This window comes from Balaenoptera borealis, assembly GCF_965194805.1.
Source record: "Balaenoptera borealis genome assembly, chromosome: 19".
NCBI classification, from domain to species: domain Eukaryota; kingdom Metazoa; phylum Chordata; class Mammalia; order Artiodactyla; family Balaenopteridae; genus Balaenoptera; species Balaenoptera borealis.
The window spans coordinates 54748347-54820435 of NC_138878.1; the positions used below are offsets into that span (position 1 = coordinate 54748347).

Sequence of the window (72089 nt, forward strand, 5' to 3'; positions counted from 1 at the left end):
CTTAAACATTTTTTAAAAAAATATTTATTTATTTGGCTGGGCCAGTTCTTAGTTGCAGCATGCGGGATGTTCATTGCCACGTGCGGGATCTTCATTGCGGCGTGTGGGATCTTTAGTTGTCCCCTGCATTCGCGATCTAGTTCCCTGACCAGGGATTGAACCCGGGCCCCCTTCGTTGGGAGCAAGGTGTTTTTTTGGTTTCTTTTTGTTTTTGTTTTGGCTGCGTTGGGTCTTCGTTGCTGTGTGCAGGCTTTCTCCAGTTGCAGTGAGCAGGGGCTACTCTTCGTTGCGGTGTGAGGGCTTCTCATTGCAGTGGCTTCTCTTGCTGCAGAGCATGGGCTCTAGGCACACGGGCTTCAGTAGTTGCGGTGCGTGGGCTCAGTAGTTTTGGCTCGCAGGTTCTAGAGTGCAGGCTCGGTAGTTGTGGCACATGGGCTTAGTTGCTCCACGGTATGTGTGATCTTCCTGGACCAGGGATTAAAACCGTGTCCCCTGAATCGGCAGGTGGATTCTTAACCACTGCGCCACCAAAGTCTTAACCACAGAGCACAGAGTCTTAACTGCTGGACCATCAGGGGAGTCCCTTAAATCTTTTAAAGTGAAGCAATATGCAAAAAATATTCTAATATTTTTTTTAAATAGTAAATAGGGAAAATGTATCAATTTATACTTTGTTTCTTACTACTGTTTCTCTATTTATACTTAATCATATTCTTATTTCTTACCATTTCCCCTTATAATTATTGTAATTGGACAATTTTAGAAAATTCCTGCAGTTTTCATGTTTTTACCTGAGACACACGCATGCAAATACAGTAATCACAAAAACTGAATGCTTTAGGACCAGATTATCAACCAGATATTTTTTGATCAGGGCCCAGGTCTTGGTGATATTATGGCAGAGCACACTAAGTTCTTATTAGTGAATACTAATTATTATTATTGGGATACATTAAGATACAGTTTTATATTTTTGTTTCTTCCTAAGATAGAATAACAGGGATAGGATGTATCCTTTCAACTTAAACACTTTAAAAATAGGGGGGGAAATGCATGAAATGACAGTTTTCAAACATTGGACAACTGTTCAAGACCATGTTCCTTATCACATAAACAACCAAGGTGAGCCCTATTATGTCTGCCAACTTAATATATGGAGAGTTTCCAGGCCAAAGCACAGGCAGGGTTAACAGAGGCAGAGCCCAGTGTTCTTTATGAATTGAGACACAAAGTTGGTGGTTTGGGGAAGCCAAGGTATGCGAAACAGTACTAGGCAGGAAATAACTGGAGAGCTCGAGAGCTCGAGAGCTCTGTACAACTGGGAGGGAGTGCCTAGAATCTTCAGCTGAGTACTGATCAGTTCACGTGTGTGAAGAAAACACCATGAAGCTGTGGAAAGAACCACTTGAAATGAGTAAAGAGAATAATCCTTACAGCTCAAATAGGTCCAGGAATAGCTGATGTTACCAATAGTCAAAGTGGAAAAACCTTGTAATACTGGACATTGGGTAGAATACTCAAAAGGGGACTGCGTTAAGAAAGAGGAAAAATTAGCCCTGGACATTAAAAAAACAAACAAAAACACTAGACTTTTTAAAAGCTGTTCTGGTTCTGCCTAACAAAGTTTTAAAATGAGTAAAATGAGGGAATTCCCTGGCGACCATCAGTGGCTAGGACTCCATGCTTTCCCTGTGGAGGGAGCAGATTCAATCCCTGGTTGGGGAACTAAGACCCTGCAAGCTGTGCAACCAAAAAAATTAAAAATGAGTAAAATGAGCCTTGAAAGGATCAAACTATTTCCAAGTTACAAGAGATGCAAAGAAGCAGGAAAATGAGAAACACACAATGAGAAAAATCAATATTCAAAACTGACTCAGACATTTGAATTAGTAGGCAGGGTATCAAAATAGTCATAACTATATTTTACATGTTGACAAAAGTAGAGCAAAATATGAGCAGAGAGAGAGTCATGGGAGATGTTTTTAAAAACTGAATTCAAAATACATAAATGAAAACTACAATGTCTGAGATATAAGATACACTGGGACTGAAAGAACTGATTAGACAACTGATTAGACATTACAGAAGAAAAGATTAATGAACTTGAAGGTACAGTCATCCAAAAAGAAACAATTAACATAGTGAACATTTATCAGTGAGCTGTGGGACAACTTTAAGTTGCCTAATATTGTTATTAAAGTTCCCAAATGAATGTAGAAAGAGGAAGGGACAGAAAAATTATTTGAAGAATGAATGATAAATAATATTCCAAATTTGATGAAAATTATAGACCTGCAAATTCAAACTCAGTGAACTCTAATCATAAAAAATGTAGACCAAGAGTGGTCATAATCCAATTATTTTATTTTTTTAAACTTTCATGTTATTTCAATTTTTATTTTTATTTTTTTAATTTTTATTGCAGTATAACTGATTTACAATGTTGTGCTAGTTTCTGCTGTACAGCAAAATGAATCAGTTATACATATACATATAGCCACCTCTTTTTAGATTCTTTTCCCATATAGGTCATGAATAAAATCAGATTTCTTGTTGGAAACAGGAAACCAGAAGGCAATTGAGCAAAATCCTTATACAGTGCTGAAAAGAAAAAAATTTCCAGGACTTCCCTAGTGGTCCAGGGAAGGTGGTTAAAAATCCGCCTTCCAATGCAGGGGACGCGGGTTCAATCCCTGGTCAGGGAGCTAAGATCCCACGTGCCGCGGGGCAACTAAGACCGCACGGAGCAACTACTGAGCACGCATGCCACAACCAGAGAGCCCGCGTGCTGCAACTACTGAGCCCATGTGCCGCAACTACTGAGCCTGCACACCACAACTAGAGAGAAGCCTGTGCGCCCCAATGAAAGATCCTGCATGCTGCAACAAAGATCCCGCATGCTGCAACTAAGAACCAACACAGCCAAATAAATAAATAAATAAATATTTTTTTTAAAAAAGAAAAATATTTCCTTGCATTCTATGCAAAGTAAACAATCTTTGTAAAAAAGTGAAAATTTGTGTATAGTTGATTTTCTCAGACATATAAAACATGAAAGAATTGATTAACAGTATTCTGGCATTATAAGAAATGATAAAGTCCTCTAGACAGCTAGAAAAGGATATCAGATGGAAGTTTGGATCTACACAGGACATGGTAAACATGTGTGTAAGCATAATTTTTTCTTAGTTTTGAAATTAATAAAATCATACATGAGTGGGACTTCCAGAATGGTGTAGTGAGGAGCTTGGCAAATATCCCCAAAAAACAATCATAGAATGATAAAATTATCAAAACAACCATTTTTGCACTAAGGAAATTGAGCAGACACATACAGTGAATCAAGAAGCATTCATTCAAGCAAAACTACTGAACCCCAGGAAAGAGCAATGGAGTCTGTGGGGTTTTAGCCTTGGGATACCCCTAGTTCCCTCTAGCCCTGTTTTACCAGGGCAGCACGAGTTATGAAAACCACCAGCTTTGCTGCTCTAGGAGACCCATTTGAGTTGGAGTGGAGTGTGGAAAAGTCCCATGCCTAGGGGTGTTGTGCAAAAATAATGTCAACCTCAGTGCAGACAACTGGGGAAGGGGAGCAACACAGATAGTCTGAGGTACCAATACCATCAGACTAACCAAAAGTTAATCAAAGAGAATGAGATAGCTAGAGAAGCTCTTAATATGATCTCATATATTCCTGGTGGTCTGGAAGGCTAGATTATGCACAGTCGTGAGAACCCTAGCCAACTATTCATCTCTGACCACAGAGGTGACATGAGAAGAGTGGTTAGGACTTTGCATGTTCTCTTCTATGGGCCCGGGTTCAATCCCTGGTCAGGGAACTAAGATCCCATAAGCTGCATGACGGGGCAAAAAAAAAAAAAAGACCCCACAGAAAGTAAAAGCCAGGGCTTTTAATGAAACAATGCACATATCAACTGGCAAGTGTTGGAAGGCTCACCTACTCAAGGTACTTAAGCACATCTGACCATTCATTGGCTGACCACTAAGCTATGCTAACTCAGAAGTGACTCTATGAAGTCAGACTTAAATTCTTTAAACAAGAATTTAAAATATAACAATAAACTGAGCAGAGACAGCAGCATCTCCATACTGAAAAGGAGACATATTACAGAATAATTAAGTCAGTAAACAAAAGCAAGAACATCAATTCCTGGGGGAACAGGACATCAGAATTCAGACTTGCTACAATATATTATTTTAAATGTCCAGGTGTCAACAACAACAACAACAACAACAACAAAAGAGAACTACAAAGAAATGGAAAATGTGACCCATAAATAGCAAAAAAACTCAATAAAACTGTCTGTGAGGGGGCCAAGATGTTGGACTCAGCAGAAAAAGACTGAAAAGCAGCTATTATAAGTATGTTCAAATGACAATTACTCATCAAGTAGAGACTGTCAATACAGAGATAAAAATTATTTTTAAAAAAGAACTTGGTAGAATTTCTAGCTTTGAAATGTTTAATATCTGAAATGAAAATTTTCCAAGAGAAGCTCAACAGCCGACTGAGCTGGCAGAATGAAGGATCTGTGAACCTGATGATAAATCATTAGAGATTATCTGTCTGAGAAAAAGAATCATAGGGGACTTCCCTGGTGGTCCAGCAGTTAAGACTCCACACTCCCAATGCAGGGGGCCTGGGTTCGATCCCTGGTCAGGGAACTAGATCCCGCATGCTGCAACGAAGACCTGGCACAGCCAAATAAATAAATAAATAAAATATATTTTTTTAAAATCATAAAATGAAAAAAAAACAAAGGAGCAATGTCAGAGACTTGCTGGAAATCTGCTGTCTAGGGTGCTTGGGTGCTGTTCATGGGACATTATCTCACCTGAGATATTAACTACAAAACTGCTCAAGGAAGGATACTAGGGGAGACTGTTATTACTGGGTGCTGCTAGAGCCAGGCACTGGAGAAGCTGTGAGTGATTCAGGAGCTGAGGTACTCTGCCACAAAAGTATCTGAGGATGGGCATAAGATTTAATGGGCAAAGATGTATTTTCATAGAGTGGTCAGAACAAATGAATTTACAGCCAAGAGTCAATAAATGTGTGTGTCAAACACCACTCATAATAACAGAGAGAACAGCTAGGTGAAAAATCAACAAGAATATGAACAATGCTGCCAATTTGACCTAAGTGACATGCATAGAATAGATACATAGACCAGATGCATACCTTTCATGTCTCTTTCTCTCGCTCTCTCATGTGGAGTATTTATTTTGGGACAAAACCAGCTGCCATACTGAGGACACACAAGCAGCAAACAGAGAGGCCAATGTGGAGAAAAGTGAACAGTATCAACTTAGTAGGCACATAAAGAGGACCATCCAGCTCCAGTCGAGCCTTGAGAAAACTGCAGCCTCATGGGAAACCCCAAGCCAGAATTGCCCAGCCACCTATTCCCAAAATTCTGACCTATAAAAATGATGAGAGATAATAAATGTTACCAGTGTTGCTCAGGAGTAGATATTACAGAAGGTGTTTATTAAATTAAAATATCCAACAGATCTCATGGTGTGAATGTTGCAGGCATAAACAAGCAAGAATCCCTATCTTTTGTGAATTTATCTCTATTTCAAATTGTCTGATATTCAATTAATACATGAGTGACAATTGGAAGCTCTTTTATGTTGAGTAGATATATTATCAATTCTTTGATATGAGAAAATTTGGAGTATTTGCTAAGAGAAGAGTTGGAATATTTGCTGAAGGCCTATCAATATAATTCATAATCAGAAATTTCTCAGTAGGAGGAATTATCTGATGCTGAGCAGAGATTGGCCATGCCTAAAGGAATTCCTATATTCCTTATATTCTAATCGTTTCAGACCCATATGAGTAACGCGATGTGCTTTAAGGGCTGAACCATCTCTAATGGCCAACCCACATTTCTTTCACCTATAGGGTTTTTCACTAATATGAATTTCTCATGTTGAACAAGATATGAAACATGATGAAAGGCCTTCCTTCATGCCTTACATTCATAGGGTTTCCCACCAGTATGACTTTTTTTTTTAATTTTTATTTATTTATTTATTTATGGCTGTGTTGGGTCTTCGTTTCTGCGTGAGGGCTTTCTCCAGTTGCGGCAAGTGGGGGCCACTCTTCATCGCGGTGCACGGGCCTCTCACTGTCGCGGTCTCTCCTGTTGCGGAGCACAGGCTCCAGACACGCAGGCTCAGTAATTGTGGCTCACGGGCCTAGTTGCTCCGCGGCATGTGGGATCTTCCCAGACCAGGGCTCGAACCCGTGTCCCCTGCATTGGCAGGCAGATTCTCAACCACTGCGCCACCAGGGAAGCCCACCAGTATGACTTTTTGATGTTAAGTAAGGCTCCCCTCTAAGCACCTTTCCACATTCCTTACATTCCTGGAATTTTACATAATTTTAATTCTCTTTTGTATAATAAGGGTTGAACTAAATGCAAAAATCTTCCCACATTCCTTGCATTCGAAGTATTTCAGACCAGTATGAATATTCTCATATTCAGGAACTTGACAGTCACTTATAAAAGCCTTTCTACATTTCTTAAATTTATAGGGTTTTGCACCAATATGAATTCACCTATGTCAAACAGGTTGAGAGGCATATCTAATGCTTTCCTACATTCCTCATGTTTAGATTTTCACACCACTATGAATTTTCGTGTTGGGTAAGTTTTTCATGCATTCTGTATTTCTTTTCACATTTCCTATATTCACAGGGTTTTATATCATCATGAATTATTTTTATGTGCATTAAGGTTTGAACTAAGTTTAAAGGCCTTCTTGTGCTCCTAAGGATCATTTCTCACCAGGAAATATTTTTCCATGCTTCAATAAGAAATTAACCCTTACAAGGGCCTTCCCACAGAGTGTTTCTTTTTTGTTTAATAGCTTCTTTTTTTCCTTTAATTTTATTATTTTTTAAATTTTTGGCTGTGTTGGGTCTTTGTTGCTATGCGTGAGCTTTCTCTAGTTGTGGCAAGGTGGAGCTACTCTTCGTTGCAGTGTGCAGGCTTCTCTTGTTGCAGAGCACAGGCTCTAGGCGTGTGGGCTTCAGTAGTTGTGGCTGGTGGGCTCTAGAGCGCAGGCTCAGTAGTTGTGGCACACGGGCTTAGTTGCTCCACGGCATGTGGGATCTTCCCAGACCAGGGCTTGAACCCGTGCCCCCTGCATTGGCAGGTGGATTCTTAACCACTGCGCCACCAGGGAAGACCATCATTAACTTTGAAAAAAGATTTCAACATTTGTATTTGATGTGAAATCTCAAGGGGAGTTAAGTAAATAAAAACTCAGTATCTCATTTGAAAAGAACACATGGCTGTGCATAAGAGGGAGTGAACCACAGTGGGAGAGACATTTGTAATCTTTAGTGGCATTGTAATTACAGAATCACCAGGCATAGATAGTCACCTTTTATTATTTATACATTTTATATACCTATATTTTATATGGGAGTGGTGTGTTAGAGCTGGGCAGTAATGTCATGCCAGGGCCAACCATGCACATCTCTCCCTAACTCTATGTTCAATGAATTATATCAATACATTGCTATTGGCCATGGTAGGAGTATTTACACTGTGAACACTGGTAAACACTACAAAACAGGGGTGTCTCTCTCTGTGTGTGTAGAGCTGGTTGTTAAATACTTAACAGCACTTCACTTCATAAAATCTTGGTTTTTTGAGCTCTCCTTTCAGTATTTCAAATTTTATAACTGTTCTCTGACCCATCTCTACTGGGGAAGATTTTGAAGTTTCTATTAATTGTACTATAGAACACTTCCTTTTTCTTGCCATGGAATGGTAATATTTTTTTCTCATTTAGTTTAGATTTGGATTCAAGTTATATAATAATCAGCCATAGAAAAACGTTCATATATGGAAAACATTCATCTCTTTTTCTGTATCAGATAATTCATAGTGGTGAGAAGCCCTATGAAGGTGAAGAATGTGGGAAGGGCTTTAGTTGTGCCTCAAACCTTACTCAACACGGAAGAGTTCATATTGGTGAGAAATCCTGTGTATGTAAGGAATGTGGTAAGGCCTTTAGTGATGCTCCAATTCTTAGATTACATCATAGAATTCATAGTGGTGCGAAACCTTTTGAATGTGACAAATGTGGGAAATCTTAACTACATTTCAAACCTTCAAGCACACCTGAGAATTCATACTGGTGAGACAACCCTATGAATGTAAGGAATGTGGGAAGGCCTTTAGTGTATATGGACTTACTCAGCATCATAGTATTTGTACTGATGAGAAACCCTATGAACGTAACACATGTGGGAAGTTCTTTAGTGCAAGTTCAACCCTTAAAATATATCAGAGGATTCATACTGGTGAGAAACCCTATGATCATAAGAAATGTGGGAAGGTCTTTAGAAGGTGTGAAGGACTTATTCGACATTAGTGTTCATACTGGTGAGAAACCCTATAAATGTAACAAGTGTGGGAAGTCCTTTAGTGCCAGTTCAACCCTTAAAGTACCTCAGAGGATTCATACTTGTGAGAAACCTTATGAATGTATGGAATGTGGGAAGGCCTTTCACACTGCCTCATACCTTGTTATATATGAGAGAATTCATACTGGTGAAAAAACTTTTATGTGTCAGGAGTGTTGGAAAGCTTTTAGTTACAGCTATCAACTTACTATACATTATGGAGTTCATAGTGGTGAGAAATCTTATGAATGTAAGGAATGTGGGAAGACCTTTGGTCTGTGTGGAAGACTCACCAGGCATCAAACTACTCATAGTTGTAAGAAACGCTTTGAATGTAACAAATGCGGGAAGGCTTTTACATGCATTGCAAGCCTTAAAAAACATCAGAGTATTCACACTGGTGAGAAACACTATGAATGTAAGGAATGTGGAAAAAGCTTTCATCTAGCCTCAACCCTTGTAACACATGACAGAATTCATACTGGTAAAAAGTCTTATCAGCGTAAAGAACGTGGAGAGGCTTTTGGTGAGACATCTTGTGAATCATGAGAGAATTCATACTGGTGATAAACCCTACGAATATAAAGAAATGTTGGAAAGCCTTTCATTGTGCTTCGTATCTTCTTACACATGAGAAGATTCATACTGGTGAGAAACCCTATGTATGTCAAGAGTGTGGGCAAGTTTTTAGTAATAGCCGTCAACTTACTGTACATAATAGATTTCATACTGGTGTGAAACCCTTTCAATGTAACATATGCAAAATGTCCTTCAGGCTTAGTTCAATCCTTGAAGTACATCAGAGAATTCATAGTGGATAGAGACTTTATGGTATATATATATACACACTAGATGATGTACTGTACATGGATGGATTTATATAACTGAGAAACAGTTTGAATGAAGACAATAGAAGACTTTTAGATAGGGTTCCATTCCTATAAGGTACCAATTTATACTTGTATGAACAGCTTGGAATGTAAATAATGCTTGATTTTTAAAATTTTTATTTAATTTTATTTTATTTTAAATTTATTTATTTTTGGCTGCATTGGGTCTTCATTGCTGCACGCGGGCTTCCTCTAGTTGCAGTGAGCGGGGGCTGCTCTTTGTTGCAGTGTGCAGGCTTCTCATTGTGGTGGCTTCTCATTGCGGAGCACGTGCTATAGGCGCACGGGCTTCAGTAGTTGTGGCACGTGGGCTCAGTAGTTGTGGCTCGTGGGCTCTAGAGCGCAGGCTCAGTAGTTGTGGCACACGGGCTTAGTTGCTCCATGGCATGTGGGATCTTCCCAGAACAGGGCTCAAACCCACTTCCCCTGCATTGGCAGGTGGATTCTTAACCACTGCACCACCAGGGAAGTCCATGCTTGATTTTTTTGTTTGTTTGTTTTGACCCATATGTTGGTCAATTCAGAGAACTTATAGTGTATATATCATAAGAAAGTCTTTTTGGACATTCCCCTATTTATGAGTTATCGGAATATTCATACTGAGGAAAATTTAGTGTCTGTAGGAAACACTTTTTCTTTACTCCTTATGTACAAAACTTTTCTAGCACCAAGAATTAAATTTGGGAAAAGTTGTAATACACAAAACATCTATTAATGTAAGAGACGTGGGAAAGTCTTTAGCCATTGTACCTATCTTAATGATCACAATTGCTTTTGTGCTTCTTACAAACTGTGTGACATTCAGTAAGGTGTACTTCTCCGTTTTGGGCTTTTTTTTTTTTTTTTGTCTGCAGCAAGGCTTGTGGGATCTTAGTTCCCCAACCAGGGATTGAACCCAGGCCCTCAGCAGTGAAAGTGTGGAGCCCTAACCACTGGACAACCAGGGAATTTTCCCTTTGGCCTCATTTTTAAATGATGATGGTAGTACCTCCAGTATACTTCTGTTCTTAGAATTACATGAAGAAGTACATGTAAAAAACTTGGGAAAATATTTGGTATATACTTTATATTAAAAAAAATAAGGCACTATTTCTAATGTAATCATTATGTTATTCTTAGTGACTTCTTTGAGATAAAGACCCAGAGGTTTAATGAATTAAGAAAAGCTCTATGTAACTACTTATCCCTTATTGAATTTTAATTCATTCTGGATAAAGTTAAAGTGTGATTAAAAAAACATTAGAGGATCTTCATTCAGGTCTCTTACAGTGCATCAAACATTTAATCTTGGAATGAAATTCAGATATATAGGTTTAGAAAATGTAGAATATTGAAAATAGACAGGAATTTACATTCCTTTTGCACAAACCAAAATTGATTAGAAATTAACAAAAGGATATCCATTTTGTAATCATCTCTATCTTTTAATTATGGATAATTTTAAACATATAAACATTTTTATAAGAACACTGCAGCAAATGTATTTTAATGCATTACCTCATTTTCTTTCCTATATGTTGGCTGAATAATTTCAGTGTTATGAACGTTATGATGTTTCATCACTAAATATATCGATGCATCCCGTAAAAATCCAATTTCCTTAATCAAATCCCCATATAATCAATCACACATAAGAAAATAATAATTTTCTCTTCCAGTATTTAATCCATATTCCAATTTTAAAAATTTTACCAGGTATGTCTTTTATAAGTAATTTCCAAAATTATATTCAGTCTAGGTTTATTAGATTATTGTGACTATTTGCTTTTATTTTAGAACAGTGGATGACAAACCACATCCCACAGACCAGATGAAACCTCACACTCTTTTTTGTAATGTTTTATTGCAACACTGCTACCCTCATTTGTTTATGTTTTCTTTTTTAATTAATTAATTAATTTTTGACTGCATTGGGTCTTTGTGGCTGCGCACAGGCTTTCTCTAGTTGCGGCGAGTGGGGGCTACTTTTCATTGCAGTGCGCGGGCTTCTCCTTGCAGTGGCTTCTCTTGTGGAGCACGGGCTCTAGGCGCACGGGCTTCAGTAGTTGTGGCACATGGGCTCAGTAGTTGTGGCTCACAGGCTCTAGAGCTCAGGCTCAGTAGTTGTGGCGCAGGGGCTTAGTTGCTCCACGGCATGTGGGATCTTCCCGGACCAGGGCTCGAACCCATGTCCCCTGCATTGGCAGGTGGATTCTTAACCACTGCGCCACCAGGGAAGTCCCCCATTGTTTTTCATAATTACTTTCTGTAGCTTCTTTCTCCTCAGCTGAGACATTGCCTACATTCTCTATACTTTTTAATAAGTCACGCAGTCTCCTCATTAGCATCTTTAGTGAATTCCATATGTGTGATGACAGTAAAAGGATACATTATCAATGAAGTTTCCCTTCAGTTCTACCCATTAATGAAGAAACTCCTGCACTTAGCAACAGTCCAGGAGGTATCCATTACACTTTAGTCAGGTTAAACAAAAAAGAAAACAAAATCTGAACTCTTCCTTTCAGTTTTCAAATGTAATGAGCATGGAGTCACAACGATAAGTTGGAAATACCTGACGTATGGTTAGGCAGAGTGAGGACTTTGTGCTCTCTCACAAGAAGATGAGGTTGTTCAGTCATATTGAGGAAAGAGCATATCTCAAATGGAAGTAAGAGGGTTAGGTTGTGAGGTCTTGAGAAGTGTATCTGAGCCCTGACCATACCAGTGGCCTCAAGTACTATGAGTACAGTAAGTTGTTGGAATTGAGAGGCAGCCTCCTACCCTTCCACATTCACAAATCCTGACATGGGGCATACTTAGGGAATAAAAACAAAAGGACAACCTGGGCAAATTAATACCTCAATCATCACATCACACACCAGAGGCTAATTTTAAAATTTGACAGTATTAACTGTTAGAAGAAAGTGATGTTTTGTGAATTATGATACATTTTGGGACTGTGAATAGTTTATTTACTTTGGGGGAAATAGAGCAACATCTAGTGAAGCTGAAGATAGTAACCAGAATACATACACGAGAATGTTCACAGCACTGTTTTTTTGGTAAGTTCCAAAAACGGGAACCACATTCATTATTAATCTTTTTTTATTTTGCATAATCTTATTTTTTAAAAGCAGTTTAAGTTTTAGAACAAATTTGAGAGGGAGGTACAGAGATTTCCCATATAGTCACTGCCCCCACACATGCATGGCTTCCCACGTTATCAACATCATTCACCAGAGCGGTACATTTTTTAGCAAGGATGAACAAATCATAATCACCTAAAGTCCATAGCTTATATTAGGGATCACTATTGGTGTTGCACAGTCTATGGATTTGAATAAATGCATAACGGTATACATACATTATACATACATACATTATAATACCAAAGTTTAACGTGTGTGTGTGTATATACGCACACAAATACAATATACAGAGGATAGTCACTGCCTTCTAAATCCTTTGTGATGGGACTTCCCTGGTGGTGCAGTGGTTAAGAATCCGCCTGCCAATGCAGGGGACATGGGTTCAATCCCTGGTCCAGGAAGATCCCACATGCTGCGGAGCAACTAAGCCTGTGTGCCACAACTACTGAGCCTGCGCTCTAGAGTCTGCGAGCTACAACTACTGAGCCCGTGAGCCACAACTACTGAAGCCCATATGCCTAGAGCCTGCGCACTGCAACAAGAGAAGCCACCACAATGAGAAGCTCGCGCACCACAACGAAGAGTAGTCCCTGCTCGCTGCAACTACAGAAAGCCCGTGCATAGCAACGAAGACCCAACACAGCCAAAAATAAATAAATAAATAAATATATTAAGAAACAAAATCCTTTGTGCTTTCCCTATTCATCTGTCTCCTCCTTTGGCAACCACTAATCTTTTTATCGTGCCCTTTCCCAGAATATCTCATAGTTGGAATCATAGCAGTATATGGCTTTTAAAACTTGGATTCTTTCACTTAGCAATATGCCTTTAAGGTTCCTCCATGTCTTTTTATGGTGTGATAGATAATTTCTACTTAGTGCTGAATAATATTCCATTATCTGGATGTTTCACAATGTATTTATCCATTCACCTACTGAAGGACATCTTGGTTGCTTCCAAGTTTGAGCAATTATGATTAAAGCTGGTATAATCATTCGTGTGCACGTTTTTGTGTTGACATAGTTTTCAGCTACTTTGGGTAAGTACCAAGGAGTGCAATTGCTGGACTGTGTGCGAAGAGTATGTTTAGTTTTGTAAGAAACTTCAAACTGTCTTCCAAAGTGGTTGTAGCAATTTCCATTCCCATTAGCAGTGGATGAGAGTTCCTGGTAATCCACCTCCTCACCAGTTTTTGGTGTTGTCGGTATTTTGGAATTTGACCATTCTAATAAGTATGTGGTGGTATTTCCATGTTTTAATTTGTAATTCCCTAATGACATATGATGGTGAATATCTTAACATATGCTTATTTGGCATCTGTATATCTTTGGTAAGGTTTCCAGGTGTTTTGCCCATTTTTTAATCCATTTGTTTTCTTTTTCTTTTTTTATAACTGAGATAGAATTAACATGTAACACTATATTGGTTTCAAGTGTACAGCATAATGATTCTTCTATACATTGTGAAACAATCAACACCATAAGTCTAGTTAACGTGGGTCATCATTCATCGTTACAATTTTTTTTTCTTGTGATGAGAACTTTTAAGATCTCTCTTAGGAGCAGACAGCCAGGACTCCAAGATGGCATCAGTTGTGCCACTGAAGAAGCTCCTGCATAACAAATTAAGGGAGCTGCCAAGCTGGATACTAATGCGGGATTTCATCCCTAAAGGCATTGCTGGAGCATTCAAAGAGGCCAGAGCCTTATGGGCATGTGTAAATAAAAGCAAATCTCTGGGTCTTTCATGTCTCTTTTTGCCCTGAATTAATTTGGCCAGTAAAGGCCTTCTCAGACCAGTAAGTTATGTAGAGAAGGACAGGGCGAGATTGTTAGCTGTTGAATTTCCATGTTTGATGGGTCCTATCAAAGGCTGGCTCTGAGGTATTTCAGACAAGGAAATGTTTTCTATTGCTTGGAATCGGTACCACTGCCTCCGTCCATCTTAAAAAAATGTCATAAGACTTGAGGAAAATGAGTTTGAAACATAAGGGGACATCATTCTATCTCCTGGCCAGACAAAACTGAGACGAATATTTGAAATGGTCTATCCTTCAGCTCTGCATTTTAAAGTGCAAGACTAGTCAGATCAGTCCTGTGGAACCCATGTCATCATCTTTTAGGGGCCTGCGTGATTGCCAGCCTCCTCAGGGGCCCCCCTCCTTCTGTGTTTTTCTTTATAATTCTGGTCACCCTGTGGCTCTCTTTTGCGTACTGTTTCCTCCTTCCCTGAGGCCTTTCCTCAGCTTTGCCCTCTCATATTAGAATGTGTGGAGTGTGCCCTCAGAGAAGTGACTTCCTCTCCTGTTTGCAGGTTATTACTGGTATTACAACAAGTATTTCAACATGAAGAAAGGGAGCGTTGCTGGGCTTTCTATGGTGCTGGCAGCTTATGTGCTTTTCAACTACTGCCGTTCTTACAAGGAACTTAGTGAGTCCCTTGGGTTGCTTTGCCTTTGGTGGGGTTTCCCTTGACAAGGTGGTATTGGTTCCCTGTCAAATTTAGAAGTCCTTCATTCTACTGACAACTGAAGAATTGGAAGGACTTATCAGAATACAGCATATTTTAAGTGAGAAAATTGTGGCAAAGACAAAGATAGGAAAAATAAGATGAAGCTGGGATAAAGGTAATACTTAGGAAGCATTCTATAAGATACTGTAGGCTCTACCAAAGGTTGGTGGAAAACTTGGCTTTATCTCCCTAGCAGCCAGTGTGAAGAGGGAAATAGTTGAGTGCTATAGTCCGGTGTCTGTGTAGTGCTCTGGAAAAGCGTGGCTATTCCTGGTTCTGAGACCTGAGGGGAGTTTGTCCGGTGGGAGATGCTGGGAACAGTTTCAGTGGTGGCCACTGGCTGGGGTTCATGGGCCCTTTCTGACAGCATTCAGCCCCTTGTTAGTCTGTCGCATCCAGAGCAATGAAAGATGGGCTCTTGGGTGCTGTTTTTCTGAGTTGGGTGTTCCTTCAGGGAAGGAAGAAGCTGGCCAGGTGGCAGATCAGCTCCTAATTCCTCAAGCGGGTTCTGGGTCATCTCCTGAAAGGAATTCTCAGGATGGCTTCATGTGATCTTAGCCTGTTGCCCTCCCCATCATCCTGTGCTTTCACCATACCTTTGAAGAAACTTACCGTTTTGCCTTTCTAACTTCAGAACATGAGCAGCCAAGCGAGTACCACTGAAGAGGGCGCACTCTGCATTCCTGACCATGACCTTTGCCAGGCACCCCTGAATCCTTTCATATCCTAATGGATAACTAACACCCAATAAAAGATGACTGGTGAAAAAAAGAAAAAAAGATCTCTCTTAGCAACTTTCAAGTATGTAATACAGTATTATTAACTATAATCACCATTCTGTATATTACATCCCCATGACTTATTTTATAATTGGAAGTCTGTAGCTTTTGACCACCTTCACCCATTTCCCCCCCTGCCTCTGGCAACCATCAGTCTGTTCTCTGTATCTATGGCTTTGGTTTCATTTTTTTGTTTTTTATTTTTTTTTTAGATTTCACATATAAATGAGGTCATACAGGATTGGTATTTGTCTTGGTCTGACTTCACTTAGTACAATGCCCTCAAGATCCAGCCATGTTGTCACAAATTGCAGGATTTCCTTCTTTTTATGATTGAATAATACTCGATTGTATATATGCCACATTTTTAAAAAATCCATTCATCCCTTGATGAACTCTTGTTGTTTCCATGTCTTGGCTATTGTAAATAATGCTGCATTGAACATTGGAGTGCAGATATATTTTCAAGATAGTGATTTTTTTTTATATTTTTTTTAATTACTTAATTAATTAATTTATTTTTTTGGCTGTGTTGGGTCTTCGTTTCTGTGCGAGGGCTTTCTCTAGTTGCGGCAAGCGGGGGCCACTCTTCATCACGGTGCGCGGGCCTCTCACTATCGCGGCCTCTCTTGTTGCGGAGCACGGGCTCCAGACGCGCAGGCTCAGTAGTTGTGGCTCACGGGCCCAGTTGCTCTGCGGCATGTGGGATCCTCCCAGACCAGGGCTCGAACCCGTGTTCCCTGCATTGGCAGGCAGATTCTCAACCACTGCGCCACCAGGGAAGCCCCAAGATAGTGATTTTGTTTCCTTTGGTTAAATACCAAGAAGTGGAACTGCTGGGTTATATGGTAGTTCTAATTTTTTTGAGGACTCTCCATACTGTTTTCCATAGTAGCTGCACTAATTTACATTCCCTCCAGCAGTACATAAGGGTTCCCTTTTCTCCACATTCTTGCCAACACTTATTTCTTGTCTTTTTGGTAATAGACATTCTTACAGGTATGAGGTGATATTTTTATTGTAGTTTTGATTTGCATTTCCCTGATGATTAGTGATGTTGAGCACCTTTTCCTGTACCTGTTGGCCACTTGTATGCCTTCTTTGGAAAAATGTCTATTCAGAACCTCTCCCCATTTTTTAATTGGGTTGTTTGTTTGCCTTTCTATTAAGTTGTATAAGTTTTTAAAAAATATATTGTGGATTGTAAATCAACTATACTCCAATATAAAATAAAAATTTAAAAAATATATTGTAGAAATTGTTTTATTATGATACTTAGTGCCAAAAGCAGGAGATATTATATACTAAGTAGCAGTGCATTAAAATGTACAACAAAAAAATCCTTGTAACAAACATTTTGAAATGTTCACACTGGTTTTTATACAAGAACTGTATTATGCATGATTTGATTCTCCTTTATGTTTTTTTCCAAAATTTCTTAGATAATTTTATTAATTTTTGTAATGAAATCACAGGAGAGCAAACATTCCACGTGCTCCCCCCCTTCTCTTGTATTGCAAGGCCTAAAATTTCATGTGCTGTCTTAATATCTTTGAACCTCACAGGGCCCATAAGCCTAACCATGAGTTCCCCTCTTCTCACCAGACATGCCCACCAAGCAGTGGGAAAAAAACTAACCATGCTGTTAGTTCCCGTATCAGCCAAACCATCTCCCTGTCAGCCACAAATTAATCAAAGAAGCCAATCACATCCTTCCACAGCAACCAGGGGGCACCTCATCCTCTTGTTAGTAGAAATCCTGCTCCCAAGTGACACCACCCTGTGACATGTTGTGTCCTTCTCCTGTAGGATTTGAGGATACTCGACTCAGACTGCTGTCAATCTCATCTGTCTAGTATCTAGGTGTGTGTTAGGATATCTTCAGAACCCTAGGGCAGGACTCTCTCCATCACCGCTCGCTGAAAAAACACCTGCCTACTCATTTATAGTGCTATTCCATGAGTTTTCAGTATCTACACTGAGAAAGATTTTTATAAAGCTCAATTAACCTTCAAATAGGAACGCTAGATCATGTTGTCAACCTATATGTTTGTGATTGAAATTTTATTTTGCTGAGCCTACAAACTAATATTACACTTTTGCCCTATTTGTAAGACAGATAAGGCTAAAATTATAGGTATTATAGGTAAGGATCCCTCATTAAGCTTGGACTCAAATGGAAAAGGAGTCTTTTAGATTATTTCTTCAGGTTGGGTGAAAGTGGAGCTTTAGAATAAGAAGTGAGAGTTAAAGGGGGAGAGGGGGAAAAAAAGAACTGAGCGTTAAAATGGGAAAATGTTGGTAGCAGAAACAGATATTCTTACACTGCTGTGAATACGTAAAATGGTATAATCACAGTGAGAAATTTGTCAGTATCACAAGTTAATGTGCAAAAAGCAAGACCACTTTCAAGAAGTTAACTTACATATAAGCCTACATAGGTGCAAACTGAAGTTTATGGAGGGATATTAATTGAGCATTGTTTGTGAGAAAAAAATAGGAAAATCCATAATATTTATTTGTAGAGTTTTGTTTCTTAGAGAAGGTTTCAGCTACACGTACTGTGGCCTATTTTGCAGTTGTTGAAAATGATGACACTCCTTAAGTACTGATATGGAAATACGTTTGTGTGAAGAAAAAGAAATACATACTTTCATATGCATATAGCATACATAGTATTTGAAATTACATATACATTTTGTATTCATATGTGTGTGTGTAACACTGTATATTTTATTTTAAAACAACTTATCTGGGAGCTTCCCTGGCGGCGCAGTGGTTAAGAATCCAACTGCTAATGCAGGGGACACGGGTTCGAGCCCTAGTCCGGGAAGATCCCCCATGCCGTGGAGCAACTAACCCTGTGAGCCACAACTACTGAGCCTGCGCTCTAGAGCTTATGCTCCGCAACAAGAGAAGCCCGCGCACCGCAACGAAGAGTAGCCCCCACTCGCCGCAACTAGAGAAAGTCCGCCCACAGCAACGAAGACCCAATGCAGCCAAAAATAAATAAATAAAATAAATACATTTAAAAAAAAAAACTAAAATAAAATAAAATAACTTATCTGAAACAACAAGGTCCTACTGTATAGCACAGGGAACTATATTCAATATCCTGTGATTAAACCATAACAGAAAAGAATATGAAAAAGTATATATATATGTATAACTGAGTCACTTTGCTGTACAGAAATTAACACAACATTGTAAATCAATTGTACTTCAATAATATTTTTTAAAATGTCAAATTATTTTTATGAGAAAAAGTAAAATAACGTCTGGAAGGCTATATACACTAAAATCAAAATGCTGTGCATGCTAAGGTTAGCTACTGTATGCCTTAAATATATGGCAGAAGAGGTTGATCGCATTTTTAGTTAAACTTTATATCCTTTTGAAATGTTAATCTATGCATGGATTGCATATTTAAAATATGTTGTAATGCTAATAACTGAAATATGGGCATCCTTTGATGAGAACTTTACATTTCCCATTTGCTAAACTTACTCATGAATCTAAATATATATATGTGTAATGCAACCTTAATTCTTCTGATAGCCCAGAAGAATCTTCCTCCTTTCAGATTTTGAGCCTGATTTATCTTCACTGCCCAAACAACTGAGAAGCGAAGTATTTTTCAATGAGATGTCATGACCAGGCATTACGAATTAAAAGATGTTTCTCAACCTGTGGGCTTTTAAATGCAGTCAAGCTCGCCACTTCACAATAGAGCAGAGAGGGATGAAAAGAATCGCTTAACAACAGTCAATTTCTGGTGGACATAATATTGTAAAATGTAAATAAGGTATTGCTTTTTGTTTTAGTTTTCAGAGAACTGCAATCAGTATTCTTGGAAAAGGGACCAAAACTCATTCTCCCTTTTTCTACAATGAGAATATATTATAAAGTCTCACTTTATCCAGGTTTTCTCACCTGGAAACACGTCTTTGCTAATCAACAGTATAATGTTATACACCTTATGTAAACTCAGAGGCTTCAGCTCTAAAACCGGAGTAGTCAGCACCTGTGGCATTGCGAGTGGAATGAGCGTTTCAGGGAAGGGATACATTCACCTGCACACTCATAATACACGACACAAACACGCACAGAGTTTGGTTGGATCATGAACCCACCTCAAGAGCTCGCACTGGATGGCCCTCGGGGTCATATTACTGATTCAACTGGGCAGACCCTTCACACGCAGGCCTGAAGCCTCGGAAAGGAAGAGCTCCGCAGACCCCTCCTCACAATTCTCTGGTCCGGCCCCACCCTCATTCGCCGCCTCCTGGCCCTGAGAACCACTGAACCCGCCTTCCGCCTCAGGTTGGGCCTCCGGGCGTTGGGAGACCAGCGCTGCGCAGGCGCAGTCTGGCGCTCACTCCCAGAAGTCTCCGGGCCCGGTTCGGCGGTTGTTTTGATTCAGGACTTTAACGACCTAGAATCTCACGTCCCACAGACGGCGAGGTGACTTTGACTTCCGGTTCTTTTTCCGTGTCCCGTGTTGCGAACTGCGCGTGAGTGGCACCCGTCAGAGGAAGAATCCGGCTTGGGTCGCCGCGAAGACGACTGCGCAGACGTAGCTGGAGCCCACGAGGGACAGCCAGTGGCGGTGAGACTGGGATTGCGGGAGGCGCTCAAAGCGTGGACGGTCGGAGCGCAGCCACGCGAGTCCGCCCGCCCCCTCGGGGCTGTGGGCGCTTGAGCAGCGGGGAGGGTAATTTTATCTCTTAGAGTGAGTGCGATTGTGAGACTGAGAGAGGTGTGTGTTCGTCCTTGTGTGACGGAGACAGAGGGTGCATGTCCTTTTTGTGAATGTCGATTGCAGTGGCTCTGTGGTGTCATGTGACACATAGCTCTTTTTCCCCTTTGCTGCTTCTAGGCTTCTCTCAAACATGTACTTCTCCCAAAGAATGTGGGCGGAGTTGGGAAATCTGGTTTTGAGTCCTGCAGACACCTTCCAGCAAGAAAGTACATACCAGCTGCTGAGATCGGAATTTTAAATCAAGAATTGCCCCTGAGACAGGCTCCTAGGAACGTATGGATAAAAAGACTCCCAGGATTAGGATTCCTTCCTCGGATTACCCTCCCTGGCAGTTCTCTGGGGCTCATTTATGTATTTGAGTATGAAAGCATTTGAGTATGAAACTATGAGCTCTGACGGGAGAAACCTGTGAGCCCTGATACAGATCGCACAATCCTACTTAATTCTGGTTATAGGTATGAGGTTTAGTAGGTTTAGTAGTCTTGAAGTGTGGCACACAATAAATGCTCAACATTGTCTTTATTCTGTGTCATTTACCCTTCAGATTCTATAAATCAGTGATGAAAATATGATGTTAATGTGTTGAGTGCTTGCATGTCAAAGGGCTACGTGGACGCTAGTTTTACAGAACAAGTGTTCTGATCCAGGGGTCCTTTGTATTTTGGGGCCTACAGGGGACCACAGATGCCTTGTGCTTGTATAGAATTACTGCATATATTTGGAAAAATGCATTTTTCAAAGGTGTGATAACCCAAAAGATTAGACCTGGGTAATTGATATGCAATCAAAGACCGTTATACCTTGGGATGATTTTGCACAAAATTAATGATTATACTAATGGAATGGTTAAGAAAATCACACGATATCCATGAGATAGAATATTATGTAGATAATAAAATTCCTGTTTGTAAGAATTAGCCGTTACAAGAAAAAAAATGGCTATGATCTAATGTTAAGCAATCTTAATATGTAGATAATAGTAGTCAAGAAAATTTGAAATTATATATGCAGCTCATTTTAAAAAGAGAATTTTGTAAAAACTTTTGCAAGGATTATATCCAAAATGATAGTTTAATTGGTTTTTCAGAGAAGAATGAAAATGTTTAGCCACATTTATTGAGCATTTTCTGTGTACCCAGAACTTTTCTACCTATTTGGTACACATATTCACATTAATTTGCAAAGGCAATTTCCTTTTCCATTGATGTTAGAGTGTTTATAGGGAAATGTCTCTAATTATATCAGTGCAGTACAGCTAAAGGATATTCAAGAAGTGAATATACTTAAGTGGTATTTATTTTATTTATTTATTTTTATTGGAGTATAGTTGCTTTACACTGCTGTGTCAGTTTCTGCTGTACAGCAAAGTGAATCAGCCATACGTATACATACATCCCTTCTTTTTTGGATTTCCTTCCCATTTAGGTCACCACAGAGCACGGAGTAGAGTTCCCTGTGCTATGCAGTTGGTTCTCATTAGTTATCTATTTTATACATAGTAGTGTATATATGTCAATTCCAATCTCCCAATTCATCTCACTCTCCCTCCCCCTTGGTATCCATACGTTTGTTCTCTATGTCTGAGCCTCTATTTCTGCTTTGCAAATAAGATCCTCTTTACCATTTTTCTAGATTCCACATATATGTGTTAATATATGATATTTGTTTTTCTGACCTACTTCACTCTGTATGACAGTCTCTAGGTCCATCCATGTCTCTGCAAATGACACAATTTCATTCCTTTTTATGGCTGAGTAATATTCCATTGTATATGTACCACATCTTCTTTGTCCATTCCTCTGTTGATGGACATTTAGGTTGCTTCCATGTCCTGGCTATTGTAAATAGTGCTGCAATGAACATTGGAGTGCATGTATCTTTTTGATTGTGGTTTTCTCCTGGTATATGCCCAGTAGTGGGATTGCTGGGTCATATGGTAGTTCTGTTTTTAGTTTTTTTTAAATAAACTTTATTTATTTATTTATTTATTTATTTATTTATTTATTTATTTATTTTGGGCTGTGTTGGGTCTTTGTTGCTGTGCGTGGGCTTTCTCTAGTTGCAGCGAGAGGGGGCTACTCTTCTTTGTGGTGCACGGGCTTCTCATCGCGGTGGCTTCTCTTGTTGCGGAGCACGGGCTCTAGGCACGTGGGCTTCAGTAGTTGTGGCACGCAGGCTCAGTAGTTGTGGCTCATGGGCTCTAGAGCACAGGCTAAGTAGTTGTGTTGCACGGGCTTAGTTGCTCCGCGGCAGGTGGGATCTTCCCGGACCAGGGCTCAAACCCGTGTCCCCTGCATTGGCAGGTGGACTCTCAACCACTGCACCACCAGGGAAGCCCGGGTTGTTTGTTTTTTTGATATTGAGCTGCATGAGCTGTTTGTATATTTTGGAGATTAATCCTTTGTCAGTTGCTTCACTTGCAAATATTTTCTCCCATTGTCTTTTCGTCTTGTTTATGGTTTGCTGTGCAAAAGCTTTTAAGTTTAATTGGGTCCCATTTGTTTATTTTTGTTTTTATTTTCATTACTCTAGGAGGTGGGTGAAAAAAGATCTTTCTGCAATTTATGTCAAAGAGTGTTCTGCCTATGTTTTCCTCTAAGAGTTTTATAGTGTCTGGCCTTACATTTAGGTCTTTAATCCATTTTGAGTTTATTTTTGTGTATGGTGTTAGGGACTGTTCTAATTTCGTTCTTTTACATGTAGCTGTCCAGTTTTCCCAGCACCACTTATTGAAGAGGCTGTCTTTTCTCCATTGTGTAGTCTTGTCTCCTTTGTCATAGATTAGGTGACCATAGGAGCATGGGTTTATCTCTGGGCTTTCCATCGTGTTCCATTGATCTATATTTCTGTTTTTGTGCTAGTACACTACTATGCGGGATTTTAGTTCCCTGACTAGGGATCAAACCCGGGCCCTCTGCAGTGGAAGCATGGGGTCCTAACCACTGGACCACCAGGGAATTCCCTTAAGTGGTATTTATTTTAATCACATTGATTTTTTTTTCATTGTCATATTAACAAATTTTTAAAATGAGGAATATATGGCCTCTTCCCAAAGTGATGTCTATAAATATTTTAATACTTTGAAATATCTTTATATTTTATTTAGGATGATGGAATTAATACAGGCTTATTGCAAAAAATTTTCATTTCTTTAGGGAATTTACTGAGAAGAAAGCAAGGATAACCCATGGTCTCCCTGCTTAGAGATAATCACTTTAACATTTTGGTGTATATTTTTCCAATTTTGTGTGGTTTTGTTTTGGCAGAATAAAATTGATCAAATAAAGAAGACAAAGTCCAACTCATAGTTCAAAAAAGAAATCTAATCCAATGATAGTTTTCTTTATACCCCTGTACATGTAGGGAGAAGAGGGAAGGGCAGAGAATCTTGTGTGAAAAGCATTACAAGTAGTTAAACCTTTTAGTTATTACAAATGTTATTTAAAACTTAATTACCAGGGCACCATATTACTAAGTAAGACATGCTTTCAGAGTTAATAATTTAGAGATTTAAGCTTATTTTTAGAAAAAATAACACTAATCTCTGATTTCCGGGTGTCTTACAAGTACAAACAATATTTCCAAACATAGTTGTTATACCAGAAAATAAAGATTATATTTATAAATATTTACATAAATCTCTATATTGTGCGAAGAATAAGATTCATTCTCCAGTTAGTTTTCCCAGTTTTATCATGATGTTCTTTGAACAGGTTTATGATTCTGAACAGTTTTTCTTGCTCTCTGTAGCTGCTGGGGACTGAGGAAGGGGACATTTTCTCTTTTCTTGTCTGATAATCTCTCTCTCTCTCTTTTTAATTAATGATTTTATTAAGCAGAAATCTGTTTTGTCAAACGTACCTCCTAAAATTTTAAATATCAGAATTAGAAGAAAGAGGACGCCCAAGAAGCACAAGTTTTAATATAATAAAACCAGGAAGCACCAGAGTTAGCTTCCTTTTATAATAAAAGATTAAGGAACATGGAATGATTTTCTTCTTCAATAATGATAGATAATTTACATTAGTCATCATGATATACAATTTAGTGTGTATTTGAATTATTTTGCCTAGTCTTCAAACTAGTCATATATCATATGTGATATTTTTATCCATACTTTGCTGATGAGGAAATCGGCATTGAAATATTTTTCTTAATTTCAACGGGATGCCACCTCTTAAATTATGCATAATTTTTTAGACCTGCCTTCTTCACCGAGCAATTCTTTTAATATTGTTTTCCATCAATTATATGGTTTAATATCATTCTTATTAAGAATGGCATAGGGGGACTTCCCTGGTGGCGCAGTGGTTAAGAATCCGCCTGCCAATGCAGGGGAAACGGGTTCAAGCCCTGGTCCGGGAAGATCCCACCTGCTGCAGAACAACTAAGTCCACAAGCCACAACTACTGAGCCTGCGTTCTAGAGCCCACGAGCCACAACTAGTTAGACCTTTTGCCACAACTACTGAAGCCCGCGCGCCTAGAGCCCGTGCTCAGCAACAAGAGAAGCCACCGCAGTGAGAAGCACGCGTACTGCAACAAAGAGCAGCCCCCGCTCACGGCAACTAGAGAAAGCCCACGTGCAGCAACAAAGACCCAATGCAGCCAAAAATAAATTAAAAAAAAAAAAGAATGGCATAGTATGTCACAATATAGCAGACTATAATATAGTTAACCTGTTTGCCTGCTGTGAGATTTTTATGTTTTTAATTTTGGACTATCAAAAATTATTCTCTGATGAACATTCTTGTGCATATACCTTGTGAACTTCTATAAGTTATTTCCTTTAAAATTTTTCTAAAAGTGGTATTTTATAGTCAAAAATCATACTTCTTTTAATTGTTTAAAATATGCCAGACCTGGAAAGTATAATATTTGAAGTAATACAGTCACTAAAAGGACATAATTACTTCCTTCAGAGTACTTATAATCTGTGAAGGAAGTTAAAATCTGAATAGGAATAATTGAAAGGTAGTGTGTGATAAAGGCCACTGGTGAGAGTTAGGTGACCTGCCTAAAGGAGACATCAGTGTGACTATAGTGACAGTAAGCATATAAACAAATAATACTGAACACATGGAATCTGTATGACAATAAGTGGATTTTTTACTATAACCTTTATATTTTGTAGATTTCATTCTAATAATACTAGATGTATAGCAAAATTAATAGGTAAGATAATTCAGCAGCTATCTGGAGGATATCATGACAAAACTGACAGGTTCAGAAACAAGATAAATTCTTCTGTTGAAAAGATCTGAAATAAAGCTGTATTGAGACTGTCATCACTTCACAAAACAGATTACTCAGGGACTGTTCCTAAGTTTTTTGTGGCCAGAATTCCAACATAACCGAGAAGAAATTATAAAATGAGATATTGGGATCCAAAGGAAACAAAATATAAGCCATATAGTAAAATGATCTGAATTTATTTATTTTAAAAAATTTTTTAAAAGTTTTGTGATGTGGACCATTTTTTTTTTAAATTTATTTATTTATTTATTTATGGCTGTGTTGGGTCTTCGTTTCTGTGCGAGAGCTTTCTCTAGTTGTGGCAAGCGGGGGCCACTCTTCATCGCGGTGCGCGCGCCACGCCTCTCACTATCGCGGCCTCTCTTGTTGCGGAGCACAGGCCCAGACACGCAGGCTCAGTAATTGTGGCTCACGGGCCTAGTTGCTCCGCGGCATGTGGGATCCTCCCAGACCAGGGCTCGAACCCGTGTCCCCTGCATTGGCAGGCAGATTCTGAACCACTGCGCCACCAGGGAAGCCCGATGTGGACCATTTTTAAAGTCTTTATTGAGTTTGTTACAATATTGCTTCTTGGTTTTTTGGCCCCAAGGCATGTGGGATCTTAGCTCCCCAACCAGGGATTGAACCCGCACCCCCTGCATTGGCAGGCGAAGTCTTTTTTTTTTTTTTAATATTTATTTATTTATTTGGTTACACTGGTCTTACTTGTGGCAGGAGGGCTCCTTAGCTGCGGCTCACCAGCTCCTTAGTTGCGGCTTGCAGGCTCCTTAATTGTGGCATGTGAACTCTTAGTTGCGGCATGCATGTGGGATCTAGTTCCCTGACCAGGGATAGAACGTGGGTCCCCTGCATTGGGAGCATGGAGTCGTATCCACTGTGCCACCAGGGAAGTCCCTGGAAGGTGAAGTCTTAACCACTGGACTGCCAGAGACATCCCAATGATCTGAATTTAAAGAACAAAGAACTTTGTGCACGTCTTCGCCTTAACAAATTAAAAAAAACATATTTTGGACTTCCCTGGTGGCACAGTGGTTAAGAATCCGCCTGCCAATGCAGGGGACACGGGTTCGAGCCCTGGTTGGGGAAGATCCCACATGCTGCGGAGCACCTAAGCCCATGCGTCACAGCTACTGAGCCTGCCCTCTAGAGCCTGTGCACTGCAACAAGAGAAGCCACTGCAATGAGAAGCCTGTGCACTGCAACGAAAAGTAGCCCCCGCTCGCCGCAACTAGAGAAAGCCCGTGTGCAGCAACAAATAAATTAAAAAAAAAAAAAATTTCAAGTTCCTATGTCAATTGTTATAATGATTATGAAGTAACCTTAAAAAAAAAAAACAAAACTCAAGACCTAAGCAAAAAGATAGGGATTGCCAATGTCAAATTCTGATCATGGCAAAGGTATAATTTATGTCTTCACTAGTTTTATTTGATTGTTTCATGTATGAACTAAAAACAACTGAATACCCAGTGATTCATTTCTAAAAACACCCCCTAAAAAAAAAACAATAAAAACATAACCAAAAATATAATAGCTGTTAATATATGGCCATATAAATTTCCAGACTTTTCTATTTTCTGTTTTATGATTGTCATTCTTTTCTCTGTATTGATTAATATGCTCTTATATTTTATAAATAGAAATATATTAGTCAACCTTACTTTTCTATTGACATTATATATGGAACATTTTCCATGTCCTTAAATATTCTTCCCAATTTAACTTTTAATGACTATTTGTATATTCTAGTATAATATTGGTCTGTCATATATTTAACTAATAAGCTTTGCTGGACTCAGAATGCTGAACATTCCTGTCCATCTCTTAATATTTTGATCAGCTGCACCCACTTTCAAGGCCATGAAAGAGGTTCTGATTTGGATTATGTGGCCTCTTTTCTCTCTTGAAGTTGGGAATGGAAAGAGGAATATCTGCTCAGAGCAAGACAGAGCTGCCCAATCTTAGGTTCACGTCAACCTGATAACAATGGTACATTGGCCAGAAAATTTTCTGCTGAAGTATCTGGGTCTGGTTTCAATGCAGAAATGACTCTGCAGCTGAGACCCCTAGGAATTGAGTGAGGAAATGGATTTGTCCAGAATCCTAACTTACCCAAGTTGTGTGTGATACGAAGTAATTTGGAATCTGGAATGGAAGAGCATAAATGGTAACATTAACTTAAGCCCAGTGAGGAAACACTAAAGTACAACTGGTCTCAAGGTCTTTCTCTTCTCCCAGGTCTGGGTTTTCTGGACTCTGCTTTTCTGGTAAAGGAGCCCAGAGGACTAATCAGCTCTTGCAGGTCTAAAACCATGGCCCATGTAAGTTGATGTTTCTCTCCTTGTTGAAATATGTGTATATTTTTTTTTGGTCATGTAAGTATTTTCATTAATTTTCCTGATGTTTCCTAACAGAAAGTTCCCTCAAATAACCTGTTTCCTAGCTATTGTTCCAGAGAAATATGTGGCCAAATTACCTGGCACTGTCTCTGTTTGGCCCATTCAAAACTAACTAGTGTTCATGTAATTATTGTCCAAAATTTTCAATATATTTTTAGTGCCCATTCTTCAATTAAGGGCAGTGATGGAATAGTGGGGTTAAGTTCTTTGAAGTAGAAATTTATGCTATGCAAGTCAGATCTGTAGTTTGGAGATGGAGACAATGGTTCTGTTTAACTATCCATGGTAAGACTTTGAAGTTTTCCACAGATCCGAGATTTCCAGGTAGATGAGGTGGAATTTATCATTGAATGACCTGAATCTTAATATGGTATGAAATTCCTACTTTGTATGGATGAGTATATGATTTGGGCTTTGAACATGGAGGTCACAGATGTGGTAGGAAAGCCATGAGACATAAATACTAAGGCTATTTTGTTGTTGAACGAGACTTGCTAAGTTTGTGTAACATCTGTATAATTGACCAGCCTTCTTCAGTATCATTTAAATCAATGAATTATCTTTTAGTGCTTAATTAGTTACTCTGAAACATAGCATCTTAAAGCAGTAAACATTTATCTCACAGTTTCAGTGAGTTAGATATCTGGATGTTGCTTAGCTTGGCTCTCCTGCTCTGGGTCTCTTACAGGGTTATAATGTGTTGGTCAGGGTTGCAGTCATTTTAAAGCTCATCTTTGAGTGGATCTGCATCCGAACTCATTGAAGTGGTTGTTGACTTGATCCAGTTCTTCATGGCTGTTGGTTTGAGGGCCTCACTGCCTCAGTAGCTGTTGGCTGGCGACTGCGCTTGGTTTATTGATTTTATTGTTTGTTTTGTTTTGTTTTTTTGGTCTATAAAATTTATTAACAAAGTTTCAAAAACATTTTGAAATTTGCCAAGTTTAAAAGGAGTTATGACAAACTGGCAGAGCCAGGGCTGAAATTTAAGATCAATTTTCCCTGAGTTACTTGCCTTCTAGTACATTAGGTTCTTAACCATGGCTGTACACATTAGAATCACCCCAGAAACTTTTGATAGTACCCCATATCAATTAAATCGGATTTTCCAGAGTAGAACCCAGACACATGTTCTCTGGAAAAGCTCCAATAGGCAGCCAGAACTGTATATATTCATCATCAACACAAGGTCTCACATGTTATTTAGCTAATACAATTCAGTTTTCAAATAATATCAAGTGTAAACTAATTTAGTGGCCCCTGGAACATATAATGAAAAAGAGTAAAACATAGGCTACCCATCTAATTTTAATTATTCTACTTAAAAGGTGGAATGAATACCATAGCACAACTCTATTACTAAGACCTGTCCGTATTATGAATAAAAGTCAACAATATTTAACAACTGATTATCAATTTATTAAAAACATTGATTTAAGCATCTGCAGTGGTGACTTCAGCCTCGACTCCTGGCTCAATACTGATGGAAGTGATCTGCTTGACAATCTCAGAAGGACTGTGCAGGTCAGTGAGTCGCTTGTGGATCCTCATCTGGAAACGATCCCAAGTCTTAGAATTCACCACAAGGAGTTTTCCTTGTAGTTATTCTCAGTCTTGGTAGGCATCCGAACCGGTCCTTTCACTTTGAGATTCTTTTCCTTCGCGTCTCTGATCAGATCAGCACATACCTTCTTCAAAGATTTCACGTTGCGGCTGTTGAGGGTGATTCTAATCTGGTGAATCGCCACCTCGGGCTCCATGGGAGTCTTTCCGGTATCTTTAAAAGCCATAGCTGCGGCGCGGCTTCCTAAACAACGTGTTCCTCTGCGAGAGCGAACTGCAGTGAGTCAGGAGCAGGAGCGGGCGGCCCGAGGCTCCGCTGCAGCGGCGACCGCGTCTTCCTCCAAAAGGGCTTTATTATGTGGGGCTCTCCTTAGGGCAGCTCACACGTGGTAGCTGGCTTCATCAGAGTGACCAAGTGAGACAGCAAGAGAGAATAAGCAATGTGGAAATCATAGTTTTTTATAAGCTAATGTTGGACGTGACATTCCATCACTTTTCTATATTCTATTTGTTAGAAATAATTCTCTCTCACTGGGTTCAGACCACATTCAAAGGGAGAGGATTACATCAGGACATAAATACCAGGAAATGGAGATCATTGGTAATCAATGAGGTTACCTACTACACTCAGAATAAGGAAAGTGTTCAGTGAGAGATGGTAGATGGCAACAAAAATGCATATCATTATATATGTAGTTGGTGAAAATAGAACCTTACAGTTGTGGAAAACCTTCCAAATGTTGTGCATCTAATTGTATAAATGATTAAATCTGATTTATTTATAAAATACAATGTCATATGCCAAAATAATAAATGGATTTATTGAATCAAGCAAAAATGCTTATGGCAAGATCTAACATAATAGTACTTGATACTTGAAGAAAATCGTATTAATTTTATGCAACCCAGTTTTTAAAATTTGGAGAAATATTTATTTATTGAGAATTTTTGAGGCAGATACCATTTGGACATTATTCTTGTATACGCTTTTTAATTTAGGAGGGAAACATTATTTTGTCCATTTCCAAATGGTTCAGGTATTTAGAAGTATCCCAGAATACGGAAGACATTTGACCTGTGTTGGCAGGCTTCTTAAAAAATATGTATACCTTGTGCTTAAGTCTCCTTCCACATCATAGATTGCCAGCCTACATGCTTTCATTTTCTCTTTTCCTGCGGAGAAGTCCATCAACTCCTCTGCTTCTGCTTTCAAAGTATTTTCTTTAATTTGCCCAGTGATACATGGTGTTTACTGTTTCAGGGATCACTGACATTCAGTGATGTGGCCATAGGCTTCTCTCAGCAGGAATGGGAATGTCTTGACCTCATTCAGAAGACTTTGTACTGGGATGTGATGATGGAGAACTATGGTAACTTGGTCTCACTGGGTATGTTCATCTGCTTCAAATAATTTAGATTAATTTAGAATCTGCTCTATAGGCTGTGTATTTTTTCTACTGTAATTTTCAGGGCTGCCTTTCAAGAAACTAGTTAAATTTGTTTTTCCTCTTCCCAAAAAAGTGGTCTGAGCTTTGTCAGGTTAGAAATGGCAGCTCCATTAAACACCTTCATCTTCCCTATCCTTCAATCATATTCGTATCTCCATGTGTTCTTTTTTTATATTTGCATCTCTTCCATAATGACCAAGCAGCTAAATTAGATATTTGTGGCATATACTGTATAACCATGGTCAAAGGATCCAAGTTTTTTATTCATTTGTGCTCCAGATTGCTCTAATACTCCATTTTAAGATCTGAAACAGTTTCAGGGATATCAGCTTGGCAGAGGGTCCTGAATTGCTCTCAGTATCAAAAGAGCCTCTACAATTTATATGGTGATGGATTGCATAATTGGAATTTATTTAAAACTGTACCAAAAGCAGTTCATTTCTTACAACAGAGTTCATCTGATTTGTGGTTGAAAGTTGTAATCCATGAAAATTACATTCAAAATGGAATGAATATCTTATAGCTCTCTTTTCTTGTATCCTCTAGTGACATTAGAGCATAAGAATAATGTTAATAGCTAACATTTTGATTACTGTGTAGTAGTCATTATTCTAAGCGCATTATGTGATTTAGCTGATTAAAATAACTGAGAGTATTAACTGATTTAATTCCCCCAACAGTACTATTATTATCCCCATTTTATAAATGAGAATACTGAGGTATAGTGGGTTTAAGTGAATTATTCGAGGTTATACCCAGCTGGAAGGTAGCAAAGGCAGGAATTGATCCCAGGCTTCAGAATATGTTTTTAACCACATTATGTTTGCTCTCTAGAGTTAGAGGACATATGAGTTTGAATTTTAAATACAGCAAAACAAAAACTTTACCTTACCTAACTGACCTCTTATTCTTTAATTTTCTCATTCTTCTCTAAAATAGTCAATATCATTATGATCTTTTATTATCATAATTATAATTTTACCTTGACTAGTTACAATTTATTTCTCCAACCTGTGGCATTCTTTTTTCTTTAAAGCAGGCCATTCCATTTCTAAGCCAAATGTAATTACCTTACTGGAGCAAGGAAAAGAACCCTGGATGGTTATGAGAGAAGAAACAAGAAGTTGGTGTACAGGTAAGTAAGAGCAGGTCAGGCAGAAGTCATTTGTGTAAGTGATAGCCCAGGTGGTAAATACACTTGGTAAACACATCCTTGAAACATTAGTTGGAAAGCTCCCTTCTCAGTGAAGGAAAGTCTTGTAATGTGAAGAGGAAGTATCTCAACTTCATCATAACCTCATTAGTCATTCACCATGTTATTTTTCTCATATTCCCCTCCCAATTTCATGCTAGTCACTTTCCTTCCACGGTGTAGCCATTTACCTGTATTTTGGACCAGATTCTTTCCAAATCCTCTTTTTCAATGTGACTCTTGTCTAAAAATGCATTCATTCCTATATCTGGAAAATATTTGAATAGTCTGAGCTGGCACTGTGCTTGGCACAGTCAACCCAGTAATACTGAATAGGGCAGATAATGTTCTTGCAGTAATGGAGATTATACCATGTTAAGGGAGAAATTAACATGAAATAAATAGATAAATAATATAAGGTAGTGAAATATGTTATGAAGGACACTAACAAAGAACACAGCAAATTTAGGTAAGGTAGCATCATCAAGAACCCTTTTCTAACATTTGTGCAGAGACATGAAGTAAGGTCACAGGCTTTTTGACTGTACAAGAGCGCATCCAAGGAGAGTGAATGACACATGCAAAGGCCCTCAAGGGGGATGAGGTTTGCGTGTTTGAGGAGTAGCATCTAGATCAGTTAGTGAATGGTGACTAACAGGACATGAAGCTAGTATGTTAGGAAGGAAAAGATCCTATTAGATTTTGTGGATCCTTATGAAGAATTAGTAGAATTGTTTTCTAAGAGGAGTTAGGATCCCTAATCTGATTCAGGTTTTTTGTCTTTGTTTTTTAAATATGATTTTTACCTTTTCTTTAATCATAAGACTTACACAGAAGCCTAGATAAAACAACTATAGGTTAAATTGTAATTCATTTTCATATCCTTTTCAAATATTTCTTTATTCTTATTTGTGTTAACATTGATCTGTTGGATTTATTCTCATATTCTTTCTAGGTTGGTATTCTTTCATTATTTTTCATTTATTTGAAATTTACTTGTGAGCTCTATCACCCAATTCTGAGTTTTTCTAATTCTCATTTATGATTTTTCATATCTAAAAGTTTTTTCTTGTCTTTTAGCATGTTATTGAATAGTATGGTATAGTTTTTTCCCTGTTTTCAGGGCATTTGCTTTAGATGTATATATATTGTCTCTATAACTGTCATTAACTTTAGTCATATAATTTCTTGTATAGAAGTTGACCTTGGGCCTTTTTGCGGGGGCGGGGGGTCATTTATATATGAGATTAGTTTTCCTCAATTTTGAGAAAGGAGTCAAGATTCTGGATGCCTTTTCTAAATTTGTGATTTTAAGAGCTCCCTCTTCTGTTTATTTTTTTTAAGCATTTAAATTATCATGGCTTGGGGAATGAATGGAACTATTCAGGAGCATAGTTTTTTATAATATTATAATTAAGATGGTATTGATCAGATTTAAATTGTTACAGATTAAGATGTTAATTGTAATTCCCAGGAAAACCATTAAGAAAATAACTAAAACATATATAGCAAAAGAAACAATAAAGGAAATCAAATGGCATCCTAGAACATATCTATTTAACACAAAAGAAGGTAATAATTAAGAGACAGAAGGGGAAGAAAGGCCTAAGACACATAGAAAATATGTAACAAATTTTAACCATAAATTCTATCAGTAATTATATTAAAGGTAAATTGAGTGTACACTCCATTTAAATGACCAACGTAGGCAGAATGGATTAAAAATAAAAAACATGATCCAACTGTAAGAAATACATTTTAGAGTCAGAAACACAAATAGGTTAAAATAAAGGTCCAGCCACATGGGGAAGCAGCTGGTCACTTTCTTAAAATGTTAAACTTGGAGTTACCATCTGGTCAATAGGGTGCACTCCCTTATAGTCTTTAGATCTTTGCCCAAATATCATGCTTTTAGTGGGGTTTTGCAGTGAGCCTTTCCCCTGATCCTAGCCATCCTGAGTCTTCTTTCCAATTTCATTTTCTTCTTTAGCAATTTCCATCTTCTGGCATGCCATGTGACTTGTTTTGCAAGCTAATGAAGACCATGCTTTTCTTCTCATCTCTTTCCTTCATAGCTAGCTACATACTCTAGAAAATTGGAAATGTACATCTCACAAAAGCTTGTACACGGTTGCTCATAGCAGCATTGTGTATTAATGGTCAAAAAGTGTAAACAACCCAGATTTCCCACTATAATCAAGATACACAACATTTACAGTACATGAAAGGTTTCCATTGTTTCCCTTCCCAATTAATTTCCACGCCCCATGCCCACTCCTATTCAAACTACCACTGCTCAACTTTCTGTCAATGTACATTAGATTAGCCTTTTAAAATAATTTTATAAATATGGAATCATACATTATATATTCTGTTATGTTTTGCTTCCATTGGTCAGTATAATGACTTTGAGGCATGTCTATATTGTTGCGTGTATCACTACTTTGTTCATTTTTTTGTTAAGTAGTATTCTGTTGTATGGATAGACCACAATTTATGTTTCTGTTCACCTGCTGATGGACTTTTGTGTTGTTTCCGGTTTGGGACTAGTTATGAGTAGAACTGTTATGAATATTTGTGTACATGTATTTTTATAGGGTGAATACCTAAGAGTGGAATTGTTGAGTAGTAACTGCATGTTTAACAATTTTAGAAATTTTGCACTGCTCCATTCCACTTACTCCATTTCCTTTCCAACTCTTGTTATTGTCAGTCCTTTAAATTCTAGACATTATAGTTGGTATGTAGTGGTGTCTTTTTGCATTTCCATGATGACTAATGATCTTGAGTTTCTTTTATTTACTGATCATTCATATTTTTTGGAGTGTTTATCCAAATCTTTAGCCATTTGAAATCATTATTTTCTTATATTTGAGGGGTAACTGTTCTTTATTTTGGAACAAAAGGAAGTCCTTTTGGAACATTAAAAACTTTTTCCCACAATGTGACTTACCTATTAATTTTATTAACAATATCTTACAAGGAGTTTTTAAATTGTTATGAATTCCAAGTTATCAAATTTCTCTTTAATGATTTTTTTGGGGGTATACTATCCAAGAAATCTTTGCCTACCCCAAGGTGGCAAAGTTTTTTCCCTGCTTTTTCTTGACCTTTTATAATTTTTGCTTTTATGTTAAGTTCTATTATATATCCATTTTGAGTTAATTTTTTATTACGGTGTGAGTAGGGTTCAGGACTCATGTTTTCCATATGGATACCCAGTTATTCCAGCACCATTTAAAAAAAAAAGACTCTCCTTTCCCTTTTGGATTGCTTTGGCACCTTTGTCAGAAGTGAAATCACTGTATGTATCTGTGTCTGTTTCTGGTCTCTACTGTGTTTTTCATGTTGGCATAGAAAGTGAAAGTCTTAAAAAAAAAAAGAAAGTCTTGTGGTAGGTTTTTTCATTTGTGACCTTTGTTGAATTGTTGATAGTTTTCTTTTGTTCCTAGTTTGCTGATTTTTTTTTTTTAACTATGAATGGGTGTTCAATTTTGTCAAATGCTTTATCTGAATCTATTAAAATGATGTTTTTTCAAAACTTTGCATTTCTTGTCCCTTCGTAATCTTCCTCCTCTGTCTTCCTCCAACTTCCTTAGGTATGCAATGATCTACTTTCTACTTTCTGTCACAATAGAGTTGATTGCATTTTCTGTAGTTTTATACAAACAGAATGATAGTGTGACGTTTTTCATCTTCCTTCAGTCAGCATAATTAGGTTGAAGTTCATCCATGTTGTTATGTGTATTTTACTCAGTACTATACCAGTATTTGGTTATACCACAATTTGTTTACTCATTATCTGCTGATGGACATTTTTGGTTTTTAGCAATAACAAATTAAGATGCTGTAGACATTTGTTTATAAGTCTTTGAATGAATATATGCTTTCATTTCTTTTGGCCAAATACTGAGCAGTTGAATGCCTGGATTGTATGGTTAAATTTGTAAGATTTTAAATTTAGATTTAGATAAATAAGATTATAAATTTAAATTTGTAAGAAACTATTTTACAGTGTTTCTATACCATTTCACATTTCCACCAGCTATAAGAGAGGTCTGGATCCTCCATATCTTACGAACAATTGGTATGGTCAATCTTTTTAATTCTGGCCTTTCAAGTAAGTATATAGTGGCATTTTGTTGTGGTTTTAATCTGTTTCTCCATAATAACTAATGATGTTGAGTATCTTATTTGCTGTCTTCTTTAGTGCAGTATCTTTTAAAATCTTTTGTCTGTTTTATTAGGTTGTTTTCTTATTGAACGTGTAAGTTATTTTTCATATTCTACATTAAAAGATATCCTTTTTGAATATTCTCTTGTTTACTGTGATTTTTCCTTTCATTCTTGTAGCAGTGTGCTTGGGAGAACAGAAGTTTTGAACTTTGACAAAATCAAGTTTATCCATTTATTCTTTATGAATCTTGGTTTTTGGTGTTGTATCTAAGAATTCTTTGTCTAGTCCAAGGTCACACATTTTTCCGGTTTTCTTCCAAAAGTTTTACAGTTTTATGTTTTACATTCAGGTCTGTGATCCATTTTTTAGTTCATTTTTGTTTATCAAAGTATGGATTCTTTTTTGGCATATGGATATCCCAATTGTTCCTGCATCATTTCTTGAAAAGACTATTCTTTCTTCACTCTATTGCCTTTGAAATGATGAAAGTAAGTTTTTCATATATGTATAGATCTATTTCTGATCATCTGTTCCATTAATTGATGTGTCTTGACACATCAACTTGCTGATTAGTGTATCTTCATAAGTCTTATAATTAAGTAGTGTTATTTAGTCCTCGTACTGTGGTCTTTTCAAAGTTGTTTTGACTATTCTAGGTCCTTTGCATTTCCCTATAAATTTTAGGATCAGCTTGTCAATTTCATCATAGACCACAAAAAAGTCTGCTGGGATTTTTACTGGAATTACATTGAATCTATAAATCAATTCAGCAATAATTATTGACATCTTAACAGTATCAAGTTTTACATTCCATAAACATGATATGTCTCTCCATTTATTTATATCTTTAACTTTTCTCAGCAGTGTTTTATAGTTTATAGTGTACAGGTCTTACATATCTTTTGTGAGATATATCCCTCACTATGTCCTATTTTTTTTTTTATGTCCTATTTTTGATACTACTTTAAATTGTATTTTTAAAAACTGAATCCCTGAGTGTTCGCTCATATTTACATATTGGTTGTATATACTTCAGCCTTGCTAAACTCAATTATTATTTTCTAGTAGCTGTTTTATAGTTTACATTTGACTTTCTACACATATGATTAAGTAATCTATGATTAAGGACATTTTTGTATCTTAATTTTTCTCCTGCATGCCTTTACTTATTTTTTGATTTATTGCACTGCCTGGAACCTCTAGTCCAATGTTGAGTAGAAGTGGTGAGGGCATAACTTTTTATTGTTCTGATCGTATGTGGTAGGCATAATTCTCTCACCATTGGATATGGTGTTAGCTGTGGGTTTTTTTGCAGATGATCTTTATTAGGATAAGTTCTTTTTATGAGGGATGGATATGGCTTTTATTAAATGCTTTTTTAAAAAAAATTTTTAGATATCCATATGGGTTTTTTAAATTTTATTTTGTTAATATAGTGAATTATATTGATGAAATTTTCAAATATTAAACCAATCTTGTATTCCTGGGATTGATCATCGCTACGGTCTGAATGTTTCTACCCCCCAGTATTATACTGAAATCCAAACCCCCAGAGATGATGGCATTAGGAGGGAAAGCCTTTGGGAGATGCTTAGGTCATGAAGGTGGAGCACTCATGAGTGGAATTAGTGTTCTTATTAAGAGTTACCACAGAGATTCCTCACCCCTTACACCATATGAGGATGCATTGAGAAGGCACTGGCTATGAACCAGGAAGAAGGCCTTCACCAGAATATGACCATACTGGTCCCTTGATCTTGGACTTCTCAGCCTCTGGAACTGTGAGAAATAAATTTCTGTTGTTTATAAGCTACCCAGTCTTTATTTTTTGTTATAGTAGCCCAAAAGGACTAAGACAGGCATTACGTATTACCTTTTTTATGTATTGATGGATTCTGTTAGTTAAGATAGTGTTTAGTATTTTGCATATATGTTTACAAGGTTTTATAGTGTGTAATTTTCACTTCTTATACTGTTTTTCTCCTGTTTGGTATCAGAGTAACTAGCTGCATAGACTGATTCACTCCTCAATTTTCTGGAATAGTTTGTTTAGAACTGGTAGTACTTCTTCACTAAGTATTTGAAATAATTCACCAGTGAAACTGCCTGTGCTTGGAATTTTCTTTGTGGGAAGGTTTTCAGATTGTTTACTATGTATAGTGTTGCCGCACTGATTTATATCCTTCTCGTGCATGTGCTGTTGTTGGTAAGACTGAATGTTGTACTGATCTATACCCAAGTACCAAATTAGGAAATCTTCTCTGGCTGTTTTTGTCCCAGCATTCCCCGCTTGCTTTCCAGTTTGGCAGTGCTCCCTCTCATTGTTCTTATAGCCAGAAACATTGTGGAGTTTCTGTTGGAATTTTTGTAGCCCACGCTTACCCCACAATAACTGGGACCTGCCCTTGAAGCAAGGACATGAGAGTGAGTTAAGCAAGAAACTCAGCTCAGTCTGGGTTGCTTTGTAAAGTCTGACTCCTTTCCAAAGCCCTCCTGCTTTTATTTACAGCCCTTATGTAGTTAATTTTTGTATTTTGTCAAGTGTTAATAGTTGAAATCAGAGAGGGGGCAGGCTGTAGGAACTTCATGCTGCCACACTGGAACTAGAACTTCTTCAATTAAGGAGTTATTTAATGATGAGAAATAATTTTTTTCTCTTGTATCATTGCTGATTCATTGCTTTTTATTGCATGGTTTATTATCTGTCACAATCATTTTATGCTACTGTCTTTTTAGTTTTGGCCAATCAAAACTCTCCAAGCCTTTCAAGTCTTCCTCTCTTTTTGGCATAAGATTTCTAGGGTTATGCCTGCTGGCTTCCTAAATTTTCCCTTTATCCAATTATGCTGTATCCATATTTTAGATCTAGATATTGAGAAATTACAATATAGGTGTTGAAATATGCTTATGACACTTCTTAATTTTTTCCTGGCAGCTTTTTTTCTGTTTATTCTGTAGCATCTGGTTGGTTTAGGCTTTCTTTTCTGTGTTCAATTTTAATAAATTTTCCTAGAAAGTTATCCATACTTTCAAAAGTATTCACATAGTACCCTTGTAATTTAAATAAATTCCTCTGTGGTTTTTTTTTTTTAAGATTAATTATTTATTTATTTTTGGCTGTGTTGGGTCTTAGTTGTGGCATGTAGGATCTTCTGTTGCAGCGCACAGGTTCTTTGTTGAGGCAGGCAGGGTTCTCTCTAGTTGTGGTGTGCAGGCTCCAGAATGCATGGGCTCAGTAGTTGTGGCACATGGACTCAAGAGTGCGTGGGCTCTGTAGCTGTGGTGCATGGGCTCCACAGCGCATGGGCTCCATAGTTGCAGCACACGGTCTCTCTAGTTGTGGCACGTGGGCTCAGTAGTTGCAGCGCGTGGGCTTAGTTGCCCCGCAGCACGTGGGATCTCAGTTCCCTGACAAGGGCTCGAACCCTCATCCCCTGCATTGGAAGGCAGATTCTTAACCACTGGACCACCAGGGAAGTCCCCCTCTGTGGTTCTTGTTTTCCTCTTTTCTTATTTTTATTTAGCTGTCTTTAATTGGTTTATCTAATATTTCTTATAATGATTTTTTTAAAGTACCAGCTCTTTATTTGTTAATGTTACTGTTTTCTAACTCATTATGTTCTGCTTTTATCTTTATCTTTATGCCTCCCTCTATTTTGTTGTTTATTTTCTACATGTTAGGCTTTGATTCTCAACTCACCTTTTTTTATAGAGATAATTATTTTAAGTTTTGGGTTCTCTGCGTGGTGAAATTGAATGCCCAAGGTTCAGATTTGTGCTTATTTTCTGTGTAGTCCATTTACTAGAACTCTTTTATTTCAGTTTTTTCTTTCCATAGTGATCTAGCATTTTTGGAGAGAGCATTTCCATTTCCAGATGAAAGGGCTTTTGGTTTTCTAATATTTATTAATTTCTATTGTTACTCAATTTTGAAGAGTGTTGTTAATATTATTTCAACTTTTTGTACACATACCATACTCTAGGTACAAGAAGATGTTTTTTGCCCTCAACTTATAGCTCCCTCATTAAACGCTTTGGATTTTGCTCAAGATACTTCATACAGATTTTTATCATTCAGCCCACAACTGCCAATTCTTTTTAATATAATTCTTCGCATTCTTCTAGACTCTTCTATATAATTCAAGTGCCCTCTTTTGCCCAAAGTCCCTAAATGTTCAAAATACCATACAACTGGTATACCTGGTATATGTCAGAGAATTGATGGACATACTTTTCTGGGGATGACCAGAATGGTTGGCCTTGGTTAAAAGGGAAAGCTAGAGAGGACCTGAGAAAAGATATGGAGGAATGAAACAGGTTGAACATATGTAAGGATAAATAATAAAGTGTCAGGGGAGGAATAACTAAGTAAAGACTCTCAATATCTTAATGTGTTATGAAGAACAAATAAAAGCACACGTGGCTATGCACAGGAGAGAAAGAGTCACAGTGGCAGAAATGTGTATTTTTAGGGGAATTGTAATTGAAGAATGATCAGGTATAATTGCTTTTTTAAATTTTATTTATGTATATATATTTTAGATGGAAGTGGTATTTAGAGCTGGCTGATACTGGCTCTCTAGGGACAAGATTTTACCTATCATCCTAAGTCCAGGTTCAATTACATTACACTGATAGCTTGGAATTGCCTGTGGTGGGAGTATTTACACCATAGACATTGGCAAACACTACAAATCAGGGCTGGATGTGTTCAGTGCGTGTCTTTGTTTACTAGTGCTCTACTGCATAAACTTACTTTTTCTGAGCCCTCCTTTTAAGTTTTGAAGTTTTATAACTGTATTTTAGAGTTCTTTAAACCATCTCTAATGGGTGAAATTTTCAATTTTCTCTTAATTCTATAAAATGTTTTGTGGTCAAAGAAACTTCTTTTTTCTTATTTGTTTTAGATTTGGACTCAAGATATGAAATAATCAGCAATGGAAAAACATACATTTATAGAAAACGTTCATCTCTTACTCTACATCACAGAATTGATAATGGAGAGAAACCATATGAATGTAAGGAATGTGGGAAGGCCTTTAGTCGTCATACAGACCTAAGAGTACATCAAATAATTCATACTGGTGAGAAACCATATGAATGTAGGGAATGTGGCAAGGCCTTTAGTCATCTTACAGACTTTAAAGTACATAAGAGAATTCATACTGGTGAGAAACCCTATGAATGTGAAGAATGTGGGAAGGCCTTTAGTCGTGCCTCAAACCTTGCTCAACATGGAAGAGTTCATACTGGTGAGAAATACTATGGATGTAAGGAATGTGGGAAGGCCTTTAGTGACGTTGGAACACTTAGAATACATCAGAGAATTCATACTGGTGAGAAACCCTATGAATGTAAGGAATGTGGGAAGGCCTTTAGTCAAGCCTCAAACCTTATACAACATGACAGGATTCATACTGGTGAAAAACCCTATGAATGTAAAGATTGTGGGAAGGCTTTTAGTCATGCTTCACATCTTGTTAGACATGAGAGAATTCATACTGGTGAGAAACCCTATGAATGTAAGGAGTGTGGAAAGACTTTTAGGAGTAGCCATCAACTTACTATACACCACAGATTTCATACTGGTGAGAAACCCTATGAATGTAAGGCATGTGGGAAGGCATTTAGTGTGTATGGACGCCTTACTCGACATCAGAGTATTCACAGTGGTGAGAAACCTTTTGAGTGTAACAAATGCGGGAAGTCCTTTAGGCTCAGTTCAAGCCTTAAAGTACATCAGAGTATTCACACTGGTGAAAAACCCTTTGAATGCCACAAATGCGGGAAGTCCTTTAGACTTAGTTCAATGCTTAAGGTACATCACAGAATTCATACTGGAGAGAGACTTTATGGGATATATGTATAGTAGACAATGGAATTATACCACTTGAGAAACAATTAAATGAAGAGAATATGAGAAGGATTTTACATGGTTCAGTTCTTATAAAGCATCAGATAATTTAGGCTGGCAGGAACTCCTTGAAATTTAAACAGTGTTTTAAGTTTTTCAGTTATGATCCAAATACTGTTCACCTTCAGAGAATTTATACTGTACTTTATATTAGAAAGTCTTTTATGGCATTCCCCCTTTTTCACTATTCACTGAGTGCCCAGGCTCTTTGGCCAAGGTTGCAAGGCAGATAGTGCCACCAAGAAAAAGACCAGTGCATGATTTGAGGTCATGGAGAATAGTAAAAATACACCCCAGGATCAAGTAGAACAGTGTTTACTTATGGCAAGAGAGGAGATAGAATGCACAAGATCTAGTTCCTTGCAATGTGTCAGTAACCCATAGCCAGTCGATCAACTCCACATCTGACAATGGCAGTATAGCTGCACACAGCCCACTTTGTTCTGCAGTGGCAGGACACAAACTCCTTCTCTGTGGGGTGTGACATCCAGAAAACTGGGGGCGTGCCTGAGTACCACTAATACCCGTGATTAAGCAGAACAAAGGAGTACGCATTGAGTCTGACACAGAGATAGCTATTCATGGCAGTAAGCCCAGCAGAGGCTGTGAGGGTTCTGTATTTTTTGGTAAAGAAGTATGCAGCCCCAACAAGGCCCATCTTTTTTTCCCACCAGCTTTACTGAAGTATGATTGACAAAGAAAACTAAATTAAAGGCATACAAGTGGTGCTAAAGGGGAATGTTTGGCTATAAATGCTTATATTAAAAAACAAGAGAGGTCTCAAATTAACAACCTAACTTTACAGCTTAAGGAGCTAGAAAAAGAACAAACAACACAAAGCTAGCAGAAGGAGAAATAAAGAATAGAGCAGTGATATATGAAATAAGAGAACAGAATAACAACAGAGAAAATCTTGAAACCAGAAGTTCTTCAAAAAGATCAACAAAATTGGCAAACCTTTAGCTAAATGAGCTAAGAAAAAAGGGAGGAGACTCAAATTACTACAATCAAAAGTGAAAGTGGGTAAATTAACTATACTTGAATTAAAAAAAAGTTGTGATACAAAATTAAAAAATAAATTCACACACAAAAAAGTGTAAGTGGGGAGACATTACTACCAATCATACAGAAATAAAGGGATTATGAGAGTACTATGAACAATTGTGTGCCAGAAGTTGGATAGCCTAGGTGAAATGGACAAATTCCTAGAAACGTAAAACCATGGAGTTAAACATGAATAAATAGAAAACCTGAATAGACTGGTAACTACTCTATAAGTAGTAAGGAAATTGACTCAGTCACAAAAAAAATCTCCCAACAGGGAGTTCACTGGTGGCCTAGTGGTTAGGATTCCGGGCTTTCACTGCCGTGGCCTGGGTTCAATCCCTGGTTGGAGAACTAAGATCCTGCAAGCCATGCAGCATGGCCAAAATAAAAAACCTCCCAACAAAGAAAAGTCCTGGATCTGGTGGCTTCACTGGTGAATTTAAACAAGAACTAATACTAATCTTTCTCAAACTTTTCAAAAAAGTTGAAGAGGAAGGAATACTTCCTAACTGATTCTGTGAGACCAGCACAACCCTGTTGCCAAAGCTACTCAAAAACACTGCAAGAAAGAAAACTACAGAACATTGTCTCTTATGATTATTGATTCAAAAATCCTCAACAGAGTACTAGCAAACGATTCAGCAGCATATTAAAAGAATTATACAAAATGACCAAATGGGATTTATTCCTGAAATGCAAGGATGGTTCATCATATGAAAGTTCACCAATGTAACATGTCACATCAACAAAATGAAGGAAGAAAACATGATCATCTCAATTAATGCAGAAAAAGCATTTGACAGAATTCAACACCCTTTTATGGTAAAAACACTCAACAAAATAGGAACAGAAGGAAATCATCTCAATCATAACAAAAGCTATATATGAAACTATCTCTGCAAAATAAAAGCTATATGAAAGACCCACAGCAAACATAATACTTGATAAACATCAAGATTTTATCTAATATCAGGAAACAAGACAAGCATGCTTGCTTTTATCACTTCTATTAAACATAGTACTGGAAGTTCTCAGCAGATCAATTATGCAAGAAAAATAAAGGCATCCAAATTCGAAAGGAAAAAGTAAAATCATCTCTGTTCATAGGTGACATGATGTTATACGTAGAAAACCCTCAGGACTCCATAAGAAAGCTGTTAGATCTAATAAATGAATTCAGCAAAGTTTCAGGATGCAAAGTTAACATGTAAAAATCAATTGCATTTCTATACACTAACAATGAACAATATGAAAAGGAAATTTCAAAAACAAGTCCATTTACAATAGCATCAAAAAGAATGAAATAGTGGAATTAACCAAGGAAGTAAAAGATTTGTACAATGAAAGCTACAAAACATTGCTGAAAGAAACTATAAAAGACATAAATAAATGGAAACACATCCCGTGTTCATGGATTAAAAGACTGAATATTATTAAAATGCCAGTACTAATGAAAGCAATCTACAGATTCAATGCAATTCCTATCAAAATCCCAATGATGTTTTTGGCAGAAATACAAAAACCCACCCTAAAATTCATATGGAATCTCAAAGGACTGCCAATAGCCATAACAATCTTGAACAAATCTGGAGGACTCACACTTCCTAATTACAAAGCACCAGTAATCAAAACTGTGTGATACTTGCATAAAGACAGACATATCAACAAATGGAATAGAACAGAGAGCCCACAAGTAATCCCTTACGTATATGGTCAGGTGATTTTTGACAAGGCTGCCAAGACCATTCAATGAGGAAAGCACCATTTTTCCACAAATGGAACTGGGAAAACTGGATATCTACATGCAAAAGAATGAAGCTGGACCCTTGCCTAACACCATGTACAAAAACTCTCAAAACAGATTGAGGACCTAAACATAAGACCTAAAACAGTAGAACCTTCAGAATAAAACAGGACAAAAGCTTCATGACATTGGATTTGCCGGCATTTTTTTGGATATGACACCAAAGACACAGGTAGCAAAAGAAAATAAGACAAATTGGACTTGATGAAAATTTAAAATACTTTTGTATCAAAGGACACTATCCACTTCAAATAATATCATTGAAACTAATGGAATATCATTTTCAATAGATTATTTTTGGAAATTACTTTTCTATAACTACACATCTTCATTAGATGAGAATGTGTAGGTCATTGTCACCTGAAGAAAAAAAAAAAAGACACTATCCACAGAGTAAAAAGGCAGTCTACAGAATGCGGGAAAATAGGGCTTCCCTGGTGGCACAGTGGTTAAGAATCCGCCTGCCAGTGCAGGGGACACAGGTTCGAGCCCTTGTCCAGGAAGATCCCACATGCTGCAGAGCAACTAAGCCCGTGCGCCACAACTACTGAGCCTGTGCTCTAGAGCCCGTGAGCCACAACTACTGAGCCTGCATGCTACAACTACTGAAGCCTGTGCGCCTAGAGCCCATGCTCTGCAGCAAGAGAAGCCACTGCAATGAGAAGCCCATGCACCACAACAAAGAGTAGCTCCCGCTCGCCGCAACTAGAGAAAGCTTGCGTGCAGCGACAAAGACTCAAAAATAAATAAATAAATAAAATAAATAAATGTATTAAAAAAAAATAGAATGGGGGAAAATATTTGCAAATTATATGTCTGTTAAGCAATTATATCTAAAACTGAACAACAACAACATAAAAACAAAAATGGGGGGCTTCCCTGGTGGTCCAGTGGTTGAGAATCTGCCTGCCAATTCAGGGGACACGGGTTCAAGCCCTGGTCTGGGAAGATTCCACATGCCGCAGAGCAACTAGGCCCGTGAGCCACAACTACTGAGCCTGCGCGTCTGGAACGTGTGCTCCGCAACAAGAGGGGCCATGATAGTGAGAGGCCCGTGCACCATGATGAAGAGTGGCCCCCGCTTGCCACAACTAGAGAAAGCCCTCGTACAGAAATGAAGACCCAACACAGCCAAAAATAAATAAAATAATTAATTAATTTTTAAAAAAATGGGCAAAGGACTTGAACAGACATTTCTCCAAAGAAGATATATGAATGGGGAATAAACACATGAAAATATACTTAATATCAATAATCATTAAGGAAATGCAAATGAAAACTACAATGAGATACCACCTCACATCTATTAAGATGGCTACTATTGAAAAAAAAAAAACCCCACAGAAAAGAACAGTGTTGGAAAGGATGTAGAGAAATTGGAACCCTTCTCCACTATTGGTGGGAATGTAAAGTGGTATAACCGTTGTGGGAAACAGTATGTAGGTTTCTCAAAAGATTAAAAATAGAATTATATATGATCCAGCAATTCCACTTGTGCATATACTTGAGGTCAGGGTCTTTAAGAGCTAGTTATACACTCATGTTCATAGCAGCATTGTTCACCTTAGCTGAAATGTGGAGGAAACCCAGGTGTCCATAAGACAAATGTGGTATATACATACAATGGAATGTTATTCAGCCTTTAAAAAGGAGGAAATTCAGTAATATGCTAAACAAAGATGAACCTTGAGGACATTCTGGTAAATGAAATAAATTGTCACAAAAGGCAAATATTGAATGATTCCACTTATGTGAGGTACTTAGTCAAAAATTATAGAACTTGTAATGATGGTTGCCAGTGACTGGGGGGAGGGGAGAGTGGGGAATTATTGATTAATAAGTATAGAGTTTTAGTGTTACAAAATGAAGAGTTATGGGATTCAGTGGTGGTGATAACTACACACAATGTCAATATATATAATACCACTGAAATGTATACTTAAAAATTGTTAAGATGGGAAATTTTATGTTATGTGTATTTTAAAACAACACAACAACAAAAATTTACAGACTGGGTAGCTTATTTTTTCATAGTTCTGGAAACTGGAAAATCAAGATGTCATCAGGTTTGGTTTCTCCCAGGGCTTCTCTTCTTGGCTTGCAGATGGCTGCCTTCTCACTGTGTACTCACATGGCCTTTTCTCTGTGTGTGTGCATCTCTGGTATCTCTCTGTATGTCGTAATCTTGTTATAGGGACATTAGTAAGATTGGATTAGGGTCCACCCAAATGGCCTCTTTTTAATTTAATTACCTCTTTTAAGCCCTGTATCCAAACACAGTCGCATTCGGGTTAGGATTTCGATATGTGAATTTTGCGGAGGCATATTTAAGTTCATAATGCTAGTCAAACTGATAAAGCAAGGCCTCAGGCATACAAAAAACTATTTGTAGGCAAGATATGCCAAGGGATCAGAGGTTATTTCCCAGAAGCTGTCAAGGTCAGTCCTTTCTTAGAATGTACAGGATTTGGGCAAACCTAGGCTGATGTGGTAACCCTTTACTACAAGCCATGCAAGCACTAATCCAAAGAAAGCTGATTAAGAGAATAAGGATAACTCGAGATAAAGAGGGATAAAAAGGTGAGCTCATCAGAAATGTGCAACAATTTAAAATTATGTGTAAACCTAATAACGTTAAGTTTAAAATATATGAAGCTAAAAATGACAACACAAAGGAGAAATAGAAAAATTGGCAATTATAGTGGAGGACTTTAATCCACCTCTCTTAATACAGAGAGAACACGTAAACAAAAAAGTCAGTAAAAGAGAATATCTGAGTAACGTGATGAATGAACTTGACGTATATAGAATACCATACCCAATAATGACTGAATACACAATATTTTCTTGTGCATATGAAACAATATAAAAATTGGTCATGTGGTCGAGCCATAAGTTTCAAGGCATTTTAAATGATTAGAATTGTTCAGACCATGTCCTCGGAGTAGAAAGGATCTTATATCTTAAAGGGTTTTATCTACAAAAAATTTTTCTTAATGTTGAAGTATTGAAAACTTTCCCCCTGAGATTTGACGTGAGACAGGATATCCATAGGCACCATTACTACTCAACATTGTATTGGCGAGCTTAGCCAGTGCAAAGGGCAAGTAGAAAAGACTTAAAGGTTGGAAAGGAAAAAATAAAATTGTCATTACGTGTACATAGAGTATCTAAAAGAATTTCAGGCAGCTTAGAATGAATGTATGAAATTAGTAAGGTTGCTGGCTATAATGTCAGTATTTTAAAAATTGTATGTATATATGTACCAGCAACAAACACTTTTAAATGTTATTTTTAACTATAGTTTACAAGTATTAAAAAAAATCAAATACCTAGCAATAAATCTAGCAAAAGACATGCAAAACTTCTACACAGAAAATTATGAACTGTATTGAGATGCAGCAATACCTAAATAAAGAATATATACTGTGTTTGTGGATTGGGAGACTCTTGAAATAATTTCAGTTCTCTGCAATCTGAGTTGTATATTTATTGTACACTATCCCCCCAAAATACCATCAGGCTCTGTGTGTGTGTTTGTGTGTAACTGACAAACTGATTCTAAAATATACTTGAAATTGCAAAGGACCAAGAACAGGTAAGACAAATTTCAAGAAGCAGGAGGAGGAAGAGGGGAGGAACAAGAGCAACAACAACAAAACTAAAGGACTTGTACTAGCAGGCATCAACTCCCACTATCCATTATAGCCTTGGAATTATCCATGTGGCCTTGGTTAAGGGTAGACAAATAGGTCAACAGATGTAGAGTCCAGAAACAGGCTCACACGTGTAAGACAAAGTTAACACTTTGTTATAAATTGGGAAAAGAATGTTTTTCATAAGTATTGCTGGATGAATTGAATATATGTATGGAAAAAAATCATGATGCCTACTTTACACCTTCCCCACCCTTCATTCATATGAATTGAAGAGCTAAATCTGAGAGATTTAGGGGAAAAAACAATATGATACTGGGAGTAGGTAGTAATTTCTTTTTTTTTTTTTTTGTCAAGTAGTGATAGTTTTTATTTTTTTAATATTTATATAATTTTAGCAAAATATATATATATTGTTGGGAGGTTATCTTACTACATTATAAGGCAGTTTAAGGTAAAAACTATGTCATTTTAGTCTTTGTATCACCTCAAATACTATGATTGCAGGATCTGGCATGCTGTAGGTAATTAGTAAAGGTCTGATTATTTTATCCCAAATTCTACTTTTAGCAATCAAGTTAAGGAAATATCTACAGAGATTCATAACATGCAAGAGCATTCAACATATATATTTTTTTAAAATTTTTTTTAATTTTTATTTTTTTTTAACTTTGGGTTTATTTATTTTATTTATTTATTTATTTATTTATGGCTGTGTTAGGTCTTCATTTCTGTACGAGGGCTTTCTCCAGTTGTGGGAAGCGGGGACCACTCTTCATCGCGGTGCGCGGGCCTCTCATTATCGCGGCCTCTCTTGTTGCGGAGCACAGGCTCCAGACGCGCAGGCTCAGTAATTGTGGCTCACGGGCCTAGTTGCTCCGCGGCATGTGGGATCTTCCCAGACCAGGGCTCGAACCCGTGTCCCCTGCACTGGCAGGCAGATTCTCAACCACTGCGCCACCAGGGAAGCCCTCAACATATATTTTTGATAACCAAAAATTAAAAACAAAATTCTAACAGTAGGCAACAGGTTAATTAATTTGGCTCTGCAATATAAAGACAAATATACCATTGTGAATCATAATGATTTTGGCCTGGATTAGTTGCTGAAGAATTAGTGAAGAAAGCAGGCTTAAAGTAAGTATACATAAGTTGGAGATGGTATCTTGTTGAAATTTAGAACATAGGGTCTGTTGTCAGATTTTTAAAATATGAAACTGTGTTCATAGTGTTCATGACATTTTAGTGCCTTGTTTTTTCATTGATAAATGTAGAATATCACCTACTAAATATGAGTATCATGGAGAGAGATACTCTATAAAACACTTAATAGTATTTTATCCTATCATATTAATGTAACTTGGCTGGTTTTACTGATGTGAAGAATGTTACATGTCCCCAAATTGATTATAAAAAATCTTAATAGTGCTATTCCTGTTACTAAAATTAGTGTTTCTCATGCCTGCTATTTCTTATAGTGCTAACACCCTCCAGTCAAATTTAGTAGCAGAGTTTGAGAGTGCATTTATTTCTTATTATTAAAAAAAATTCTTGTTAATCAGCAAAAGAGTTTTGAAATACAAACCCAACCCACATTGCCTGAGACTATGGCCTTGGCTCAATTAGTAGAACCCGAAACAGTAAGAAGAAAAAGGGAAAAGAGGACTTTTAAAACTCAAATGAGTAAACTTAACTTATTCCAACTGTTATTTATAAACTAATAAGTTTTATATTGAAATACTTGATTCATGACTAGGTTTTAAAATGAAGCTATGAGATCTCTGATTCTATCTTTATGTAAAAATTAATTTGTAAATGAGCTCTATTTAATTGGCTTAAAGGAAAGTAAGTGCTTACAAATCAAACATTTCTAAATACAACAGAAATTAACCTAAAGTTTGAAAGGATCACATGATCCAGGACTGATTTTTAATGAGTGAAAACACGTTTAAGTTTGTTGGTTTAATTAATACAGACATGTTTTTAGAGTCATCAATATTAAGTATAATACGTTGAATGTACTAGGTTTACTGAAAGTCTGTAAATTCATAATATTTCTGTCACAAAATTTATCAGTAAGAAGCATTAACTTGTTATGATAATATTTACATAAATAATAATAGAGATAAATGGAATAGAAGATTTTAGGTGAACTCTTAGAAATAAGTATGTTTTAGCTTTTCCAGATTTTTGGTAACAAAACTCTAGAAGATGTAATAGGCGTACAGAAAGGGATGCTTTGTGAGGCTTCAGTGTGAGCTCTGCACTTCAGATAAGAGCAGGGAACTCAGCACACCAGGGGAAATGGCACCTGTGTAACTAGTATATTTTTTGTTTTGTTTTTCTTTGCTTTTATTGACATGAATCATTGTTTACTACTCATTTAAAAATTTCTAGAAGATACAACTTTTTTTTTTTTTTTGGCCGCGCCATGCTGGCATGCGGGATCCTAGTTCCCCAACCAGGAATTGAATCTGCGTGCCCCCCTTACCCCCCATCTCCATCCCCGCAGTGGAAGCTCGGAGACTTAACCACTGGATCGCCAGGGAAGTGCCCAATACAACTTTTTTTGATCAAAGAAAACTCCTGTATTTCTAGTAGATGTGGACACATTCACAAGTATCCCTGAAGCTTTGAACCTTGTTGAATTCTTTAAGGAGGTCTGGAGAAACAGTTTTCCTCAGCAAACTGCCTAAAATCTCCATTGTTAACTGCTTCTGCTTCCAGTCTACAGCTCCACATATCTGATTCTGGCTCCTCAAAAATAAGTAATAGGTTTTCAAAATGATTTAGGAGTATTAGGAATTTCTATGCTTAAGACATTATCCCTATGGTAGAAGCCTGTGTTGGGAAAAGATCTTGAAATCAACTTAATGCGTGTGTCTGTTGTCTTGTTCATTCCACTGCAGTTGAGATAGGAAATGTTATGAAACTTACCCAATATCCCCTTTTAGTCCCAGGTGGTTTTTTCCAATTCCAGAAATTACTGGGGCTCCTGAGTCTCAGATTATCTGGCTCTCAAGGAAGAAATAAATAAATCAACTAGCTGAATGTGATTTTGATGAGATCTAGTTCTCCTGATGTTTAACATGACCTGATGATGTATGCCCATTCCAGAAAAGAGAATCACCATAGATGCAGCAGTTCTGTGAATATCTTGTGGGAGAAGAATATCTATTATTGTTGTTTTTTTTTCTTTTATATTTAAACTAGTAAAAAGGTAAAAGAAAAAGAATTGGCATAAAATAAGAAAGGAGTGGGCTTCTCTTTAGCTTTGAGTAGAGTTCTTGAAATCTGTATACCCCAGGTGTTCTCTCCTGCAATTATTCCCATTGTGATTGCATTTCAAGACTAGAGCTCCAAAATTATTCTTAAAAAAAAATAGTAATTAGTTATGGTAGCACAGCTGAACTCAGAATTTTTATAGTTCTGGTGGAAATTTTAATTAGGAGTCATTAAAAAATTATTATTTCTCTGGTCATTTTATCTTACCAATCTATCGTAAGAAAGTAGTCCAAAATATGCAGAAAAGTCTTCTGTATAAATATATATTAATATCAGCATTGTTTATAACCACATAATATTGCAAACAACTAAATGCCCCAAAGATTGGGATTGTTAAATAAATAATGAAACACCCCTAATATAATTATTCAGCCATTAAATGTTTGTTAATGTGCTTTTTTTAATGAGAAAGTTTTGTTTGTTTGTTTTTGTCTGCTTGGGGTTTTTTTTGCTATGATACTAAGGGCTAAAGCAGGAGATATTACATACTAAGTACTAGTGCTTTAAAATGCACGCCAAAAAATCCATAGAACACACATACTAGAAAATTCTGGGAAGATGATATAGTAGAAACATCAGGAATCTGTCTCTCCACGTAGACAGCAATTGCACTGCAGAATCTGTCTGGATGTAATGATTTTGGAACTGGAGTCTATTAAAGGCATGCAACTTACAACTGAAGGCTTGGTTAATTTCAGGGATCTGTGCTCTAAAAATGGTTAAGATGGTAAATGTTATATGTATATTTTATCACAATAGAAAATATTGGAAAAAACATTAAAATATTTATATTGGTTTTTCTTGTACAGGTGTATTATGAATGATTAGTCTCTCCCTATGTTTTTTATGTCCACATTTTGAGATACAGTATTCCCCCCTTAAGAGTGGTGGTGCTTTCCATGGTCACATGCATTGTGAAATAATAAATGGAAATCTTCAGAAATAGACAATTCATGTCTTAAATTGTGTGCCATTCTGAGTAGCGTGATGAAATTTCACACCACCTGCTCTGACCTAGTCTGGATATGAATCATCCCTTTGTCCAGCGTACCCTGCCTGTTAGACACTTAGTAGCCAACTCAGATGGAGAGTCACCGTATCACAGTGCTTGTGTTCAAGTATTAAGTAACCTTTATTTTACTTAATAATGGCCCCAAAATGCAAGAGTAATAATGCTGGCAATTCAGATATACCACAAAGTGCTTCTTTTAAGTGAAAAGATGAAAATTCTCCACATAATGAGAGAAATAAAATCATATTCAGAGGTTGCTAAGATCTATAATAAGGACAAATTTTCCACGCATGAAACTGTGAAGAAGGAAAAAGAAATTCATGCTAGTTTTGTTGTTGCACCTCAAAGACAGAGACTGAACCAAAAGGAAAATGGAGACACAGACGCTGCAGACAGACAAACATTACAGCAACAGTGCATGATAAGCACTTAGTTGAGATGGAAAAGGCATTAAACTTCTACAATAAGATATTTTGAGAGAGAGAGAAAGACCACATTTACATAACTTTTATCACAGTATATTGTTATAATTGCTCTATTTTATTGAGTTATTGCTGTTAATCTCTTACTGAGCTTAATTTATAAACTTTATCATAGATATTTATAGAAAAAAACATAGTATATATAGGGTTCAGTAGTGTTCATGGTTTCAGGCATCTACTGGGGTCTTGGAACATCTCCCCGGAGGACAAGGGGGGACTACTGTAATATTAATTTTTATAATGAAATCACTAAAGAGCAAATATTTCATGTTACTTCCTTCTTTCTCCTGTATTGTAAGGCCTAAATTTTCATGTGTTGTCTTAATATATTTGAGCCTCACAGGGTCTCAAACCCCCAATCATTACATACATATATATAGAAAGTACATATCTGTATATGATAATAACTTCTCCAGAAGGATACACACCAAAATCAAATTTTTGTTGACTTTAAGGTGAGCTGATGTATGACTGGGATACATGTAAGGAAATGTTGCTTACCTTTTTATTTAAACATTTTTGTGCCTTTTGAATTGTTATGCATTACATATTTCAAATATATAATAGTGGTGACAACTAAAATATGGACATTCTTTGATGACTGACTTTATATTTCCCATTTGCTCAACTTCCTCATGAATCTAAATACATATGGATGTAACCTTGATTCTACTGATAACACCTTCTTCCCAAATTTTAAGTCTGTGTCCACAATTTATATTACTGTCACATGCCTAAGAAGCGAGATATTTTTCAATGGGATCTCATGACCAGGAATACAAATTAAAGACGTTTCTCCATCTATGGGCTTTTATGTAGTCAAGCCCACCCATGCATAAAACAACAGAGGGATGAAATTTTTTACTGTAACAAAAAGTTTCTGGTGGGCATAATATTGTGAAATGTGAAAAAGTATTTATTTTCCTAAATTTCTAAGATTTCCTACAGTCGGTGACCTTAAAAAGGACCCAAACTCACTCTCTCCTTTTCTACAATGAGAATCCATTACACGGTAGAGTCTCACTTTATCCAGCTTATCCCAACCTGGAAACATGGCTTTGCCACTAAACAGTATAACTTTGTACCTGTTTTAATCTCAGAAGCGTCGACTCTAAAATGGAAATATAGTAAGCACCTGTGACATTTCAGGTGTAATGGGAATTTTAGGAAAGATACATACACCCCAACATGCACACACACACAAATACATACAGCATGGTTAGATATAAACCCAAGTTCAGGCGCTCACCTGTCAAGCGCTCCATAACCCTGGGGGTCACATCACTGACTCAACAGGGTGAACACTCACACACAGGCCTGAGCCCTCGGAAAATAAGAGCTCCGCCGTCCCCTCCTCACAATTCGCTGGTGCGGTGCCACCAGGACTAGCCTCCCCCTGGCCGTGGGAACCGGTGAGCTCGCCCTCAGCCTGGGGTCGGGCCTCCAGTGGCCCGAGATGTGTGCTGCGCACGCGCAGTCCGGAAATCACTCCCAGAAGTCTCTCGGCCGGGCCGGGGCGGCAGCTTTGCTTTAGGAATTTTGCAACCCTGTACTGTACCTTTACAGTCGACGAGGTGTCTTCGACTTCGGGCCTTTTTTCCGAGTCCCTTGTTGCGCGCTGCGCGAGTGGCACCCGTCCGAGGAAGAAACCGGCGTGGGTCGCCGCGGAAACGACTGTGCAGACGTAGCCCGAGCCCGTGGGGGACGGTGAGTGGCGGTGAGGGTGGGATTGCGGGAGGCGCTCAAAGCGTGGACTTTGGGAGCGCAGCCGCGCGAGTCCGCCCGCCCCCCTGGGCTGTGGGCGCTTGAGCAGCGGGGACGGTGGTTGCAGCCCTGGGAGAAAATCGGGAAGCGTGCGTGTTTGTGAGAGGCCGTGTTCCGTGCGAAGGGCCGCGGGGGTGGTGCCGGGTGGTGAGTGCCCGTAGTGAGACTGAGAGGTGCGTGGTTATCCTGGCGTGACGGGGACGTACGATGTGTGTCCTTTATGTGAGCGTGGGTTGCGGTGGACTTGTGGGGAATGTCTCAGGGACCCATGGCCCTAGGTTCTCTGCTGCTTCCTCCACCCTCCTGTCAGGCACATACGACTGCCACAGAGAAATGACTCCAAGGGGGAAACCGCATGCGAAGCCCTCGATGAAGGTTTTTGGTAAGAAGGTACAGACTGGCTTTTAGGATGGGAATTTTAGATTAGGGATTGTCCCTGAGTCAGGATTCTAGAAACGAATGGATAGAGAGACTCCAAGAATGGGATTCCTTCCTGGGATTGTTGTTTCTAGGAGTCCTCTGAAGTTCATCTGTGTATTTGAGGATGACAGCGTTTCTTGAGCTCTGACGGCAGGAACCTACTGTGAACGACCTCTTCTTACTTCATTTTGGTTTTATGTATGAGGTCACAGCGGATGTAGCCATGGAGGGTGTATTTTAATACACGCTCAGCGTTGTGGTGACTCTGATTATTCCCCTGCAGGTTTCAGTAGTTAAGAAGCAACGAAAATGTGAGGCTAATTGTGACTCGTGCTTGCAAGTAAAGCGACTGAGCCAGAATTCGTGTCCAGAGCAGGAGTTCTTAACCAGGGTTCCTTTGTCTGTATTTATGGGTGTAGAGGGGACCACAACCCCCGAAATTTTATAGATAATCGCTGTATATTTGTACATTTCCATTCTTCAAAGGTGTACACAATTCAAAAGATTTAGACCTGGGTTTTTATCTAGAATCAAAAATCGTTATACCTTGGGACAGTTTTGTACAAAATTAGTGGCTGAACAGCAGAAACTAACACAACATTGTAAAGCAATTATATGCCAAGAAAAAAAAAAGAAAAAAAAATTAGTGGCCAAGATAATGAGAATGATTAAGAAACCCACATGACATCCATGAGACAATATTATGTAGATAATAAAATTTCTGTTTATAAAAATTAGTCGTGATAAGGAAAAATGGCCATGATCTAATATTAAATTATCTTCATAGTTGTAGATAATAGTACCCAAGAAAATTTAAGATTATATATGGCGTTCATTTTTTAAAACAGAATTTTGTAAAACCCTTTTGCAAGGATTGTATCCAAAATGATATTTTAATAGGTTATTCAGAAGAGAATAGAAAGTGCATAGTCATTTATTGAACACCTTCTGTGTATTCAAAACTTTTCTGCCCATTTTGCATACAACCCTAATCTGCAAAGGCCATTTCCCTTTCTAGTAGTGGAAAAATCTTTATAGTGATATGTGTCTGGTTATATCAGTGTGATACAGCTAAAGGATATTCAAGAATAGGTAAGTGGTAGTTGTTTCAGTCATAGCAATACTTCATGGCAGGCCTGCTATTTATAGACTTTTTAAAATGACAAAAATAGGGCTTCCCTGGTGGCGCAGTGGTTGAGAGTCTGCCTGCTAATGCAGGGGACACGGGTTCGAGCCCTGGTCTGGGAAGATCCCACGTGCCGCGGAGCGACTAGGCCCGTGAGCCACAACTACTGAGCCTGCGCGTCTGGAGCCTGTGCTCTGCAACAAGAGAGGCCGCGACAATGAGAGGCCCGCGCACCGCGATGAAGAGTGGCCCCCGCTCGCCGCAACTAGAGAAAGCCCTCGCACAGAGACGAAGACCCAACACAGCCATAAATAAATTAATTAATTAAAAAAAAAAAGATAATTAAAATGACAAAAATATAGCCTCTGCCATAATAATGACTTAAAATATTTTGAATACTTTGAAATATCTTTATGTTTTATTTATGATGATGGAATTAATGCAGACTTATTACCAAAAATTTGATTTCCTAAGAAATTAGGAAGAAGAAATTAAGAATACCTCTTATTCCCACTGCCTGGAAATAATCACTTTTAATATTTTGGTGTATATGCTTTTTTGTTTGTTTGTTTGTTTGTTTGGCTGTGTTGGGTCTTCATTGCCGTGCGCGGGATTTCTCGAGTTGTGGCAAGCGGGGGCTACTCTTTGTTGCGGTGCGTGGCGCGAGATTCGGAGCACCGGCTCTAGGCGCAGGGGCTTCAGTAGTTGTGGCACGTGGGCTAAGTAGTTGTGGCACACGGGCCCTAGAGTGCAGCCTCAGTAGTTGTGGCGCACGGGCTTAGTTGCTCCGCAGCATGTGGGGTCTTCCCGGACCAGGGATGGAACCCGTATCCCCCTGCATTGGCAGGTGGATTCTTAACCACTGCGCCACCAGAGAAGTCCCTGTTTCTAGCTTTTTATGTGTGAACATTTGCATGTGGTTTTGTTTTGGCAAAATAATTGATCAAATAAAGGAGACAGAGTCCTATTCTTAGTATGAAAAAAAAATCTAACCCAATCATGGATTTCCTTATACCTCTGCATTAGGGAAAAGGAAGTGCTGAGGATCTCCTTGTTTGAAAAACATTCTGTTTTCACATTTTAGAGATTAGGAATTTTATTTAAAATTTAATTATTCGTGGCACCAAATTACTAAATAAGACATCCTTTCAGAATTAATAATTTAGAGATTTAAAGTTACTTTAAGAGAAAATGGCACTAATTTCTTTCTTTCTTTTTTTAAAAATTTACTTATTTATTTATTTGGCTGCGCCGGGTCTTAGTTGCGGCACATGGGATCTTCATTGCGGCGTGTGGGATCTTTTAGTTGCGGCATGCAGGCTCTTAGTTGTTGCATGCAGGATCTGGTTCCCTGACCAGGGATCGAACCCAGGCACCCTGCATTGGGAATGTGGAGCCTTAACCTCTGGACCACCAGGGAAGTCCCAGTGGCACTAATTTCTAATTCCAGGTATGATGCAAATACAAACAATATTTCCAAAGATAGTTATTATAACAGAAAATAAAGATTTTTAATATAAATCCCCATGTTATGCTGAAGAATAAGGTTCATTCGTTAGATTCTGCATTTTTTCACATCCTAATTATATATATCTCTATCCCTCCTTCCTCAGCCCCAGCAACTACAGAGAATGAGAAAAACCCTGTTCAGCATTATAAACATATATTTAAACATCTATCTGCTGAGAACTGAGGAAGGGCACGTATTTTCTTTTCCTGTCTGATAATATCTGTCTCTCTCTCTCTCCCCCTCTCTCATTAATAATGATTTTATTAAGAAGAATTTTATTTTCCCAAAGAAAAAATTTTAAAGAGAAAGCTCAAGAAGCACAAATTTTCTATCAGAAAAATATGATGCAGGGCTTCCCTGGTGGCGCAGTGGTTGAGAATCCGCCTGCCAATGCAGGGGACACGGGCTCGAGCCCTGGTCCGGGAAGATCCCACATGCCTCAGAGCAACTAAGCCCATGCGCCACAACTGCTGAACCTGAGCTCTGGAGCCCACGAGCCACAACTGCTGAGCCCGCGAGCCACAACTACTGAAGCCTGCGCCCCTAGAGCCCGTGCTCCTCAACGAGAGAAGCCACCGCAATGAGAGGCCCGCGCACCACAACGGAGAGTAGCCCCTGCTCGCTGCAACTAGAGAAAGCCCGCACGCAGCAGCGAAGACCCAACGCAGCCGAAAATAAATAAATAAATAAATAAATAATAAATACATTTAAAGTAATTACTAATTAGGAGAAATTTATTAGTTCCAAAATGGCCATTTTACCATTTGTTTTCTGTATGTCTTGTCTTTTTTGTTCCTTGATTCTTCCATTCCTGCCTTCTTTTTGATTGTAGTGTCCTGTTTGATTCCTTTCTCATTTCTTTTTCTCTGTATATTTTTTAGTTTTTTCTTAGTGGTTATCTTGAGGATTACAGTGAACATCTTAAACTTATAATAGCCTAGTTTGAATTAATATTAGCCTAGCTTTAATAGTATACAACAAATCTTTCTTTTTTCTTTTTTTTTTTAAGTACACTGTGGGTGTAGCTCAGTGGTAGAGCATTTGACTGCATACCTTTAAAACCTGCCTTGGTCTTCACTGAGTTAATATTGTTTTCCATCATTTCATATGGATTAATTATTAAGGAAGCCTTAGTATGTCACCATATTGCAGACTGTAATATGTTTAACCTGTTGCCTACTGGGAGATAGTTATTTTTAATTTTTGGCTATCAAAAATTATTCTCTGGTGAACATCCTCGTGCACATGCCTTGTGTACGTCTATAGTTATTTCCTTTTAAAAATTTCTAGAAATGGAATTTTGTGGTAAAAAAATCAGACTTTTATTAAATGCCTATAATAGGCTAGCCCTAGAAATTATAGGACTTGGGGTAATACAATCACTAAAAAGGCGTAGTTGCTTCCTTTAAAATGCTTATTATCTAAAATGAGGTAAAATCTATTCAGGAGTAAGTGTAAGGTGGTGTGTGATGAGAGATTTAGGTGACCTACCTTGTGAATTCACAGGAATGACACATCAGTCTGTCTGTAGCAATAGTCAGGATCTGAGCAAAATAGATGGATTCTGTGAAATATCAGTGGTAATAAATGGATTTTGTGCTGTGACTTTTGTACTTTACAGTTTCCTTCTAATTTTGTTGGATGCAAAGTGAAGCTAGTAGGATATTATAATGCAGCAGCTATCTGGGAGACATCATGGCTTAGTTGACAGGTTTATAAACCACATAAACCTCTCTGTCAACAATTTTTTAAAAAATACACATTTATTTCAAGTTAACGTATGGTAATTGTTAAAATAATTATTAAATAAACTTTAAAAAGAAAAATCAAGATCAAAATTAGAAAGTAAGCACCATTATTCGATGGTCACATAACCTTCCAGACTTTCTTTTATCTACTGATTTCAGTGGTCTGTTTCTCTGACACTGCTTCTCTATATTGACTGACGTATTCATATATTATTCAAAAGTATTTATATTGGTCAATCTAATTGTTCTCTTGACAGTGTATCTGGATTATTTCCCATATCCTTAAATATTTTCCCAACTTCACATTTGATATCTACTTTGATTTTTAGTACAGTGATGGTTTGTCATATATTTAACTAGTAAGCTTTGCTGAACTCAAAGTATTAAACACCGACTTTCTATCTTCAGTGTCTTAACCAACTTCATATAATTACAAAGCCACAAAAGAGGTTCTTATTAGGATAATGTGGGCTCTTTTCAGTCTTAGAAGGTGGGAGTAGAAGGAAGAGGACGTGCTCTGAGCAAGATTGCATTGCCCACTCTTAGGTCTACATCTCCCTCACCAAAATGACGTAGTGTCAGAAAACTTCCTGCTGACATATCTGGGTCTGGCTTCAATGCAGAAATGCCTCTGTTCTATGACTTCGTTCATCTTAGACACCTGGGTTGGCAAAGGAAATGGATTTATCTAGAATCCTAATCTACCCAAATTGTGTGTGATGGGAAATAGTTTGGAACCTGGAATGGAAGATCATAACGTTATTAACTTACATTCTGTTGGGAACATTAAACTAGTCTCAGGGTCTTTCTCTTCTCCCAGCTCTGGCTTTCTGGATTTGTGCTTTTCTGTTAGAGGAACCTTGAGGACTGATCCAGGCTTGCAGGTCTAAAACCATGGCTCATGTAAGTTGAGGTTTCTCCCCTCTTGGAATATGTGTATTTTTGTAGGTCATGTGATTATTTTCATTAATTTTTCTAAAGTTTACTACCAAAAGAGGTTCCTCAAATAACCTGCTTCCCAGCTTTTGTTCTAGTGAAATGTGATGCATAATTACCCAGCATCTTCTCTGTGTGTCCCGATCTAAACTAACTAGTGTTCATGTTATAACTGATAAATTATCCAGCACGTCTTAAGTGCCCATTCTTCTATCAAGGGCAGTGATGGAGCAGTGAAAGAGATAAATCCATTAAAGATTTATGTTATGTGAGTCAGGTCTGTATTTGGTGAAATGGAGACAATGGTTGTATTTGACTGTCCAGGAGAAGACTTTGAAATTTTCCAGACTTAAGATTCCAGGTAGATAAGATAGAAATTTGGTATGGAATGACTTAAATCTCAGTGTACAGTAATATCTCATAGTTTATATGAATTAGTGTATACATGATTGAGATTTGCAAACTTGGCAGGAAATCCCCGAGAGATAAATATCAAGACTATTCTGTTGTCGAATGGGACATACTAAATTTGGGTGACCTAATTCAACATCCTTCCTCAGTATTCTTTAACTCTGCCTATTAGTTATCTATTGCTGCATAATGTATTACCCTGACACTTAGTAGCTTAAAGTAGTAAACGTTTATCTCACGGCTTCACTGGTTCAGAAATCTGGACATGGCTTAGCTTGGCTCTCTTGCTCTGGGTCTCTTGCAAGGCTATTAAATTGTTGGTCAGAGCTGCAGTCATCTTAAGGCCAACTTTGCATGTATCTGCTTCCAAGCTCACCCAAATGGTTTTTGACAGTATCCAGTTACTCATGGGAGGATTGGAGGGCACTCTTGGTTGAGCAAGTGAGACATCAAAATAGGGCAAGCAACATGGAAATCATAGTCTGTAATCTACCATCACAAGTAACATTTCATCACTTTAGCCATATTCTATTTATTAAAAGGAAGTCACTCAGTTCAACTCATACACATGTGAAGGAGAGTACACAAGGGCATAAATACCAGAAGATGATCATTGGTAACCTAAGTAATCATTGCCTGTCACACTCAGCACAAACCAGGTGTTCAATGACAGATAGTAGATGGCAGCAAAAAAATGTATCATCATAAATAGTAGGCAAATACAGAATCATAGGATTGGAGAAGACCTTACACATGTTGTGCATCCTAAATGTTGTGCATTTAAATCTGATATATCCATAAAATATAATGTCATGTGCCAAAAATTATGTGGATTTGTAAAAAAAAAAAATACTATGATAAGATCTGACATAATGAAGGATTTAATACTTGAGGGAATTCTCAATTTTATATAAACCCTATTTTCTAAAATTGAGACTTTATACTACATTTTTAAAAAATAGCTGATTAAATTTTCTTTTCTCTAAAAAGCAAAAATTTTCCTTGACAGCTCACGTTTACTGAGAATTTATGTGACAGATACCAATCAGGCATTATGCTTGTGTTTACTATTTAATAACCAAATGTTATTATTTTATCTATTGTCAAATGGCTCAGATACTTAACAAGCCAGGAAATTTTGTTTATTCTAGCAGACTTCTTCAAAAATATGTATATGTTCTGCTTCAGTTCCCTACTGTATTATAGATTTTTAGCCTACATACTTACTATATTGCTCTCTTCCTACAGTATGATCCTTATCTTCTCCTTCTGTCTTCAAAATATTCCTTTAATTTCCCCATTAATACATAGGTTTGCCATTTCAGAGATCTGTGACATTCAGGGATGTGGCCATAGACTTCTCTCAGCAGGAGTGGGAATACCTTGACTCTGTTCAGAAGAACTTGTACCTATATGTGATGATGGAGAACTATGGTAACTTGGTCTCACTGGGTATGTTTATAAGCCTCAGGTGATTTAGAATAATTGAGAATCTGCTCTTTAAGATATGTATTTTTTTTCCACTCTGATTTTCAAGGCTGCTTTTAGGAAACTAGTTACACTTCCATGTTCTTTTTTCCCAAAGAAGTGGTTTGAGCTTTGTCAGGTTGGAAATCACATCTCCATTTAATATCTTTATCTTCCCTGTCCTTCAGTGACATTCATACCTCCTCTATTCTTACTTACAGTTGCCTCTCTTCCTTTATGAATAGGATCTAGTTTAGAATTCTCTGGCATTTATTATATAACCATTGTCAAAGAATCCAGGTTTCCTATTTATTTATGCTCAGAACTTCTATAGACACTCCATTTTGTTATCTGATCCACTTGCAGAGAGATCAGCCTGACACAGGGTCCTGAATTGCTCGAATTGCTCTAAAAGAGCCCCTACAATTTATGTAACAATGGATTAGATAAATGGAATTCATTGAAAACTGAAGAATACACAATCTATTTAAGAGAAAATTTTTCTGTTTTGTGGTTGAAAGTTATAATCAATGAACATTACATTTTAATTGCAATTAATATCCTACAGATAGCTCCTCTTGTATACTCTTCGTAAAACAATATTGATAATAATGTTAATAGCTAACATTTTGCTTAGTATTTAATAGGCAATGCTCTAAGCACTTTATATACATAAATTATGTACATATACATACATAAATGCGTGTACATATACGTACATAAATGTATGTACACATACATATACATGCATAAATGCATGTACATATACGTACATAAATGTATGTACATATACATGCATAAATGCGTGTACATATACATACATATACATATACATGCATAAATGCATTTACATATACATACATAAATGTATGTACATATACATATACATGCATAAATGTATGTACATATACATGCATATATATGTCAACTTGTTTACTCCTTCTAACAGCCTTATTATTCCCATTTTATAAGTGAGAATACTGAGGCACAGTGGGTTTAAGTGACTTTCCCAAAGGTCAGACACAGCTGGAAGGTGGCAAATGCAGGAACTGAACTAAGGCTCCAGGATCCGTATTTTCAACTATGGCATTATACATGCTTTCAAGAAAAAAGAGGATATATGTGTATATATATATATATATGTGTGTGTGTGTGTGTGTGTTTTTTTTTTTTCTTTAAACTTACCCTACCTAACTGATTTCTTGTTCTTTCATTCCCTTACCCTCTCTTCTGGAAAATCTTATTCAATATTATTTTGACACCTTTAATTTATTATTATTATTATTATTATTATTATTTAAACTGAGCAGTGTTTTCTTCTACATCGTGTGCTATTTTTTTTTTCTTTGTAAACAGGACATTCCATTTCTAAGCCAGATGTGATTACATTATTGGAGCAAGGGAAAGAGCCGTGGATGGTTGTGAGAGAAGAAACAAGAAGATGATGTACAGGTAAGTATGAGCAAGTCAAATTATGGGAATACATCTGTGTAGGTGAAAGCCCAGTGGTCAAGGAGACATACACTTGAAATGTTGGCTGGAAAGGTTCATTCACATTGGATAAAATACCTGTGCTCTAAAGTAGAAATAAATACTCTGGATGAGCTACCCAGTGACTTTTATCTTTACTTCATTAACCACTCCCTGTGTCATTCTTCTTATATTTTTCTCCCAGTTCAGTGATGGGCACTGTCCTTCTTCCTTATGCACCTTTTAATTTGTATTTTGGACTCAAATGTTTTCCAGATCCTCTTGTGCACTTAGATTTATATATGTGGCTTCATTACCTAAAAATATATTCATTACTATATCTGGCTAATAAATGGAGTTTGTATTATATTAGGGAAGACATAAAATAAACATTTAAACAAATAAGTACATAAATAACATCACATAGTGAATATAGTATGAAGGAAACTACCAAGGATAAGGCAAATTTAGGTAATGAGGTAAGATGGTCAGGAACCCTTTTCTGAGGAAGTGATATTTGAGCTGAGACATGGAGGGTAAGGACTCAGGCCATTTGAGTATATGAGGAAGTGCATTCCAAGAAGAGTAAACAACAAATGGAAAGGCCTGAAAGTGAACATGAGTGTGGTGTGTTAAGGGATCAGAGCAGAGTTATTGAGGGGTAACTAACAAAACATGAATTCAGTATATTATGGGGGTTCAGGTCACATAAGATGTTACTAAGAATTAAAATTGTTTTCTAAGATTACTTAAGAGCCATGATCTGATTAAATTTTTAATATATTATATATTTTTATAAATATTTTCAAAAATTAAACCTTATTATTTATTTATTTTTTTCATTGAAACTTTTTTTTTTAAACATCTTTACTGGAATATAATTGCTTTACAATGGTGTGTTAGTTTCTGCTTTATAACAAAGTGAATCAGTTATACATATACATATGTTCACATATCTCTTCCCTCTTGCATCTCCCTCCCTCCCACCCTCCCTAAACCTTATTATTTATGAGACTTAGAAGTCTAGATAAAATAAATATAAATTAATTAGTTATTCACTTTCTCTCATATACTTTTTACATATTTAAAATTTTTTATTAAAAAATTTTTGTCCTGGGACCTCCCTGGCAGTCCAGTAGTTAGAACTTTGCCTTCCAATGCAGGGGGTACAAGTCCGATCCCTGGTCGGAGAGCTAAGATCCCACATGCCTTGTGACCAAAAAACCAAAAACATAAAACAGAAGTAATATTGTAACAGATTCAATAAAGACTTTAAAAATGGGCCACATCAAAAAAAAATCTTCTAAAAACTTTTTTGTCTTAATATTAATATATTGGAGTTTTTCTTATTTCTTTCTAGATTAATATTCTGAAATTATTTTTTCTATTATCTCTACTATGTTCCTGAGGTCTGTGACTTCATTTCGGAGTTTTTCTAATTCTGATTTATGTTGTTCTTTCACTTCTTACGGCAAATTTAAAAAATTCAGAACACTTAATATTGTTAAGATGGCAATACTACCCCAGATTCCATTGGCTTATTGACATCTTGATCATGAATTTATGTGGATATGCAAGGGATCCAGACTAGCCAAAAAATCTTTTTTTTTTAAATAAATAAATTTATTTATTTATTTATTTTTATTTTTGGCTGCGTTGGGTCTTTGTTGCTGCACGTGGGCTTTCTCTAGTCATGGCAAGTGGGGGCTATTCTTCGTTGCGGTGCATGGGCTTCTCATTGTGGTGGCTTCTCTTGTGGAGCACAGGCTCTGGGCACGCGGGCTTCAGTAGTTGTGGCACGCGGGCTCAGTAGTTGTGGCTCGTGGGCTGTAGAGCACAGGCTCAGTAGTTGTGGCACACGGGCTTAGTTGCTCTGTGGCATGTAGGATCTTCCTGGACCAGGGCTCGAACCAGTGTCTCCTGCATTGGCAGGCAGATCCTTAACCACTGTGCCACCAGGGAAGTCCCTCCCAAAAAATCTTGAAAGAGAAGAAAGTAGGATTTACACTTTCCAATTTCAAAACTTACTACATACCAAAACTTATAGGGTGCATTGAAAGCAGTGCTAAGAAGGAAGTTTATAGCTGTAAACACTTACATTAGAAAGAAAGATCTCAAATCAGCCAAACTTCATACTTCGAGGAACTGAAATAAGAATAATTAACTAAGTCCAAAGAGAGGAAAAGGAAGAAAATAATAGAATAGAGCAGAAATAAACAAGTTAGAGAACAGAAAAACAATAGAGAAAAATCATTGAAACCAAGCGTTAGTTCTTCAAAAAGATTAACCAAAGTGAGAAAACTTCAGCTAGATGAAGAAAAAGTAGAGAAGACTCAACTAAAATCAGAAATGAAAGAGGGGTCTGTGAACAATTGTACACCAACAAATTGAGTAACCTAGGTGAAATCCTGAAAGCACACAATCTACAAATACTGAATCATCAAGAAATAGAAAATCTAAAGAGACATACTAGTAAAGAGATTGAATCAGTAATCATAAACCTACTGACAAAGAATAGCCTTGGATCTAGTTGCTTCACTGGTGAATTCTACTAAACATTTAAAGAAGAATTAACACCAATTCCCCTCAAACTCTTACCAAAAAATTGAAGAGGAAGGAACACTCCCAAACCTTTTCTATGAGGGCAGCGTTACCCTGATACCAAAGCCAGACAAACAGTGCAAGAAGAGAGAACTAGATCAATATTTCTGATGCCTGTTGAGGCAAAAATCTTTAACAAAATAGTAGCAAACTGAATTCAACAGCTCATGCAAAGGATTATACACCATTACCAAATGGGATTTATTTCTGGAACGTAAGGATGGTACAACATGTAAAAATCAAGCAATGTAATATGCCACATTAACAGAATAAAGAAAAAAAAAACATGGCCGTCTCAATTGCTGCAGAAAAAACACATGACAATATTTATTACCCCTTTATGACAAAAACACTCAAGAAACTAGGAATAGAAGGAAACTACCTCAGCATAATAAAGGCCATATGAAAAGTCCACAGCTTCCATACTAAATTGTGAAAGACTGAAAGCACTAATTTTGCTACATTCCATAAGTTTTGGTATGTTCTGTTTTTTTACTTCATTTGTCTTAGGATATTTTCTAATTTCCCTGTAATTTCTTCTTTGACTCATTGATTATTTAAGTGTATGTTGTTTAATTTGCATATGTTTGTGTATTTTCTAGTTTTCCTTCTGCTGATGATTTCTAATTTCATTCCTTTGTGATTGGAAAAGATACTCTCTATGATGTCAGTCATTTAAAATTTATTAATACTTGTGATCTAATGTGGTCTGTCTTAGAGAATGTTCCATGTGCACTTGAGAAGAATGTATATTCTGCTGTTGTTCTGTGAAGTGTTCTCTGTATGTCAGAGGGGTCTAATTTGTCTAGAGTGTTGTTCAAATCTTCTATTTCCTTATCGATCTTCTGTCTGGTTGTTCTATCCATTATTGAAGGAAGGGTATTGAAGCCTCCAACTAAAATTATATTGCTGTCTATTTCTCCCTTCTGTCAATGTTTCCCTCATATATTTTGGAGGTCTGATGTTTGGTGTATAAATATGTATAATTGTTTATCTCCTGGTGAATTGACCATTTTATTATTATATAATGTCCTTTTTGTCTCGTGACAGTTTTTCACTTAAAGTCATCCCTACTTTCTTTTGGTTACTATTTGCATGGAATATCTTTTTCCATCCTTTCACTTTCAGTCTATCTGTGTCCTTAGATCTAAAGTGAATCTCTTGTAAGCAGCAAGTCAGTGGATCATAATTTTTTATCCATTCAACCTATCTATGTCTATGTTATTGGAGAGTTTAATCTGTTTACATTTAAATTACTGCTAGGAAAGTATTTATTATTGCCATTTTGTTACTGATATTCTGTATACTTTGTGGGGGTTTTGACCCTTGTTTCCTCTCTCTTACTGCCTTCCTTTGTGTTTCATTGATTTTTTTGTAGTGACATGCTTTGATTCCCTTCTAATTTCCTTTTGTGTATATTCTATAGATATTTTCTTTGTGGTTACCATTTTGATTACATAAAATATCTTAAAGTTATAACAGTCTTTTTTTAAATTTATTTTTATTTTTGGCTGCGTTGTGTCTTCGTTGCTGCACGCAGGCTTTCTCTAGTTGTGGTGCGCGGGGCTACTCTTCGTTGCAGTGTGCAGGCTTCTCATTGCGGTGGCTTCTTTTGTTGCGGAGCACAGGCTCTAGGTGCGCAGGCTTCAGTAGTTGTGGCTCGTGGCTCTAGAGTGCAGGCTCAGTAGTTGTGGCGCACGGGGTTTGTTGCTCCGCAGCATGTGGGATCTTCCTGGACCAGGGCTCAAACCCGTGTCCCCTGCATTGGCAGGCGGATTCTTAACCACTGCGCCACCAGGGAAGCCCAACAATCTGTTTTAAACTGATAAAAACTTAACTTTAATCACATACAAAAACTACTTCTTTACAACTCTACCCTCACCCTTTACATTAGTTATGTCATAAATTACATCTTTCTGTATTTTATACCTAGTAACATAGATTAGTGGGTTTTTAAAAATGATTTTGTCTTTTAGATTCTATACTAGAATTTAAAGTGGATTTATGTATCAAAATTACAGTAATATAGGATTCTATGTTTTGTTCATATAATTACCTTTATTGAAGAATATTATACTTTTATATGGGTTTGCATGGCTTTTTGATGTTCTTTCATTTTAACTTTAAGGACTGCCTTTAGCATTTCCTGTGGGACAAGTCTAGTGGTAATTAATTCCTTTAGCTTTTGTTTATCTGGGAAGGTATGGATTTCTCCTTCATTTTTTGTTTTTATTACGTACAGTCAAACATATATTTTTTTTAATTTTTAATTTATTTTTGGCTGCGTTGGGTCTTTGTTGCTGTGTGTGGGCTTTCTCTGGTTGCAGTGAGCAGGGGCTACTCTTCGTTGCAGTGTGCAGGCTTCTCATTATGGTGGCTTCTTGTTGCAGAGCATAGGCTCTAGACGTGCAGCTTCAGTAGCTCTGCAGCATGTGGGATCTTCCCGGACCAGGGCTCGAACCCGTGTCCCCTGCATTGGCAGACGGATTCTTAACCACTGCTCCACCAGTGAAGTCCACTCCTTCATTTGTTTTTTTAAAAGTAATTAATTTATATGCCTGCTTTGGGTCTTTGTTGCTGTGCACGGTCTTTCTCTAGTTGCGGTGAGCGGGGGCTACTCTTTGTTGTGGTGCGTGGGCTTCTCAGGGCTTCTCATTGCAGTGGCTTCTCTTGTTGCAGAACATGGGCTCTAGGCACGTGGGCTTCAGTAGTTGTGGCACACAGGCTCAGTAGTTGTGGCGCACAGGCTTAGTTGCTCCGCAGCATGTGGGATCTTCCCGGACCAGGGCTCAAACCCATGTCCCCTGCATTGCCAGGTGGATTCTTAACCACTGTGCCACCAGGGAAGTCTCACTCCTTCATTTTTGAAGGACAGTTTTTCCAGATACAGTATTCTTGGTTGATAGTTTTTTTTTTCTTTTCTTTCAGCACTTTGAATATTTCACCCCATTTTCTTCTGATCTGCAAAGTTTCTGCTGAAGAATACACTGATATTAAGGAAGCCCACTTACTTTTGATAAGTTTGTTTTCTCTTGCTTATTCATTTTCTTTCTTTGAATTTCAGCCGTTTTATATAATACACACTATAAATGTGTCTTGATGTGGATCTCTTGAATTTTCCTAGTTGGAGTTCATTGAGCTTCTTAAATTTGTGTATCCATTTCTTTCCTCATATTTTGAAAATTTTCAGCCATTATTTCTCTAATAATCTTGCTGCCCCTTTGCTCTTCTCCTTCTGGGCCTCCTACAATGTGTATATTGGTCCTCCTGATATTCTCCTATAGTGCCCTAGGCACTCTTCATTCATTTTTCTTTTTTACTTGATGATTTCAAGTGACCTCTCTTCAAGTTTGCTGACTCTTTGTTTTGCCTGATGAAATCTGCTATTGAACCCCTCTAGTGAATTTCTCCATTTAGTTATTGTATTTCTCAGCTCCGGAACTTCTGTTTGGTTCTTTCTTATAATTTCTATCTCTTTGTTGATATTCTCATTGTCTTCATGCATTGTTTTGCTGAATTCATTTATTTGTCTATCTGTGATCTCTTTTAGCTTGTTAACATCTTCAAAACATCATTTTAAATTCTTTTTCAGGAACTTCACAGGTCTGCTTTTCTTTAGAGTTGGTTTCTGGAGCTTTGTTTTGATCCTTTGATTGGACTGTATTTCCCTGTTTCTCTGTATCCCTTGTGATTTTTCATTGAGATTTTGGCTTTGTAGAAACAGCCGCCTCTCCCACTCTTTACAGACTGGCTTACTACCTTCACCAGTAAGCCCAGCCAGGGGTTCTGGAACCTTTCAAACCTTTTGTTGGGATGCATCTTCTTTGGGGTTGTGTGTATGCTTTTATTTTAGTATAAATGGCTTCTTTTAACTATTTTAATTTCCTGTTTCTTCTGAGGACCTTTCAGTTTCTGTTGTATTCCTCTACCCTTAATATTTTGCTTCTCCTGGTGCCTGCCTCTGGAAATGTATATTCTCTGCTGCTTTAATACACTGCAGTGCTCACCTGTGTTTTCAGTCGCCTCCAATCTGATATACAAACTATGCCACCATTCTCATCATCAGTCCAAGCCAGATGAGACAGAAACCAGTCCCTTGGGCAGCCCCTAGAGAAGTCAGAATGTTGGACACAACTTTCACTTTTTTCCTATCCTGAGGAAGGATCCAGAAATTAGGAGTAGCTATTCTCCCCATCACACCTCATTACACTGGGTGGCAAGAGGGGCTAGGGCAAGCAAACTGTCACCAACTTGTAACCTTCTTGGCTGTCTCTTCTCTTGTTTATGTGCTTATCTGGGTGCTGGAGCCCCTTAACTAGTTTTTAGAGTTTTCACAAAAGTATTTTGGTACATATAATGCTGTTAATTCAGGGTCTCTTGGGGAGAACGAGGGGCTGTATCTTCCTAGTGCACTATCTTCCTAATGTCCTATCTCCCTTTGTTTTAGGTTTTCTGTTTCCCATTTCCTGCCTTGTACTGGAGTATTTAAATACTTCTTTAGCATTCATTTTAGTTTTTCTGTTGGTATTTTGGCTATTTCTCTTTGAATATTTGTTTTAGTGTATGTTATAGGGGTTACAGTATACAATATACCTAGGCTTTCACAATCTGTTTTTACAAATATTGTAGCATTTCTTGTAAAATGAACAAACCTTGTATCTTCAATATGTTTATATTTACCTTTCCCTTTATAATTGTCATGTTTATCATATCTACACATACTGAAAACACCACCAGACTGTTATAAACTTTGCTTTCAAGAGTCAAATATATCTGAAATAACTTAATAGGGAAATAAATGATCTTATGTATTTACCTAGATATTTACCTTTCATGATGCCATCTTTCTTTCCTGAAGATTCAGGGTTCTCTTTTGTATCATTTTC

The 72089-nt window shown here is 37.5% G+C and overlaps 1 protein-coding gene and 2 pseudogenes across 3 annotated transcripts; 2 read left to right on the forward strand and 1 right to left on the reverse strand.

Moving 5' to 3' along the window:
• Positions 1-12702: 12702 nt before the first annotated feature.
• On the forward strand, positions 12703-16234 carry LOC309616647 (ATP synthase subunit f, mitochondrial-like; annotated as a pseudogene). Its single transcript has 2 exons — positions 12703-14185; positions 14784-16234. The product of its transcript is annotated as an ATP synthase subunit f, mitochondrial-like (transcript).
• Positions 16235-16553: 319 nt separating this feature from the next.
• Positions 16554-53206, forward strand: LOC309616618 (uncharacterized protein). The gene is made up of 5 exons (XM_082367418.1): positions 16554-20369; positions 28013-28095; positions 30995-31121; positions 32218-32316; positions 41458-53206. Exons 2-5 carry the CDS (start codon positions 28087-28089, stop codon positions 42417-42419), a joined length of 1197 nt encoding a protein of 398 aa, XP_082223544.1. The 5' UTR covers positions 16554-20369; positions 28013-28086; the 3' UTR covers positions 42420-53206.
• Positions 23155-31033, reverse strand: LOC309616639 (small ribosomal subunit protein uS10 pseudogene; annotated as a pseudogene). Its single transcript has one exon. The product of its transcript is annotated as a small ribosomal subunit protein uS10 pseudogene (transcript).
• Positions 53207-72089: the final 18883 nt, after the last annotated feature.

Excerpts from the sequence above, each read along its gene's own strand:
- LOC309616618 (XM_082367418.1), top strand. Across the intron at positions 31,122-32,217 it reads TGGTAACTTGGTCTCACTGG|CAGGCCATTCCATTTCTAAG; the intron begins GTATGTTCATCT and ends TTTTCTTTAAAG. Across the intron at positions 32,317-41,457 it reads AACAAGAAGTTGGTGTACAG|ATTTGGACTCAAGATATGAA; the intron begins GTAAGTAAGAGC and ends TATTTGTTTTAG.